Source organism: Macaca nemestrina, chromosome 6 (genome assembly GCF_043159975.1).
Source record: "Macaca nemestrina isolate mMacNem1 chromosome 6, mMacNem.hap1, whole genome shotgun sequence".
NCBI lineage: Eukaryota > Metazoa > Chordata > Mammalia > Primates > Cercopithecidae > Macaca > Macaca nemestrina.
In genome coordinates, this window is record NC_092130.1 from 112,165,016 (window position 1) to 112,237,104 (window position 72,089).

Below are 72,089 nucleotides of genomic sequence, written 5' to 3' on the forward strand. Positions count from 1 at the left end.
CCATTGCTAGGGGAAGTGGTGATAATAGATGGTTGAAGTAGCATTATAATGACTAACGCTCTAACCCATGGTGGACTGGGACAGGTTGTAGGTGAAAGAGAAGCATTGGTTTATGATGTAGGCATAGCTCTTGAAAGGTCTGTGGGTCAATGGTAATTATGAGCTCTGTAGAACTGGCTGCCTTAACTGCTTTGAGAGTCTTGAAAAAAAAAAAAAAAGACAGGCTCAAGCTACACAACTCAATTCGAAGCACACTAGGAAAGTCAGAAAGCCTTCATGGCTACATCTAAGGCCCTTTTAGGCTCAGGGTTCAACAGTACAGGTGGCACACTTACAAGGAGATGCAATATATTCAGCAGGACTCCTGCACCAAAACCAGGGCCCTAATAGAGAAAGTGATACCTTAAAAAGTACACTTGCTTGAAGGAACCTTAGACACATGAACCCCCAGGTTCATAGTAGCAAATACTCGCTTCCTGCTTAAAAGAAATCTCCCCTTGCCTGGGTATCCTGCAAAGACCTCACCTGAGACAGGTGCCTTATAAGATGATGTCTTTTTCATCTCCACCTGCAAAATACTAGCTTCAACTTGAGATATCTCTTTTGTAGGACATTTTTGAAAATTGCAAGAAACCACAAACACATCAACATTCTGAATTTGTATGAAGCTAAGAACATGTATCTTTCTTTGAAAAAGAGTTTTGTTTCATAAAGAGAAGAGTTCAGTGAGAAACAGAAAAGAAAAAAATATAAAAGATGTAGGTGCTAACGTCATTTAAAATCAATGTATAACCTACGATTGTTACGTCTATAAAGATTACTGTTTAGTTTTTGCAAGGATTTTTTAGACAGGAAATGCTATTTGATTTTTGTAAGCACTCTCAATGAACAACAATATTTAATGCAGGACTTAAGGCAAATAGGAAAAAAAAATACCAGGTAGTCAATTTTGGTTTGTTTATATTGCTAAATCAGGTAAGAGAAAGAAATCATTTGTTTTAAATGAGAGAAGATATTAGTTTCACAGATACTATAATCCAAATGTTTGTGGTTTCTCCGGGCTCTAGGCGCTTTAAATAAAAGGCCATTTTTCCAGAGATAAATATATTATTCACTACCAAATACAATGAAATTGTGGAGTACCGTCACAAAGTTAGTGCTTCCTATATAAATGAAGAGATTTGCCTCTGCTCAGACTTGGCCCCTAAGTCAATTGAACGAAGCTAACAAGTAAACCTTGGTAATTGTCTTGTCAACAACAATAACAAGCCAATGTTTATTAATGAAACATGGCAAGATATAAATAAATAATTAAGTGATATGCCCATCTGTGGGAAATGTGGTAGAATGAAATTAACACTGACTATGGGTCCAGAAACAATTGGGCTCAAATCCTATTCTTCATTTACAAATTACAAGGACTTGGTGTCAGATTCTCTAAATTCAACCCATCTATTCCAACACACTGATACAAAAACTATCCAGCAAATATAAATAGAGCAAACATATGTTAAAGAAATATAATTAAAAATAAAATTGGCCAGGCACGGTGGCTCACGCCCGTAATCACAGCACTTTGGGAGGCCGAGGCAGGTGGATCACCGGAGGTGAGGAGTTCAAGACCAGCCTGGCCAACATGGTGAAACCCCATCTCTACTAAAAATAAAAAAAATAGCCAGGCTCAGTGGCACACGCCTGTAGTACCAGCTACTTGGGAGGCTGAGGCAGGAGAATCTCTTGAACCCGGGAGACAGAGTTTGCAGTGAGCCGAGATCGCACCACTGCACTCCCGCATGGGTAACAGAACAAGATTTCAATTCAAAAAATAAAAATAAAAAAGAAAAGAAAATCTTCTGCCCACCCAGATAATCTTTTCACTAAGGTAAAACAGAAACAAAAATTTTATTATTGAATAAACATTAAGCCAGAATGTGATGTACATCACAGGCAATCACTAAGAGACAGAAAAGGAAAAAAATAAAATAAAATAAAATAAAATAAAATAAAATAAAATAAAATAAACTCACACTTTTATCTAGTCAGGCAGATAGAGCCCACACGTTCTCAAGGTAAACAGTATCTAGTCTCCACCTGAGAGAATTTCACACCACCATTTGTCACACATAATTCATCCTAAATTCACCTGGTAATTGGGGTGGCTAATTAGCTTTATCCAAAGGAAAAATGATCTTCTCATATCTTTGTGACAGGAGGTAGTTTTGCAACTTGGAGCAATGGGCCACCAAAGCTAGGCTCCTACTCTCCAATAGAAATGGAGATAGGGATGTTATGTGCTTTGATTATTACTTTCCAAAGAGATGGGTCCTAGGTCCTTGAAAAAGATATTCTGGGGTGTTAGAGCTGTCAAGAGGCTTATTTAGCTTCTAAAAAGAGTTACATACACTTCAAAGAGACAGAGAAAGGACTTATAATTACAAATATTCTAAAGTAAGTTCTCCAAGGAGATTCTCTTCCCTTATTTTCAACAGGGAAAATTAAGCCTCTAACATTTGTTTATTCTTCCTTATATTTAGCACAATGTCTACTACATAGTAGATACTCAAAAACTGGTAAATTTTATTATCTCTTTATGCAGAATCTTAACTATATTTACATACAAAGTAAGCATGTTTTTCATTTCCTGCCAAATTTAAATTGGTACATAAAATCTCCTAAAATGTCTTCTGTTGTACTAAGTAGCAGTAAAACAAACAAAAATCAAGAAATGTATAGGCCCCAAATAGTATGATTCATACATGCGTAAAAATTACTCCAGATTAATATCCAGATGAATTACTCCAGAAACACTGCAGCAGGAATTTAACTACAGGTAACTACAATCTTAAAAACCAAAACATTGGTCTACAGATGTTGAAGAATGTGAGGGAGGTAACCCCACTTCAGGAATGAAAGAATATTTCTCTCTTTTTTTAAATACTTTATGTTCCAGGGTACATGTGTACAATGTGCAGATTTGTTACATATATATACATGTGCCATGTTGGTGTGCTGCACCCATTAACTCCTCATTTACATTAGGTATATCTCCTAATGCTATCCCTCCCCCATTCCCCCACCCCACGACAGGCCCCGGGTGTGTGATGTTCCCCTTCCTGTGTCCAAGTGTTCTCATTGTTCAATTCCCACCTATGAGTGAGAACATGCGGTGTTTGATTTTCTGTTCTTGTGATAGTTTGCTGAGAATAATGGTTTCTAGCTGCATCCATGTCCCTACAAAGGACATGAACTCATCCTTTTTTATGGCTGCATAGTATTCCATGGTGCGTATGTGGCACATTTTCTTAATCCAGTCTGTCATTGAGAGTATTTCTCTTTGCAATTTGCAGTGCTCATGAAGCTTATTAGGTAGACCATGTCAATATTAGATAGCACCGGAAGTGAAGCCCCTGCAGGTTCTAGGATTGTTCTTTGGAAGGACAGGCCTCACAGTGGACTTTAATCAGGACATGGCACAGGACAGGGATCTCACATACCACAGTCTCATAATCTTATGTTTTAGTGACCAACCTACTTTTGTCCAGCCTCAAAGTTCCTGGAGAAGAGAGAGGAAAAACAACAACAACTACTGAGGTAAAAGTAAATTCCAGGTTTTAGTAGGGCTATAGACAGTATAAGGTTATATTTTAATATAGCTCCTCATTAATATCTAGAGAGAGAGAACACAGCATTCTGAGTTGTCATTAGCATTTGGAAGACAATTGCTGGGCACAATGGGGAGCTCAGCAAGTGCATCCTCTCAGTCTGACAATTTGCTGGAGGCATGAAAAATGTCAATTCAAATGAGGTTGCAGTCTACAAATTCCTTAGAATGACAGGTAAAGTCAGGCACATTGTGGAAAATAGTATTTTTTACCATCTATTGTTCACAAATATCTTAATAAATTATAGTAGCAAAGAGAAAAACCATAACCTTGAAATATAGGAAAAAGATATTAACAGAATTACAGGGAGTAGTTGATAAATTGACAATCATAGCAAAAGTGATTGATACACTTCAAGTAATATTAGATTTTTTTACAAAAAAAATAGAGATCTAAAAGATTGAACCATCACAGTTACAAAGCATAATCTAATGCTCATACAAAATCCTTCATCTATGGACAGGATGGAAAAAAAGAATAACAATTAGAGAATACACATTCTCCCTAAACATATGTGAAACACGTATAAAATCTACCCACTACAAGCGCTCAAAGCAGGACTCAAAAAAAAAAATCATGGGACAATATTCTAAGACCATGTTTTTTTACCACAATGCAACAAAATATGAAATAAATAACATAAAAACAACAGAAATCCCCCAAATATTTGATTTAAAAAAAATTATACTTCTGTACAATTCATACATCAAAGAAGAACTCAAGATGGAAACAAAATGGACCTCTGCCATGATTGGCTAAGGACAGAAAGAGACAAGATGCAAATAAGCAAAATACAAAATGAACAAAGGGAACCTGGCTAGAGATAACAGATTCAAACAGAGTAAAGGTTTTACAGTCTACTATACTCTAATCAACATGATGGCCAAGATTAAATGGATAAATTATTTAAAAATTATAAAAAGCCAATGCAAGTACAAAAAGCAATAGAGAACTTAAATAACTAATAAAAATTCAAAAGATAATGAAATAATAATTGCAACCCTTCCTCTCCCAGAAGGGTCTGTAGTTGACTGTTCTCAAATATTCAATATCAATATTAGGTTTTCCAATTAAAGCTAAACAACTATTGCTTTTCCTGTGAGCCTCAAAAGAAAAGTCAATTTTGGAGGCAGGGAGTAGGCTCCAAACAGATTTTGTTGCAAATCTGTTTCAATGGTAATTGCTTCTAACTTAACACTTAAATGAGAATTTTCTACTTGGAGTTGGGTTTTATCCACAACCCGAAATATCTCCATAAGGAGCTGTGGGCAGACCAGAGTAAGTCTCCTTAGGCTCAGAGAGTTCATTGCTTCAGGTGAATCCCAAGAGTCTTGAAAAATTAAATTTCACACTGCAATGATAAAGAACCAACTATAATAAAACTGAGTTACAATGAGCTGACACACATAATTTAAGAACCAGCACAACACCAGTTCTATTGATTGAACAGGTTTTGCAGATTGGCTGAGCATCTCAGCCCCTACTCAAGACAATGCTCCCCTGGGGAAAAAGAAAATATCTCATGCCCTGAACAGCTGACTTACAAATGGACTTTGGAATAAAGGATCATCCTATTCCTTTTGATCACTGAAGCCTCATATGTCCTCAGTCCCCAATTCCTTATGTTTTTGTAACTATGTTATTTTAATAATCTGTAACTATTAAGAAGGAACTTAAATTATCTTACTAGTTGTGGATATGACTAAACCAATTGATGACAAAATATTATTTAAAAGTATGCCTCTTCTAAGTGATTCATTAAAGAAGTATTCTCAAAGTATAGTTCCAGGCCTGTAGCATCAGTATCACCTGGGAATTTATAAGAACTACAAATTCCAGGCTATACTGAAGACCTAGGCCTGTAGCATCAGTATCACCTGGGAATTTATAAGAAATACAAATTCCAGGCTATACTGAAGACCTACCCAATCCGGAACTCTGGGGTTAGGGTCCAGCAATCTGGTTTTAGGAAGCCTTTCAGGTGATTCTGATACACACTTAACATTTGAGAACCACTGGCCTAAATAAGGTCTACAATGCAAAGCAGCTACTACAATTTATTAAGGTATTTGTGAACTATAGATGGTAAAACAATATTATTTTCTACAATGTGCCTGACTTTACCAATCATCCTAAGGAATTTGCAGACTGCAACCTCATTTGAGTTGACATTTTTCATGCCTCCAGCAAATTGTCAGGCTGAGAGGACGTGGTTGTCTAGCTCCCCATCGTGCTCAACAATTGTCCTCCAATGACTTGACAACTCAGGATGTCCTGCTTTCCTTCTCCAGATATTAAAACACCAATGCCCAGGCCCCACTGCCAGCAATTCTGATTTAATATAAGTGGTATAAGTTCTTGATATTAACACACACATGTGCATGCACCCACACACATACACACGTCTTCCTAGTATATAGGCAGGGTTGAATACCATCGTTCTTTAAAACTTTTGCTATCTAAAGGTTAAATATGCAAATTCATTTTCCATAGTTGGTCTGTGAGAGGAAAATTTCTGGTGCTGAGTGCCCATGCTGGTCTTCCTGACCCTGCCCCACCTCCTCTTCACTTTCCAAGACTTATGACATAGAGACTAAAATGGAGGAGTAAACATAATTAGGAACATAATGCTCCACACCCCCATGTCTCACTTTTTAAACTTTCACAAATGAGTCTACACTCTAGGGAAAGCATTCAAACTGAATCACTACTGATAGCGAGAAAGGTGACCCACTTTTTCTCGCATCGCAGAGCCACATTCGCTTTCCTGAGCACTCATTTCTTTCTCACAATGATGCTCTGATTTTGTTGGCATAAGGGCTGCTATAGACTGGGAATCATTTAAAGAACAATGTCTCACCAGAAGAGTTTAAATTGATAATTGTGCTCGCTGTTCCATGCATGACAAGCTTTCCTGCCATTAAGAGAAGCCCACACTTAGGATAACTTCGTAGAATGCTTCTGCACTTGAAAGGAGAGTGCCCCATGTTGCCAAATGACACCTCCATCTTCACTTCCAAGTGCTCTGAAATCTCCATAGGAAAGGACCTTCCCAACATAGAAATCTGTCTTTTGCCACTGCCCCTCTCTCCAACATATGTATTTGCCAACCGAGGTGGCAATATCTGTACTGTGGAATTATACAGTGCCAAGTCAATGTTCACAGTCATAGGCCTGTTCAGAAATCATCTGGAAAGCATTTCATTAATACTTTTGTTCTGCTTAATCATAGACTCTGGATCCAATTCTATTTCCCAGAGAAGGAACCAAATCCATGCCCCACTTCCCAACACTGCTGGTTCCTCATCACTCTCTTTCTACCCATCGCCACCACATGTGTGTATTAGCTTTTGAAAACTCATTGCTTTGAGGAAGTGATATTAAAGCTTAATGTAAAATACATGTGGCTTCATACACATGCTTCAGGGGAACAATGACTAAAGCACTTTACATACTAGAAAACAAATTTATTTTTGGTATATCTTGCTGAATTGTGCCCCCAACAACAACAAAAAAATACTTTTTGAAGTTCTAACCCTAAATGACGTAAAATGTCTTTGGAAATAGTGCTTAAAGAGGTAATTGAGGTTAAAGAAGGCCATTGGAGTGGGCTCTAGTCCAATCTGAGCAGTGCCTTATAAGAAGAAGAGAATAAGACACAGATACACATAGAGGGAGATTATGTGAAAACATAGGAAAGAGAGGGTGGTCATCTGCATGCCAAGGAGAAAGCTCTCCGAAGAACCAATATCTTGATTTTTGGCTTCTAGCTTCCAGAGCAGAAACTAAATTGTGTTGCTTAAGCTGCCCAATCTGTGGTACTTTGTTCAGCAGGCCTAGCAAACTAATGCATTTGCCTTTTCATGACCCACCTTTTCCCACATCCCTGAGGCACCTTGCTTTCCTGAGCATCCATTTCTTTCTCACAATGAGGCTCTGATTTGGTGAGCAGGCAAAATGGAATTTTTAAATGTAATTTTTTCTCCCATCTAGAAGAGAAATGTTTCTCTCTCTTCTCACAGATTTTGTTCTCGCTAGGATGAGCAAGAATAAGAGAAAGAGGGAAACTAAATAAACTTGAATTAAGAAAAAGGAGAAAGATGGATTTAAAAAGATACAGAATGAAGTAAGAAGGAAGGAGGCAGAGTCACAAGAGAAAAAGAAATACAAAAGTACAACAGATGGTTTAATAGTAAGAAGCACAAGGATCAAATGATTCAAGATTACATAAAGGATCCCAGCATGGGTGTAAGATAAATATTAATTTAAATCAAATTAATTTAAACCAGGTCAAAACCAACAAAAATTAAATTATCAATTTTTAAAGCATCCACAATGGTGAAGGCACGTTCAGTGTTAGAGAGAAATTTTTTCATAAAGAAAGAAGACATTCTGAAAGAAGATACAGTGGAATACTATTCAGCCATGAAAATAAATAATGTAATCCTGTCATTCACAGCAACATGGATAAGCCTAGAGGATATTATGTCAAGTGAAATAAGTCGGGCACAAAAAGATAAATGTCACAGGTTCTCACTCACATGAGGGAGCTAAAAAAAATTTAACCTTACAGAAGTAAAGAGGAAAATTATGGTATTAGATGCTGGGAAGTGTTGGGGGGGAGGGAAAGATAAGAGAGGTTGATTAATAGATACAGAATTACAGCTGGGTAGGAAGAATAATTTCTAGTGTTCTATAGCACTGTATAGTAACTATAACAACAATTCCTTGTATATTTTCAAACAGCTAGAAGAGAAGGCTTTCAATGTTCCCAAAACAAAGAGGATAAATGTTTAAGGTGATATCTTAATTACCCTAATTTGATCATTATACATTGCATACATATATCAGCATATCACCTTGTATCCCATAAATATGTGCAATTATTACACGTCAACTAAAAATAAAGGGGAAAAGTCCTGGAGAAACATTATAGTAATCCAAATTGAGAAGCATTCTATAAACAACTGGCTGATTTTATCGGTTTCAAATGGTAAAGATACATTTTGATATAGGACAAAGTCAACAACAACAATTTTTTTTAAAGTAGAGTGAAAGAAGGCTCTGAGGGTACTTCTCCCTCCACAACCACTCTTGACAGGCATAAGTCACTTCCATCTGCTCCCATTATAGCTCTAGAATTTTCTCACTGTCAAACCTTCGGAAGAAAGACAGGGCCAGATAGTGGCAAATAGGGGAAGCAGAGAGGTTAGGTGGCCCAATCTGAATGAAGAATTATCAAATTGAAATTTCTAGCTCTTCCTCATTTTCAGATGAAACATTTCCCAATAATTTGAGTTCCAAACATACAGCAAAATATCATTCATATTTCTTGTACCTAGATGTTTTGACTTTTAAATTGATGGAAAGTAAAATTTTTTTTAACCAAGAAGCTGCCTGTTGTACACATTAGCACATTTTCTAACAGGATATTACTAGCAGTATCTCTAGACAGTAGTGCTGTCATGATCAGATCTTAATTTGCTGAGAACACTATCTCCACAGGAATGACTTTTAGCCATTCAGACATGATCTCTTTCTGAATATTCAATATCCAGAAAGAATTACATGTCATTGTTCTTTTCCCCAGCTTTGACAAAAAGAAAACTTGATAAATTACAATGGAAATAAGCAAGGTTTTTTCTTCCCCTCCTTTTTTCCCTGAATTTATTCTTATTTTTTTTCCAATTTAATCTGTTGCCTATTAAGCAGAGATTGACTTCAGATCTTTCATTAATATGGTTCAGAGACTCTCATTCCAATGGTTTAGCTTGACCAGTGGCCTGGCACCAATCATTGACCTCTTTCTGTTTTAATTATTTGAATCTCATGAAGATAGTGTCCACAGGGCTCAAGTCATTGGGCAAGCTAGTAGGCATTGGAGGAGCTGTTATGAGATCAATAGTGTGAATACTTCCAGGAAATATAGGAATGCCTACATTTCACTCCACAGAAGCATAAAGTCACACAGAAAGCTTAAATTGTTTTGATTTTTCTTTTGTGTTTTCAAGAGGCAAAGGGACAGGACTAAGCCGTATATTGCAATTTGACTTTGCCATGGAACTGAAAGAAAAATAAAAAATATGGGTTGAACCACTAGTATTGAAGAGATAATGCCAATAGAGTAAAATATTTCCCCTGGCCAGAGGCCTCTTTATACTATATAAAATTTAGGTAGTATCAAAGCAAGCTGAACTTTATATAATCATCAGTATAAGTGTCATCAATATAAGTTATCAATATAAATGTCTAAAAGCTCAGTTGTACAGCAACTCTACCAACTGAGGTTAAGAAACCAACTTATGAGAGGGCGGAGCAAGATGGCGGAATAGGAACAGCTCCAGTCTCCAACTCCCAGCGCGAGCGACACAGAAGACCAGTGATTTCTGCATTTTCAACTGAGGTACTGGGTTCATCTCACTAGGGAGTGCTGGACAATCAGTGCTGGTCAGCTGCTGCAGCCCGACCAGCGAGAGCTGAAGCAGGGCAAGGCATCGCCTCACCTGGGAAGCGCAAGGGGGAAGGGAATCCCTTTTCCTAGCCAGGGGAACTGAGACACACAACACCTGGAAAATCAGGTAACTCCCACCCCAATACTGCGCTTTAAGGAAACGGGCACACCAGGAGATTATATCCCACACCTGGCCGGGAGGGTCCCACGCCCACGGAGCCTCCCTCATTGCTAGCACAGCAGTCTGTGATCTACCTACAGCAGCGAGGCTGGGGGAGGGGCGCCCACCATTGCTGAGGCTTAAGTAGGTAAACAAAGCCGCAGGGAAGCTCGAACAGGGTGGAGCTCACAGCAGCTCAAGGAAACCTGCCTGTCTCTGTAGACTCCACCTCTGGGGACAGGGCACAGTAAACAATAAAAAACGCAGCAGACACCTCTGCAGACGCAAACGACTCTGTCTGACAGCTTTGAAGAGAGCAGTGGATCTCCCAACACGGAGGTTGAGATCTGAGAAGGGACAGACTGCCTGCTCAAGTGGGTCCCTGACCCCTGAGTAGCCTAACTGGGAGACATCTCCCACTAGGGGCAGTCTGACACCCCACACCTCACAGGGTGGAGTACCCCCCTGAGAGGAAGCTTCCAAAGCAAGAATCAGACAGGTACACTCGCTGTTCAGCAATATTCTATCTTCTGCAGCCTCTGCTACTGACACCCAGGCAAACAGGGTCTGGAGTGGACCTCAAGCAATCTCCAACAGACCTACAGCTGAGGGTCCTGACTGTTAGAAGGAAAACTATCAAACAGGAAGGACACCTACACCAAAACCCCATCAGTATGTCACCATCATCAAAGACCAGAGGCAGATAAACCAGAAAGATGGGGAAAAAGCAGGGCAGAAAAGCTGGAAATTCAAAAAATAAGAGCACATCTCCCCCAGCAAAAGAGCGCAGCACATCGCCAGCAACGGATCAAAGCTGGACAGAGAATGACTTTGACGAGATGAGAGAAGAAGGCTTCAGTCCATCAAACTTCTCAGAGCTAAAGGAGGAATTACGTACCCAGCGCAAAGAAACTAAAAATCTTGAAAAAAAGGGGAAGAATTGATGGCTAGAGTAATTAATGCAGAGAAAGTCATAAACGAAATGAAAGAGATGAAAAGCATGACACGAGAAATAAGTGACAAATGCACAAGCTTCAGTAACTGACTCGATCAACTGAAGAAAGAGTATCAGCGATTGAGGATCAAATGAATGAAATGAAGCGAGAAGAGAAACCAAAAGAACAAAGAAGAAAAAGAAATGAACGAAGCCTGCAAGAAATATGGGATTATGTAAAAAGACCAAATCTACGTCTGATTGGGGTGCCTGAAAGTGAGGGGGAAAATGGAACCAAGTTGGAAAACACTCTTCAGGATATCATCCAGGAGAACTTCCCCAACCTAGTAGGGCAGGCCAACATTCAAATCCAGGAAATACAGAGAACGCCACAAAGATACTCCTCGAGAAGAGCAACTCCAAGACACATAATTGCCAGATTCACCAAAGTTGAAATGAAGGAAAAAATCTTAAGGGCAGCCAGAGAGAAAGGTCGGGTTACCCACAAAGGGAAGCCCATCAGACTAACAGCAGATCTCTCGGCAGAAACTCTACAAGCCAGAAGAGAGTGAGGGGCCAATATTCAACATTCTTAAAGAAAAGAATTTTCAACCCAGAATTTCATATCCAGCCAAACTAAGTTTCATAAGTGAAGGAGAAATAAAATCCTTTACAGATAAGCAAATGCTTAGAGATTTTGTCACCACTAGGCCTGCCTTACAAGAGATCCTGAAGGAAGCACTAAACATGGAAAGGAACAACCGGTACCAGCCATTGCAAAAACATGCCAAAACATAAAGACCATCTAGGCTAGGAAGAAACTGCATCAACTAATGAGCAAAATAACCAGGTAATATCATAATGGCAGGATCAAGTTCACACATAAGAATATTAACCTTAAATGCAAATGGACTACATGCTCCAATTAAAAGACACAGACTGGCAAACTGGATAAAGAGTCAAGACCCATCAGTCTGCTGTATTCAGGAGACCCATCTCACATGCAGAGACATACATAGGCTCAAAATAAAGGGATGGAGGAAGATTTACCAAGCAAATGGAGAACAAAAAAAAAAAAAAGCAGGGGTTGCAATACTAGTCTCTGATAAAACAGACTTTAAACCATCAAAGATCAAAAGAGACCAAGAAGGCCATTACATAATGGTAAAGGGATCAATTCAACAGGAAGAGCTAACTATCCTAAATATATATGCACCCAATACAGGAGCACCTAGATTCATAAAGCAAGTCCTTAGAGACTTACAAAGAGACTTAGACTCCCATACAATAATAATGGGAGACATCAACACTCCACTGTCAACATTAGACAGATCAACGAGACAGAAAGTTAACAAGGATATCCAGGAATTGAACTCATCTCTGCAGCAAGCAGACCTGATAGACATCTATAGAACTCTCCACCCCAAATCAACAGAATATACATTCTTCTCAGCACCACATCGCACTTACTCCAAAATTGACCACATAATTGGAAGTAAAGCACTCCTCAGCAAATGTACAAGAACAGAAATTATAACAAACTGTCTCTCAGACCACAGTGCAATCAAACTAGAACTCAGGACTAAGAAACTCAATCAAAACTGCTCAACTACATGGAAACTGAACAACCTGCTCCTGAATGACTACTGGGTACATAACGAAATGAAGGCAGAAATAAAGATGTTCTTTGAAACCAATGAGAACAAAGATACAACATACCAGAATCTCTGCGACACATTTAAAGCAGTGTGCAGAGGGAAATTTATAGCACTAAATGCCCACAAGAGAAAGCAGGAAAGATCTAAAATTGACACTCTAACATCACAATTAAAAGAACTAGAGAAGCAAGAGCAAACACATCCAAAAGCTAGCAGAAGGCAAGAAATGACTAAGATCAGAGCAGAACTGAAGGACATAGAGACACAAAAAACCCTCCAAAAAATCAATGAATCCAGGAGTTGGTTTTTTGAAAAGATCAACAAAATTGACAGACCGCTAGCAAGACTAATAAAGAAGAAAAGAGAGAAGAATCAAATCGACGCAATTAAAAATGATAAAGGGGATATCACCACTGACCCCACAGAAATACAAACTACCATCAGAGAATACTATAAACACCTCTACACAAATAAACTGGAAAATCTAGAAGAAATGGATAATTTCCTGGACACTTACACTCTTCCAAGACTAAACCAGGAAGAAGTTGAATCCCTGAATAGACCAATAGCAGGCTCTGAAATTGAGGCAATAATTAATAGCCTACCAACCAAAAAAAGTCCAGGACCAGATGGATTCACAGCTGAATTCTACCAGAGGTACAAGGAGGAGTTGGTACCATTCCTTCTGAAACTATTCCAATCAATAGAAAAAGAGGGAATCCTCCCTAACTCATTTTATGAGGCCAACATCATCCTGATACCAAAGCCTGGCAGAGACACAACAAAAAAAGAGAATTTTAGACCAATATCCCTGATGAACATCGATGCAAAAATCCTCAATAAAATACTGGCAAACCGGATTCAGCAGCACATCAAAAAGCTTATCCACCATGATCAAGTGGGCTTCATCCCTGGGATGCAAGGCTGGTCAACATTCGCAAATCAATAAACATAATCCAGCATATAAACAGAACCAAAGACAAGAACCACATGATTATCTCAATTGATGCAGAAAAGGCTTTTGACAAAATTCAACAGCCCTTCATGCTAAAAACGCTCAATAAATTCGGTATTGACGGAACGTACCTCAAAATCATAAGAGCTACTTATGACAAACCCACAGCCAATATCATACTGAATGGGCAAAAACTGGAAAAATTCCCTTTGAAAACTGGCACAAGACAGGGATGCCCTCTCTCACCACTCCTATTCAACATAGTGTTGGAAGTTCTGGCTAGGGCAATCAGGCAAGAGAAAGAAATCAAGGGTATTCAGTTAGGAAAAGAAGAAGTCAAATTGTCCCTGTTTGCAGATGACATGATTGTATATTTAGAAAACCCCATTGTCTCAGCCCAAAATCTCCTTAAGCTGATAAGCAACTTCAGCAAAGTCTCACGATACAATATTAATGTGCAAAAATCACAAGCATTCTTATACACCAGTAACAGACAAACAGAGAGCCAAATCAGGAATGAACTTCCATTCACAATTGCTTCAAAGAGAATAAAATACCTAGGAATCCAACTTACAAGGGATGTAAAGGACCTCTTCAAGGAGAACTACAAACCACTGCTCAGTGAAATAAAAGAGACACAAACAAATGGAAGAACATACCATGCTCATGGATAGGAAGAATCAATATCGTGAAAATGGCCATACTGCCCAAGGTAATTTATAGATTCAATGCCATCCCCATCAAGCTACCAATGAGTTTCTTCACGGAATTGGAAAAAACTGCTTTAAGGTTCATATGGAACCAAAAAAGAGCCCGCATCTCCAAGACAATCCTAAGTCAAAAGAACAAAGCTGGAGGCATCACGCTACCTGACTTCAAACTATACTACAAGGCGACAGTAACCAAAACAGCATGGTACTGGTACCAAAACAGAGATATAGACCAATGGAACAGAACAGAGTCCTCAGAAATAATACCACACATCTACAGCCATCTGATCTTTGACAAACCTGAGAGAAACAAGAAATGGGGAAAGGATTCCCTATTTAATATATGGTGCGGGGAAAATTGGCTAGCCATAAGTAGAAAACTGAAACTGGATCCTTTCCTTACTCCTTATATGAAAATTAATTCAAGATGGAATAGAGACCTAAATATTAGACCTAATACCAAAAAATCCTAGAGGAAAACCTAGGTAGTACCATTCAGGACATAGGCATGGGCAAAGACTTCATGTCTAAAACACCAAAAGCAACGGCAGCAAAAGCCAAAATTGACAAATGGGATCTCATTAAACTAAAGAGCTTCTGCACAGCAAAAGAAACTACCATCAGAGTGAACAGGCAACCTACACAATGGGAGAACATTTTTGCAATCTACTCATCTGACAAAGGGCTAATATCCAGAACCTACAAAGAACTCAAACACATTTACAAGAAAAAAACAAACAACCCCATCAAAAAGTGGGCAAAGGATATGAACAGACATTTCTCAAAAGAAGACATTCATACAGCCAACAGACACATGAAAAAATGCTCATCATCACTGGCCATCAGAGAAATGCAAATCAAAACCACAGTGAGATACCATCTCACACCAGTTAGAATGGCAATCATTAAAAAGTCAGGAGACAACAGGTGCTGGAGAGGATGTGGAGAAATAGGAACACTTTTACACTGTTGGTGGGATTGTAAACTAGTTCAACCATTATGGAAAACAGTATGGCAATTCCTCAAGGATCTAGAACTAGATGTACCATAAGACCCAGCCATCCCATTACTGGGTATATACCCAAAGGATTATAAACCATGCTGCTATAAAGACACATGCACATGTATGTTTATTGCGGCACTATTCACAATAGCAAAGACTTGGAATCAACCCAAATGTCCATCAGTGACAGATTGGATTAAGAAAATGTGGCACATATACACCATGGAATACTATGCCGCCATAAAAAAGGATGAGTTTGTGTCCTTTGTAGGGACATGGATGCAGCTGGAAACCATCATTCTTAGCAAACTATCACAAGAACAGAAAACCAAACACCGCATGTCCTCACTCATAGGTGGGAACTGAACAATGAGAGCACTTGGACTCGGGAAGGGGAACATCACACACTGGGGCCTATTGTGGGGAGGGGGGAGGGGGGAGGGATTGCACTGAGAGTTATACCTGATGTAAATGATGAGTTGATGGGTGCTGACGAGTTGATGACTGCAGCACACCAACATGGCACAAGTATACATATGTAACAAACCTGCACGTTATGCACATGTACTCTAGAACTCAAAGTATAATTAAAAAAAAAAATTAAAAAAAAAACAAGAAAGAAACCAACTTATGCAACTATTCAAGCAGAACAGGCTATCAGCACTAATGAAGAAAGCTAATCATGGAAGGTAATATCTACATAAGACTCAATGAGGTCTTAAATCAGGTTAGCTGACTCTCTTAGACAATGTAATTTGTGACTCATCTCTGGAAAGCTTCCTAGATGCAAAAAGGTTCTGAGAGGACACTTGGAAGGGCCAAGGCAAGGTAGCCTAATAGATAATATCAGAAAGATGGGAAACAATGGGGACAGAGGTCATATATATTTAAATTGAGTAAAAATTATCCATTTTTTTCTGATTATCTATAAAATGACATAAACCCTCAAAGACTGTGTGTACTCAGCTATAAAAGGAATAAATAAGACTGAAAACCAGAATTACTCTCATTCTCTGAGATTCAATCTAATAATGATAAAAGTAACAAGAATAATATATTTATCTATAAATAACTTTCCTTTCCTTACTATTATGACTTTATTTATGACTAATAGCCCTATGAGATGGGTAAAGAAAGGTAAAATTGTCCCCCTCTCTATACAAGGCCAAACCAAGGTCTCAATATCTTAATTGATTTACTTATATTAGCAATAAAAATAGGTTGAAAACTCAAGAAAACAGATTCTTTATTTCACAGGAGACACGAGAAAAGTTAATGTGATTCTCATAAAATGAATCTGATTACAGCCACAAGACACCAATGTGGGATTTCCTTGACAGATTTGGAAACAAAGTCGCATTTGCCTATTCATTAGTCTGAACCTACCCTTCTGTGTGCTTTTGCCTTTAGAAAATATAAAAAATAATACTAATGGGCAAATATATCTAATCTACTATCATTAGAAACTTATTTAGGAAGTTTAGGACTTAAAAGTCATAGTACATATAATGGACCACATAAAACATCGACATATAAAATTTTAAAAGATAGGATATATAAGGTGTAAACTCAAATATAATCAAGAATAGAAATAAATTTCTTTAACAAAATAAAGAGAATCTAGAAGATCCCTATAGCAAGCATCATACTTAGTGATAAGTATGAAAATGAAAAGAAATTCTTTTTAAAACCAGGGGTAAAAAACCCAAGAATGCCTGCTACTACTTTTATTTTTCATTATCACGCTTAATGTCAAAACAATTCATCAATAAAATAAAAGAGAAATTAACTAGGGATTAATATCAGAAAGGAAAAGTTAAAAACTATCTTTTTTTGAAGTAATGGGTTATACAATGAAAAAGAAAAAAAAAGATTCAGTGATAGTTAAAATTTCTTTAAAAGGCTGGATATAGATGTTAATCCCAAAATCAATAGATTTCCATTAAAATCTAATTATAAAATATGTTTTAATTTTCCATTTCTAAAAAGCCATTTATTTTTATTTTGAACTAATTACAGATTCATAGGAAGTTGCAAAGATAGCACAGACAGTTCCCATATACTCTTCACCTGTCGTGTCCCAATGATTACTTCTTATAGAATGATAGTACAATATTAAAGCAAGAAATCTGATACTGGTCTAATGTGTGTGTATATTTTCACATCACATTATATATATGTAGATTCATATAACCACACAGAGCTGAAAGTTCTTCCACATGCTTCCCTGAGGAGATGTAGCACATGCCTATTCCCTTCCTCCCCACCATCCCTAACACCTACCAACAATTAATTTGTTCTCCATCTCTATAATTTTGTTACGAAGATTAACAAATTGAGTTATACAGCATGTGACCATTTAAGAATGGCTTTTTCTTTTGCTCAGCCTAATGTCCTTGGGGAAAAAAAAATGGACATTTGAATATTATAATGTGGCAATTCTAGAAATCTCATTTATCCCCTTCCTCAGAGGCTGTTTTTGTAGTTTATTGTAGGCACTAGCAATTTGTTTAATGACTTTTCCAAACTATTTTTTTGTGAAGTCTGTATTCTTTGTAATATGTGTTCTCTGAAGTCTCTGCTCCTTTAGTTTGGATTCAGCTATTGTTTTGACAGATTTTCTTGAATGCCAGAATGCCAGAAGACAGCTGAGAGGAGACAGAAGAAAATTAGAAGGTGGAGGGAAGGTGGGGCAGAAGGAAAAGAAGAAAAGAAGGAAGAAAAAAAGAAAAAATGCTCTCTCAGTTTTTGCAGATTTGCTCTACACTGGTTCCCTCCTTTAATATTTAGGTAGGCTATTTACAGCCCTGCCTTAGCCTTTGATTGCTGCTTGCACTGAACCTAGGGATGAGTCAGAGGTGAAATATTTGGGTCTTCTCAAGTCCTTTCTAACCATACCTTCTGCCCCAGACATGCATGTGGCATTTCTCAGCCTTTCACTTTGGTTTTGTCATGTGATTTGCTTTGGCCAACTGGTTAATAGACCCAAGCCAAGCAAGAACATGAAATGTGCTTGAGCAGTTAAGAAGTGTTCCCTCTTGTGCTTCTGTCATTGTCATGGGAAGAACATGCCTCCTCCCCACTGGTCCAAAGAGGATGAAAGACACAGATTTACTTCTACTATGAGCCAACAAGATCCATCCATTTATGTATATTTTGCTTTTAAGAACCCAGCTATTAATGAATAATAGTAAGGAAGGAAATAGGCAGGAAAGGATAATCCTGCCTAAGAATGGATAGAGAGCTTTAAAACATAAGTACTTTAACACACACACACACACACACACACACACACACACACACACACACACAATGGAAGTGTTGGTTTACTGTGATAAGTACAAACTATTTATTCTCAAATATTTATACTAGGAAATAGCAGATAGGGGAATTTGGTGAGCACAGTTTTTCAAGTCTACTTAATTCCTCATGGATGATCCCTCAGGTTTTACCTGTCTATGCCGAGTTTCTTATGTGGCCAACCACATGACTCTGAATATCCTACATAACTACCTTGTATAGTTGGAAAGACTGACATTAGCAAGTCGCATACAAGAATGTAACATTTAGTTTTCCAATATGTTTTCTATCAATCCCATCAATGCCATCTTGTAAAACTTCCATAAGTTTGTAACAACTGGGCTTTGCACCTGTATAATCACAGTGTAACTTTATAAGACATTTCTGGTCTGTAAGGATAGAATACAGCAGATCTTACTTGGACCTACCACAGGAGATTTACCTTGTGTTTACAGCCAAACAGCAAACAATCTCCCAAATGAATAAATGAACATATTTACCCATTCTTCATATTTACATACTTTTTCCCTAGTAATGAATAGTAGCCCTTGTGTGGGTTTATTTTTTTTAATTTTTTATGTCAATAGCTTTTAGGATACAAGTGTTTTTTGTTACATGGATGAATTAGTGGTGAATTCTGAGATTTTAGTGTTCTCAATCCCCAAGTAGTGTACATTGTACCTAATTTATTTTTTTTTTTTATCCTATCCTTCTCTCACTCTCCCCCTTCTGAGTCTCTAAAATCTATTATATCCATCTGTATGCCTTTGTGTACTCATAGCTTAGCTCCTACTTGTAAGTGAGAACATATTGGCTTTAGTTTTCCACTCCTGTGTTACTTCACATGGAATAATTAGATTAGAGATTATTCTATGTGAAAAATTACTTCACACAGAATAATTAGATTAGAGATTATTCCATGTGAAGAGATTATTCTATGTGCACTTAGGTTGGTTCCACATCTTTACAATTGTGAATTGTCCTGCTATAAACATATGTGTGCAAGTATCTTTTTCATATAATGACTTTTTTTCCTTTGGGTGGATACCCATTAGTGGGATTGCTGGATCTAATTGTAGATCTACTTTTAGCTCTTTAAGGAATCTCTATACTCTTTTATATAGAGGGTGTATTCATTTATGTTTCCACCAGCAATATATAAGTGCCCTTTTCCCAACATCCATGCCAACATCTACTATTTTTTGACTTTTTAATAATGGCCATTCCTGAAGGAGTAAAATGATATCTCATTGTGGTTTTAAATTGCATTTCCCTGCCAGGTGCAGTGGCTCACGCCCATAATCCCAACACTTCAGGAAGCCAAGGCGGGTGGATCACTTGAGGTCAGGAGTTCGAGACCAGTCAGGCCAACATCGTGAAACCCCATCTCAACTAAAAATACAAAAACTAGTCAGGTATGGTAGTGCATGCCTGTAACTCCAGCTACTCGAGAGGCTGAGGCAGGAGAATCACTTGAACCCAGGATGTGGAGGTTGCAGTGAGCCAAGATCATGTCACTACACTCCAGCCTGGGTGACAAAGAGAGACTCTGTCTCAAAAACAAAAACAAAAATGCGTTTCCCTGATGATTAGTGATGTTGAGCATATTTTTATATGTTTCTTGGCCATTTGTATATCTTCTTTCAAGAAATGTCATTCATGTCCTTTGCCCACTTTTTAATGGGATTAGTTGCTTTCCCCCCCCCCCCCTTGGTGATTTGAGTTCCCTGTAGATTCTGGATACTAGTCCTTTGTTGGATGTGTAGTTTGCAAATACTTTCACCCATTCTGTGGGTTGTCTGTTATTTATTTTGCTGTGCAGAAGCTTTTTCATTTAATTAGGTCCCATTTATTTATTTGTGGGTTTTTTGCATTTGCTTTTGGGGCCTTAGTCATGAATTCTTTGCCTAGGCTGATGTCTAGAACAAGTTTTCCAATGTTGTCTACTAGAATTTTTATGGTTTCAGGTCTTAAAGTCTTTGATCCATCTTGAGTTGATTTTTGTATATAGTAAGAGATTGTGATACAGTTTCATTCTTCCACATGTGGCTTACTAGTTTTCCTGGCACCATTCATTAAATAGGGTGCCCATTCCCCAATTTACATTTTTGTATGTTTTGTTGAAGATCAGTTGGCTGTACATATTTGACTTTTTTTCTGGATTCTCTATTATGTTCCATTGGCCTATGTGCCTACTTTTATACCAGAATGATGCTATTTTGGTAACTATAGCCTTACAGTATAATTTGAATTCTGGTAATGTGATGCCTCCTGATTTGTTCTTTTAGCTTAGGTTTGTATTGATTATTTGGGCTCTTTTTTGATTCCATATGGATTTAGGATTGTTTTTTCTAATTCTGTGGAAAATGATGTTGGTATTTTGATGGGAATTGAATTAAATCTCTAGATTGCTTTGGGTAGTATGTTCCTTTTCTCAATATTGATTCTTCCAGTGCATGAGCATGATATATGTTTTCATTTGTTTGTGTTATCTCTGATTTCTTTCAGCAATGTTGTGTAGTTCTCATAGAGATCTTTTCCCTCCCCTTGGTTAAGTATATTCCTAGGTATTTTATTAATATTTTTTGCAGCTGTTGTAAAAGAGATTGAATTCTTTGATTCTCAGCTTGGTCATTGTTGGTGTATAGCAGTGCTACTGATTTGTGTATATTCATTTTGTAACTTGAGACTTAACTGAATTAATTTATCAAATCTAAGAGTCTTTTGGAGGAGTCTTTAGGATTTTCTAGGTATACAATCAAATCATTTGCAAACAGCAAGGGTCTGACCTCCACTTTTCCATTTTGGACTCCCTTTATTCTTCATGCCTAATTCCTGTGGCTAGTACTTCCAGAACTGTGTTGAATAGGAGTGGTGAAAGTGGGCATCCTTGTCATGTTCTTGGGAGATATGCTTTCAACTTTTCCCAATTCAGTATGATATTGGCTGTCGTTTGTCATATGTGGCTTTTAATATTTTGAGGTAGGTCCCTTCTATGCCTAGCTTTTTCAGAGTTTTTATCACAAAGCAGTGCTGGGTTTTGTCAAATGCTTTTTCTGCATATGTTGAGATGATCATATGGTTTTTGTTTACAATTCTGTTTATGTGGTTTATCACATTTATTGACTTGCATATGTTAAACCATCCTTGCATCCCTGGGATAAAACCCACTTGATTATGATGAATTATCTTTTTGATGTGCTTTTGGATTCAGTTAGCTAATATTTTATTAGGGAGTTTCGCTTCTATGTTCATCAGAGAAATTGGTGTGTAGTTTTTTGTGGGTTTTTTTTGTGGCTGTTGTTTTCTTGTGTCCCTTCCTGGTTTTGCAATGAGGGTGATACTGGCTTCATAGAATGATTTAGGGAGCACTCCTTTCTTAATCTTTTCGAATAGTTTCAGTAGGATTGACACCAGTTCTTCTTTGAGTATCTGGTAGAATTCAGCTGTGAATCCATCTGGTCCTGGGCTTCTCTTTTTTTTTTTTTTTTTTTTTTTTTCAGATGGAGTCGCATTTTGTTGCCCAGACTGGAGTGCAGTGGTGTGATCTCACTGCAAGCTCTGCCTCCCGGGTTCATGGCATTCTCCTGCCTCAGCCTCCCGAGTAGCTGGGACTACAGGTGCCCGCCACCAAGCGTGGCTAATTTTTTGTATTTTTAGTAGAGACGGTGTTTCACTGTGTTAGCCAGGATGGTCTAGATCTTCTGACCTCGTGATCCGCCCACCTTGGCCTCCCAAAGTAGTGGGATTACAGGCGTGAGCCACCGTGCCCGGCCTGGTTCTGGGCTTTTTTTGTGTGTTGGCAATGTTTGAATTACTGATTCATTCTTGCTGCTTGTTATTGGTCTGTTCAAGGTTTCTATTTCTTCCTTATTTAATCTAGGAGGTTTGTATGTTTCCAGGAAAGTGTCAGTTTCCCCTAGGTTTTTCTAGTGCACATAAATGTGTTCATAGTGGTCTCAAATGATCTTTTGTATTTCTGTGCTGTCAGTTGTAATGTCTCCAGTTTCATTTCTAATTAAGTTTATTTGGACCTTCTCTCTTTCCTGGGTTAATCCAGCTAATGGTCTATCAATTTTGTTTCTTTTTCAAACAACCAGCTTTTTGTTTCATTGATCTTTTGTAATTTTTTGTTTGAATTTTATGTAGTTCTGCTCTGATCTTTGTCATTTCTTTTATTCTTATAGGTTTAGGTTTAGTTTGTTTTTGTTTCTCCAATTTCTTGAGGAACGACATTAGGTTGTCAATTTCTGCCCTTTCAGACTTTTTGATGTAGGCATTTAGTACTATAAACTTTCCTCTTAGCACTGCTTTTTACAGTACCCCAGACAGATTATGACTTGTCTCATTATTGTCATTCAATTCAAAGAGTTTTTTCATTTCCTTTTTTATTTTATTGTTAACTGAGATATGATTCAGGAGCAGATTATTTAATTTTCATGTATTTGTAGAATTTTCAGGATTTGTTCTGGAGTTGATTTCTAGTTTTATTTCACTGTGGTATGAGAAGACACTTGATATGATTTCAATTTTTTAACCTATTGAGACTGGTTTTGTGACCTATTATATAGTCTATCTTGGAGAATGTTCCATCTGCTGATGAGAAGAATGTATATTCTGTAGATCTTGAATAGAGTTTTCTGTAAATATCTATTAAGCCCATTTATTCTATTGTGTCATTTAAATCCATTGTTTCTCTGTTTACTTTAAGTCTTGAAGATCTGTCTAGTCCTGCCTATGGTGTAGTGAAGTCTCCCACTATTATTGTTTTGCTATTTATCTCATTTATTAGGTCTAGTAGTAATTATTTTATGCATCTAGGAGCTTCAGTGTTTTGTGAATATAAATTTTGATTGTAATATCTTCTTGCTGAATTAATCGTTTTACCATTATATATTGACTGCCTTTGTCTTTTTTTTTTTTTTTTACTGTTGTTGCTTTGAAGTCTGTTTTGTCTAAGAATAGCTATTCCTGCTCACTTTTGGCTTCCATCTGCATGGAATACCTTTTTCCACTCTTTTACCTTGTGTTTATGTGAATCCTTCTGTGTTAGTGGAGTCTCTTGAAGACAGCAGATAATTTCTATTGTGATTTTTTAATTCATAATTCATTCTGCCATTCTGTATCTTTTAAGTAATGAATCTGGGGCATTTACATTCAATGTTAATATTTAGACGTGAGGTACTACTGTTCTCTTCATCATATTAATTGTCACATAGATAGGGTTTTTTCCCCATTGTGTTATTGTTTTATAGGACCTGGGAGTTTTAAATTTTCAAGAGGTTCTATTTTGGTGCATACTGAACTTTTGTCTCAAGGTTTAGAACTCCTTTTAGTATTTCTTGTAGTGCTGGTTTGGTAGTAACAAATTCCCTCAGCATTTGTCTGAAAATGATTTATTTATCTTTCATTTATGAAACTTAGCTTTACAGGATACAAAATTCTTGGCCAACAGTTGTTCTGTTTAAGGGGTTGAAGATAGGACCCCAGTCTGTTCTGCCTTGTAAGGTTTCTGTCAAGAAGTCTGTTGCTATTCTGATAGGTTTCCTTTGTAAGTTACTTGATTCTTTTGTCTTACTTCTCCTAGAATTATTTCCTCCATGTTGACTTTACTCAGCCTGATGACTATATGTCTTAGTGAAGATTATTTGCAAAATTTTCTCGGGAGTTCTTTGAGCTTCTTTGATTTGGATATCTAGAGCTCTAAGAAAGCCAGAGAAGTTTTCTGCAAGTACTTCCTCAGATAAGTTTTCCAGACTTATTTTCTCTTCTCCCTCAGGAGCACCAATTATTCTTAGGTTTGACCATTTTACATAATCCCATATTTCTTGGAGTCTTTGTTCATTTCTTTTTATTCTTATTTATTTTTGTCTGTTTTGGTTAATTCAAAAGCCTTGTCTTCGAGCTCTGAAATTCTTTCTTCTACTTGTTCTAGTCTATCGTTAAAACTTTCCACTGCATTTTATAATTCCGTCAGTGTGTCTTATTTCCAGAAGTTCTGATTGGTTTTTCTTGATATCTCTAGAAAATTTTTCATTCATATCCTGAACTGCCTTTTAAACTTCTTTATGATGGTTTTCACCTTTGTCTGCTATCTTCTTGAGCAGCTTAATAATTGACCTTCTGAATTCTTTATCTGGTATTTTAAAGATTTCATCTTAGTTTGCATTCATGGCTGGAGAGCTAGTGTGATCTTATGGGAGTGTTATAGCACCCTGTTTTGTCATATTACCAGAGTTATTTTTCTGGTTCCTTTTCATTTGGGTAGACTATTTCTTCTAATTATTCTTAAATTTATGTTAGATTTGACTCTGTTTCTTTTGTTTGTTTTTACATTTCTTTTTTCCCCCTAAGGATGAGAATTTAATGCTTACAATTAATTATAGCCTAATTTGGTTCTTGGTGCTTTCGAAGGAGAAGGCTCTGTAAGAGTTCTTTGGTTATAGAGAGTCTTTGTATGATGGCTTTCTCATATGCTGGTTACAGTAGCAATGCGCTCAGTGTGTGAGCAAGTTCACTATCTCCAGTGGTGTTGGAATGGTAGAAGTCTCTTAAAACAACTCATTCTCCCATGGCATGCACTTTTTTATTTCTTTCTTTTCCCAAGTATTTTATGTACTGGTTTGATTGTTCAGGCTTCAGGCCAGTGGGAGAGGTATCCCATAATAGGAACCTGTTGTGGCTAAAGCAGGTGAATAAATGAAGGCCTAGCCTTGATAGAGGTGGTTAGAGGAGCTTTCAATGAGTTTTAAGAGGTCTTATCTGGGGGAAAGTTCAGAGCCACCTCAGCTCTCCTGCCAAGTCAGCAGGAAAGTCATCCACCTCTCAGACACACTTCTGACCCAGCACTCCAGCTATTTAGATCAGACAAACACCTCTTTTCATCTGCAGGAATGGTGATGTTCCAAACAGAGAGGAATTGTGACTCTGTCTCTCATGCAAACCTAAATCTGGAGGGTGCGCCTACTGCGGGGATGCAGTCACCCTGACATGTTCCAGAAAGGCTGTCTATAGTTGCACCCATGCCAAACTCCTATTGGAAGAAGCCCCAACTGTGTGTATGGTAGTGGGCAAGAGGAGAAAGACTTCCTCTTTTCCAAGGCCCTCCTCATACACCAGGACTATCTGACTGTTGGGATAGGGCTGAAGATTTTCCGTTCTGAACCCAGCACTTGTGCTGTGCCTCTGCTGAAAGAAGCTTTCCACAATGGAAGGATCTGGTGCTCAAGGCCTGTTGTTCAGATTCTTTTATTCCACAAGGTGTTCCCTTGATATGGTACACTCACCCTTCCCCTAGGAGTGAGGATCCCTGGAAGCCAGACTGCTATGAATGTTGTTGCTCCTCTGGGTCTAGCCATCCACTCCAGGCTGGTGTTGGGGAATGTCTGTAAGGGATCCAGTGATACGACCTGTCCTCAAGTTTCCTAGCAGTGGGTGCCAGCACCAGCTCTAATGGTGGAGGCAGGGGAGTGACACGGACTCTGTGAAATTCCCTGGTTATTGATAGCCTTGGTGTGTTGGCTTTCTTGAATACCAGTTATAAAAGTAATGAACTAGTCACCTGCACAGACTCAGGATCTCCTGGTTAGCCAGACTGGTACAGGCAGTAATGATATCTGAGATCACACAGCCATTTTCTCCTTCCTGGGCATAGTGTTATTCTCCAGGATACACTGTAATGAACTATGTTGGCTGGCCTCCAGTCAGGATGTGGTGCTTGCAAAAGAGCACCAGCTATGGTAGTAGCAGTGAGATTTTTGCTTACCTTATGTTGCCCAGGGTGGGTACATACTTTCTCAGGCAATGGTCAGGGCCATGTCACTCCCAAGAGATACTGTCTTTTGTGTTAAGCTACCAGAGCCAGAGCAGGTAGCAAAGCCATGAGGGGACTGGGTCCAGCAGGTTTGTACTCTGAGTCTCCATGTGCAGGGCAAGCAGCAGCCCAATAGGGTGCAGCCTCCTGCTTTCTTCAGGGTCCATAGATTTCTTTGGTTTTCCTGTTCAGTTCTGTGTCACTTCTTGAAAAACAGTTTACTATGTGAATCTGTTCACCCTATTTTGTCCTTCCAAGTCGGGGAGGTATGTTATCAATGCCTTTAACCTGCCATCTTCCCTCCTGCATGTCTCACACAATTATTGTATCAAAAATAAGTATTTTTGTGTACTAAATCACATATACATACAAAGACATGGTCTATAATTTATTTCTATACCCAGTAGGTATGAACACCAATGGTACTATTCCAGTGACCTATTTGTGATGTTTATCTTTTTTCCTGACACATTCATTGATTGTATGTGCACATTCTTCAAATGTAATCTGGTTTCTGTACTTGAGGATAATGTGAAAGCAATTGAAGAATGACTCAAAAACTCTCCATTCTTCGACTCCTTGGAGTATGATATAGTTTGGATGTTTACACCCTCCAAATCTCATGTTGAAATGTGATCCCCCATATTTGGAGCTGGGAGGTATTTTGGTCATGGGGATGGATCCCTCATGAATGGCTTGGTGCCCTCCCCATGGTAATAAGTTCTTGCTCTGTTAGTTCACCCAAGAATTGGTTGTTTAAAAGAACCTGGCATCTCTCTTGCTCCCTCTCTCACCATGTGATATGCCTGCTCCTCCTTCACTTTCCACCATGAGTAAAATTTTCCCAACGCCTCACCAGAAGCCAAGCAGATGCTGTTGCAATGCCTGTATAGTCTGCAGAAATGTGAGCCAAATAAACCCCTTTTCTTTATATACCCGGTCTTTGATATTTCTTTATAGTAATGCAAAACAAACTAATACTGTCTATGTGTGTGTATATATATGCGTGTGTGTGTGTTTAATGAAATTAAAGAAATAATCCACCAAGGGAAGTAAAAGATAATGTCTTATCATGAGTTCAGCAAGTTTCACACATTGTATTTGGCAATCATATCGGTTAAGGTAACTGTGTGTGTCAAGATAGTGACTTCAACAGCTGCAACAGTCAAACCTTGAAATCTCAGTGGCTTAACCCAACAAACATTTATTTTTTCCTCACATTATGGTCTAATAAATCTCATGTAGCTCTCCTTGGTGAATTTTCTCTCAGATGTTACTTAGCAGCCTAGGCTGCTTCCATTTTGCAACTCCATCATTGAGGATTCTTCTCTTCCAACTACATGTGTGAAAGGACAGCACAGACAGCACTGGCTTACTCTTAACTGTCCTGACCTTATGCAACACATCACTCTTGCTCATACAAATTCCCTTTATTGCTTAGTCACTTGGTCCCAATCTAATTACATAGCAGGCTTGGAAATTCACTCTTCTTATATATCCAGGAAAAGAAAACTATGCCACGAACATCCTTAACATTACAAATTTCTATTATTTCTTATTTACATAAAGCCCACACAACAGAGGACAGACTTGAGGGAGGGCAAGCTCTGTTCCCCACAATTATTGAGGGACCCAGTCTTACAGAGGTTTCACTTTGCTTACATGTAGCCTTGAAAGTTGTTTTGCAAGTAGAAACCCATCCGAGAGAGGAGAGAAGAGACAAAGAATGGAAAGCTTCCCTCACTTCTTAAGCACACAGTCTTAAGTAACACACAATAGTTCTACTCATATAAGAGTTCCATGAAGTAGTCTCATTTTATCACCTAGATACAAGGAGGAGGAGGGAGTGTTGAGAAATGGAATTCCTAGCCAGACAGCAACTTTCCAGCAGCGACTCCACATTACAAAATGGAAGCATCAATGTTTGATGGACAACCAGTCATTGCTAATTTGGTTCATTGGCCAGTTATCTCTCCCAACCCAAGCCAGACCTCAGAAAAGCCAGTGTTAAAGCTTTGCAGTGATAAGACAAAAGTTTTCTATTGTAAGTTTTTTGTAGTGCAAAAGTTTTAAAGAATCAAAATTTTTAAGAAAAAAAGAAACCAAGAATTTAATATTATATCTATTAGATATAAGTTACTCCGGCCATTAAAAATACAAGTTTTTTAAAAAGAATACAAAACCATATGCTAAAAATGATTGAGAAAACAGTGGAAGACTACTTAAAAAGTTAGGTATTATCTACAGAAAAGTAGCCAACATGGTGAAACCCCGTCTCTACTAAAAATACAAAAATTAGCCAGGTGTGGTGGCAGGCCTCTGTAATCCCAGCTACTCAGGAGGCTGAGGCAGAAGAACCGCTTGAATCTGGGGGGCCAAGGTTACAGTGAGCCAAGATCATGCCACTTCACTCCAGCCTGGGGCAAAGAGCAAAACTCTGTCTCAAAAAATAATTAATTAATTAATTAAAAATTTAAAAATATATTAATAAAAGAAAAGGAAGGGTTAAACTTGCTAGCAGCATTCACACCACAGAGGAAAAGTCTAGTAAGACGCTTCCCTATACGCCAGGCAGATTTCTATCTACCCCTGAGTTTACCCTTTTCTCCTTTCCTTCACTATCAGCTAGCTCATCTCAGGAAGAACTTGCCTCATTCAAAGATGATTGGTAAGTCAAAAGAATAAGTACAAGATTTATAAGACTACTAAAGGAAAAGGAAAGAAAAAGATTTGGCAAATATTAGTCATGGGCTGGGGGAACATTTCTCCTTCACTCCTGATGCTTCTGCCTTTGTGGTGGAAGTTCCTGACCCTCTCCACACCCTCACATGTTACTCCCTAGAGGAAGAGGAGTGACTTAGTCAGATTGAGAGGTTTAAAAATGAAGATGGGCAACTGAGAAGTGAGTTATGTAAGGAGGACATTTCTCATCCCTTCCCCATGCTGTAGGTCTGTTCTAAGGTCTGCTGCAGAGTAACAGTACTAGGTGGTTTTATATTAAAAGTGTTCTTGCCAATAGACATGTCTCATTTTCCTCTCACTTTTATCAATAAAAAGTGGTATTTTAACTTCTTAATGCCTCACTCTTCGTTTTATTATTGAATTATTTCTGAACTAGGTAAGAAAGAAGGATGTTGTCTATTGAATGCCTTGGAGAAAGGGAAAGGGAAAGGGAAAGGGAAAGGAGAAAAGAAAAGAAGGAAAGGAAGGAAAGAAAAAGACCCAATAAAAGATTATTGTGTTCCACAATGGTTGAACAAGTTTACAATCCCACCAACAGTGTAAAAGTGCTCCTATTTCTCCACATCCTCTCCAGCACCTGTTGTTTCCTGACTTTTTAATGATCGCCATTCTAACTGGTGTGAGTTGGTATCTCGTTGTGGTTTTGATTTGTATTTCTCTGATGGCCAGTGATGATGAGCATTTTTTCATGTGTCTGTTGGCTGCATAAATGTCTTCTTTTGAGAAGTGTCTGTAGGGACATGGATGTAGCCAGAAACCATTATTCTCAGCAAACTATCACAAGAACTGAAAACCAAACACCGCATGTTCTCACTCATAGGTGGGAATTGAACAATGAGATCACTTGGACATAGGAAGGGGAACATCACACACCGGGGCCTGTTGTGGGGTGGGGGTAGGGGAGAGGGATAACATTAGGAGATAGACCTAATGTAAATGACAATTTAATGGGTGCAGCAAACCAACAGGGCACATGTATACGTATGTAACAAACCTGCACGTTGTGCGCATGTACCCTAGAACATAAAGTATAATAATAAAAAAGACCACTGTGATGAAGTTCTTTCTTCAGAACATAAGTCTGCAAATTTTTAAGCAGTGAGTTCAAGTATTCAGTGAAAAAATAGCAACACACAGGAAAGACAAAATATTACTTTGATGAAGAGGTCAGGAAAGAAGTAAAAACGTGTGAATCCAACAAAAAAGTAAAGATTTCCTGGAATCAACAATAAGTGTCATAGACAATACTGTAGTTAGGGGATAGAGTAAGGGCTAAAATAATTGGGTAAATTATAGATGAAGAACACAACCAAAACATGTTAAAAACTATTCCAAATATTCATATAATTATTGACAAAGATGGAGTGGAGTTAGGAGGTTAAGTCTTCCTACTTTCTCATCCTGGGGACAAAAATCATTATTTAAATCAAGTGATTGAGGCATAAGTAAATCCTCAGATGTTGCATTCAAAATGAAAATAATCAAGATGATACGGCTTAAAGTGCAGAGGGAAGGCAGGTGAGGTGAGAGGAAATATAGTAATTTTGTAATTATGCTTAGTGGAAAAACAGTAGATATATTCTAAATAAATGGAGAATTAAGTATACAATATAATTATATATGTGTATACTTTATCATTAGGAAAATTAAAAATAGATGTAACAACTACAAAGTTATCAAAAGAAACATATGCAAACAATACATTATATATACAGTTGTATATATATGTGTGTGTGTTATATAGTAAAAGACAAAATTACAAAAGGAACATTACAAACAGAAAGCAAAAGTGAAATAATGTAATAAGCTGAGACCAGAAACATCTGTCATATCAATAAGTATAATGCATAAGCAAATAAATAAAAATCCAGATTGGATTGAAAACCATAACTCCAAATAATGTTGTTTTAATAGAATCTTCTTGAGTAAAGTGACTCTGAAAATGTTAAAAGTCAAATTATTGGAAAGTGACTTATTTTGAAAGTAATTAACCTAAATCACTATATTTCCTGTATACAAATAGCAATCATTTGGAAGCATTACTAAAAGGAGAAAATATCTAAATTAAAGTTAATGCAATACAACAAAGATACATCCAAAGGGCAATTGTAAATGGAGCAAAGTTATTTCAACACACATGACAGATGAAGGGTAGAATTCCTTAAAATTATTAAAAGAAGACTAAAATACAATAGGAAATAAAAGTTTTCAATTAGATCATAGAAATGAAAACATAAGTGGATCTGAATACTTTTAAAAAGATGCTTAATCTTACTTATAATTTAGAAAGTATGAATTCACTTTGTAATGAGGTGCTATCTTTCACTCATCAGATTGAAAAAAACAAAAAAGTTCAGTCACACAGTGTGAGGAATTGTATGGGAGAACAAGCACTGCCATACCTCAATGAAAGGCAATTCTGCGATATCTGTAAAGTATCCATAAACATAAAATTGGTGTTTCGTTTACTCTGTGTGTGTGTGTGTGTGTGTGTGTGTGTGTGTGTGTGTGTGGTAACTGGAATATGTCTATTGCAGTCTCTGGAAACTGAAAATAAGAGTGATCTGTGAGACAGACAAGGATGAGAGAAAAAACACTTTCCATTTATGCCATTCCAAGCCTCAAGTCCTACGTGCACTTATTCCAAAAACAAAGGGCAAAGGGTGGGAGATAAAGAATAGTGATATAGTTTGAATGTTTGTCCCCTCCTAATCTTATGTTGAAATGTAATTCCCAGTGTTAGGGGTGGGGCCTGGTGAGAGGTATTTGGATCATGGGAGTGGATCTCTCATAAATGGCTTGGTGTCATCCCTTGGTGATCAGTGAGCTCTCACTTGAGTTCACCTGAGTTTGCTTGTTTAAAAGTGTGTGGCACTTCCCCACTCTCATCCCTTGCTCCTGCTTTCCCCATGTGACATGCTGGCTTCCCCTTCACCTTCTGCCATGATTGCAAGCTTCCTGAAGCCTCTCCAGAAGCAGATGCTGGCACCAAGATTCCTGTAAAGCCTGTAGAACCATGAGTCAATTAAACTTCCTTTCTTTATAAACTACCCAGGTTCAAGTATCTCTTTATAGTGTCACAAAAACTTACTAATACAAACAGGAAAAGAAGGGTGGAAAAAGAGAAACGAGGAAAGGAAGAAAGAGAAGGAGAAAGAAGAAAAGGAACGAGGACTCTGACAGTAAAATTCTGTGGGGCTATTAAAATTGTTAAAGTGTGACATAAAAAGATCCTCAATGTTATACTATTAAATAAAAATGAATATACACTATAGTTTGTATAATGCCCTTTTATACATGAAAAATAAATGGATAGGCATAAGTAACTTCACTGTGGTCACACTCACAAGAAAGATTGAAAATGAAAGATTAGGAACCCTTGACTTGACTTTACATTTGATAAACATCATATAAACATTAGCATTTAAGCCTTTTTTAAAAAAAAGTATCAGTAGGGTTTATCAGGAATTTTGGACAGTAGGTGATTTTTTTAATGCTTTTTTTTTAATTTCAAAAACTGCTAACAGCCTTTTAAACATTTTTTCAGTCTCAAAGGAAAAAAATGTTCCCACTTTCATATATTATCTAATATGTATACTATCAATGTATTAGTTTGTTTTCACACTGCTATAAAGAACTACTTGAGATTGAATAATTTACAAAGAAAAGAGGCTTCATTGACTCACAATTTTTCAGGCTTAATAGGAAGCATGGCTAGGAGGCATCAGGAAACTTACAGTCATGGCAGAAGGTGAAGGGGAAGCAAGCATGTGTTACCATGGTGGAGCAGGAGAGAGAGCACAAGGGGGAAAGCACCACAGTTTTAAATGATCAGATCTTGTGATAACTCACTCACTACCATGAGAAGAGCATGGAAGAAATCCACCCCCATGATCCAGTCACCTCTCACCAGGTCCCTGACATTTGGGGATTACAATTTGACACGACATTTGGGTGGGGACACAGAGCTAAACCATATCATTCTACCCATGGCCCTCCCAAATCTCGTGTCCTTCTCACATTTCAAAACCAATCATGCCTTCCCAACAGTCCCCCAAAGTCTTAACTCATTCCAGCATTAACTCAAAAGTCTAAGCCCAAAGTCTCATCTGAGACTAGGGGAATCCCTTCCACCTGTAAGCCTGTAAAATCAAAAACAAGTACAATGGAGGTATAGGTATTGGTTAAATGCTCCTGTTCCAAATGGGAGAAATTAGCTAAAACAACAGGGTTACAAGTGCCATGAAAGTTCAAAACCCAGCAGGGCAGTCATTAAATCTTAAAGCTCCAAAATAATCTCTTCTCACCCCATCTCTTACATCCAGGGCACACTGATGCAAGAGATGGGCTCCCAAGCCCTTGGGTAGCTCTGCCCCCATGGTTCTGCAGGGTACAACCCCACAGCTGCTTTCACAGGCTGACTTTGAGTGTCTGCCACTTTTCCTGGTGCATCATACAAGCTGTCAATAGATCTACCATTTTAGTGTCTGGTGGATGGTGATCCTCTTCTCATAGCTCCACTAGGCAGTGCCCCAGTGGGGACTCTCTGTGGGGGCTCCAATCCCACATTTCCCCTCTGCACTGCCCTAATCGAGGTTCCCCTTGAGGGCTCTACCCCTGCAGCAGACTTCTGCCTGGATATCCAGGTGTTTCCATACGTCCTCTGAAATCTAGGCAGAGGTTCCTAAACTCTTGCCTTCTGTACACCTGCAGGCCCAACACCACAAGGAAGTTGCCAAGGCTTGGTGCTTGCACCCTCTGAAGCAACAGCCATAGCTGAAGCTGGAGTGGCTGGGACTCAGGGTGCTATGTTCTGAGGCTGCATAGAGCAGTGGGACCCTGGGCCTGGCCCATGAAACCATTATTCCCCCCTAGGCTTCCAGGTCTGTGATGGGAGTGGCTATTGTGAAAATATCTGAAATGCCCCAGAGACATCTCCCCCACTGTCTTGGCAATTAACATTCACCTCCTCTTATGCAAATTTCAGCCAGAAGCTTGAATGGCTTCCCCCCAAAATGGGTTTTTCTTTTCTACCACATGTTTAGCCTACAAATTTTCCAAACTTTTAGGCTCTGCTTACTTTTCAAACATAAATTTCAATTTCAGACCATCTCTTTGTGAATTCATATGACTGTATGCTTCCAGAAACAGCCAGGTCAAATCTTGAATGCTTTGCTGCTTAGAAATTTCTTCTGCCAGATACCCTAAATCATCTTTCCCAAGGTCAAAGTTCCACAGATCCCTAGGGCAAGGTCAAAATGCCAACCATGTCTTTGCTAAAGCATAGAAAGAGTGACCTTTGCTCCAGTTACCAATAAGTTCCTCATCTCCATTTGAGATCACCTCAGCCTGGACTTCATTGTCCATATCACTATCAGCATTTTGGTTAAAACCATTCTCTAGGAAATTCTCTAGGTCAAAAACAAATATCTAGGAAATTCCAAACTTTCCCACACCTTCCTGTATTCTTCTGAGCCCTCCAAACTGTTTCATCCTCTGCCAGTTACCTAGTTCCGAAGTTTTTTCCACATTTTCAGGTATCTTTATATAGTATTCCACTCTCCTGGTACCAATTTTATGTCTTAATTTGTTTTCACACTGCTATGAAGAACTACCTGTTTGGGTGAGGGAGAAAGGACAAGATGGAGGAAGGTGAACAAGAAGGCACAATCCATGTTGCTTCCGGGTTCTTCCTCACCAACTTTCCCGCCCGCGGGAAAATGCAGCCTGTGCCCGGGAAAATGCAGATCAACTGAGCATGCGCCAGGTGACGTCAATCCGAAGAGATAGAATCCCAGCCACGCCTATGAAGACACCCCTATCACGCCCTTATCCCGCCCACTGCCCTCCCCCTTCCAGTACCAATGCATAAACGTCTGCTGCCGGCAGGAGCCAGTGTGACTTCTTCAGCCCCCTCCTACTTGTGGACCGGAGAACCTCACCCGAGAGCGCCAGCGCAACTTCCCTGGCCCCATACCTGAAGACCGGAGAACCTTGCCCGAGAGTGTGTGCATATTTGCAATAAAAGACTGCCGCTTTCTTATGTACTTTGGCCTCATGTTTAATTATTTAGCTCTCCTAAATTAAGTATTAAATTAAGACAATTATTAAATTAAATTAGACACTACCTGAGATTCAAAACTACCCAAGTCACTGAAAAAGTTTTCATTGACTCACAGTTTTGCAGGTTTAACAGGAATCACGGCTAGGAGACCTCAAGAATCTTACAATCATGGCAGAAGGCAAAGAGAAAGCAAGCACGTCTTACCTGGTGGCAAAAGAAAGAGAGCAATGGAGGTAATGCCACACTTTTAAACTCTCAGATCTCATGAGAGCTCACTCACTATCATGAGAAAAACAAAGAAGAAATCCACCCCCACAATCCAATTACCTCCTACTAGGTCCCTCTTCTGACACATGGGAATTGCAGTTTGACATGAGATTTTGGTGGGGACACAGAGCCAAATCATATCAATCAAGAATGCTATCAAGATACTGGCCCTGATTTGGCCTTGATCTCACTAAAGTTGGTGAAACTAAGAGCATGTAAAAGGCAGCAACCAATACTCAGTTTCCTAAAGTAGAATGTGGACAGGATCCCTGTTAGTTGGTCTTCTGTGTTTCTGGATTACACAGCAGCACCTCAGAAGTTTCCTCCAGTTGGGGTCCTATACCATGTGGTGACCTATCAAAGGATCAGCAGTCAAGTTGGCAGTTTTGGAGGAAAAAGCATAGCAAAGAATTGCTTTTTTTTTTTAATGTAAATGTAAAATTAAATTTTATTTTTTATAGAAATACCATGAAGTTATTTATAATATTTATATTTCTAAACAATTTTTAGATACTTCAAGATCTTTGGAGGTCTGGTTCATCTTGACCAAAGGCTTTTAACATGTCAGTTCTATATTAATTATTTTGTGTTTTAATTTGCATGCCTCATTGTCACCATGTTATATTATATTCCAAATTCACAGAACTGAGTCAATGTCTCAAAGGGATTCATTGAAATAGCAGCATTACTACTGCAGTTCAGAGTGGGGAAAAAAATGTAATTTTAAATATACTGAGATTAGTGATACTGTAGTTATAGTAATTCCCTACAGGTAGCCCTAAAAGCACAAAAGGAAAGTACAGCTAGAAAGTGAAATGATGAATATCAAAAAATCTGATTTTATTTGGTAGAGCAATCCATTTTGTCCTTTTTCAGTTTGGCACTGTCTGTATGAAACATTATCAAGCAGCATTATGAAGGCACAGAAGTTTACACATCATTTTAAGACAAAACACAGTGCCCTCGCTAGCAGGCAAATTGATCTTTTCCCGGAATGTTTTCCAGTATCAAATTCATTAATTTTGTGGCAAACATACACAGACTAATAAGCATCACTCAAAGTTGCACCCTTTCTAGAAAATGCAAATTTCAGTCACCTTATTGACAAGAAGATAGTAAAACAGTGTAAAATTAATGGATGTTGTGTGCAGTAAAAAAGTAGAAAGAGCCATAGGATTTTCAAAGGGTACTGCTAGACATAACACAATGTCACTGGCATTCAATGTGAGTGAGCAATGACTACTATTCTGTTTGTGGTGCCAGAGACTTAACTTCACACATACAAAGTGTATGAATCTGTTCTTGGTTTATATGCAGCATATATATATGAGAAACATTTTTCTGTTATCCTTTGAAAGCACTTACTCTAAAAAACACATATTATATAAAATATCTGATTTCAAAAAACCATTTTCTGAGCTGTGAAGGCTGGAAAAGCATCAGCACTGACTACCTGCATTGCAGGTGCAGTCTTCAGAGAAATCACTGTGATCAAAAGATTGTATGGGAACCTCAATTCAGATGGTGCTTCCTATGCAGGGAATGGTAGAGTTGCATGAAGAACATGATAAAAATTATGAATATGTCTAAGTGAAGATACTGTATCTTTTTTCCAATCTGATATTCCTAAGAAATATTCAGTAAGTTTAAGACATATTTCACACTGAAAAACATTCTCAGTTCAGATCAAAGATATAATTTACTAAGTGTTTTCTGGGTCCCAGGCATTCTACTTATATTGTATAGTATTTAATTCTCATCACAAACCCTATGTGGAAGGTGGTTTTGTTCCAATTTACAAGGCAATAAGGACTTTTACAAGTTAAATAACTGACATTTTACTTTTAAAAATCTAACTTGGGACTTACAAAGTCTTTTTTCCCACTATATTTAGTAAATTAACTATATCCAGTATGCACTTTATTTTAAAATGAATAGCTCACAAAGCTCTTTTGCAGTCAGCAGAATCTTTGTTAAGACTAGAGAATATATAGTATCTATTTCTCTACCTATCTACCTATGTCTCTATCTCTGTATCTCATATATGTAATAACATCTGACTGTAAATAAAAACCTTAATGTTTATAATTCATCTTAAATATCCACATATAGAACTCGGGGTAAAATTTTTAAAACAGATAGTATTATACAAATGAAACAGCATAGATTTACAGAATGGGGTCTAAAATACAGCTACACAATTACTTGAAGGCAGGAACAATGTCATTTCCTCCTTGTACTCTTGTATTCCACACTGCCCTAAGCAGAGTGCTGTTAAATACAGTTTTAAAATAATATCACACAATAATTTACTTCAATAATATTATGAAGGAAGATTTGGCAAACAGACTGCTTGATCCATATAGCCTGCCAAGTAGAGCAAAATATATTTTCCGAAGTCTATCTTCTGGACTAATTTTCTGATTTGATTGTCCTCATGTCCTTCCAGATCAAATTAAAAATTTTTGTCAAATTCTGCTTTTGGTTGACTGGACATATTTACTCAACTTATTACTGTATTTAGGGAAAAATGCTTACTTCCCACACATGTTGTCACCTTTGCATTTGTGAATTAGGTCAATCTAAACAAATAGGATTTAAAGACATTATCTAAGAAGCAGAAATTAAAATTGGGTGTGGTTGTTGATCAGACTAAGGCCACTCTTTGGTCAACTCAAGCAATGGTTACAGCACAGATGGCAGGTCTTCCAGATAAGAGAATCTATTCTAATCAACAGAATCCAAAAGTGCAGCTCTCTTGGCTGCCTGGGCACACTGGTAACAAGGCCCAAGGCTAACACTGCTGGTGCTTCCTCCACACTTAGTGTGTGCCTCCATCATAGTGTTCATTTCTAAGTACTTTACAGAATATATGTCTTGGAGTTTACTCAGAGCATTTTTTTTTTTACCGTAATGATGAGGTATATTTGATTTATTGAACCCAAGGAAGGTTTTCCTTGATTGAAAAGACCATAGGCAAATTAAAATAGCTAGAATTCTTCACTATTAGATCTTATATCTTTGTTAACTTAAGCCTCCTTAGCATTTATATCCATAGATAATTCTTTGTCTTCTGGAAATTTCCTCCCAGAGTGAATAAAATTCTCAGTTGTCTGTGGGATCATCTAGTCCTCTTCAGCTTGCCCCCAATGGAAATATCATCAAGACTTGTAAGGCCTTTTCTTTTCCACTCTCTGTTGATAAGCTCTGTCCTGTTTGTTCCTCCAAGGGATGTTTGTGATAACTATGGGCTGCTTGAATATCTCTTTCAGGTTACATGTACACATGGCTAGCTTGGGTTTTCTCACAGCATGGCAGACTTCTTGCATGATAACTGACCTTCCCCCAAAAGGTGTATTTCAAGGACAGGAAGTGGACACTGCTAGTAATTTACTGACTGATCAAGAAACTGACACAACCTCACTTTCACTGATGTTTAGTGGTGAAACCACATATAGAATGTACCCAGATTTGAAGGAAGGAGCAATAGTCACCTTATCTAGATGGGGGTGCATACCAAAGAATTTGCTGCAAATCTTAATCTGCTATAATCATACAGTTGTAACTCAACTCAAGATGAGTTAGACTGCCTACTCCAATTCCATCCCTGGCTGCTGAAAGTTCCCAGGGAAAATCACATCACTGTGAAGGCTCATGTTAGCAGAGAATCTTCATCTTCAATCTCATTTGCAACTCAATGCTGTTCATCTCTTTCTTCTCTTCAATAACCATTATTAACTGCTACCCTTCTCTAACTTCCTAACCCACCATCAGTCTGATGCGTCTCAGGACGCATCTTACCTTCTGCTTCACAGGAGAAAATAAGGCCATTAGATAGAACTCCCTCAACTCCTAGCCACTGCAGCTGAAGACTTACCTATATTCTTACCTACTCCCTCTATTAGTCAAAAGAGAACAAGTTCTTCTGTTTTCTGTGGCCAGTCTCTCTAGATCCTGCCCCTCCCTATCTCCTCAGTTATTTGTCATAATAAATTTCCCCTCTCATCCACCTTTACAACCTATCCCTCTATTTAATTAATTAATTTATTTATTTAATTTTGAGAAGGAGTCTCACTCTGTTACCCAGGCTGGGGTGCAGTAGAGCAATCTCAGCTCACTGTAACTAACGCCTCCTGGGCTCAAGCGATTTTCCCACCTCAGTCTCCTGAGTGGCTGGGACTACAGGTGTGCAACACCATGCCTGGCTAATTTTTGTATTTTTAGTAGAGATGGGGTTTTTCCATGTTGGCCAGGCTGGTCTCCAACTCCTGACCTCAAGTAATCCACCCACCTCCAACTCCCAAAGTGCTGGAGTTACAGGGGTGAGTCACCACACCTGGCCCTAGCAATTCTGCCTCAGCCTTCCGAGTAGCTGGGACCACAGGTGCCCGTCACCAAGCCCAGCTAATTTTTTGTATTTTAGTAGAGATGAGGTTTCACCGTGTTGCCCAGGCTAGTCTCGAACTCCTGAATTCAGGCAATCCACTCGCCTCAGCCTCCCAAAGTTCTAGGACTACAGGCGTGAGCCACCGTGCCCAGCCTATCCCTCTATTCTTGACCTATAATTAGCCCTTAACCAGTCTCAAGTTTATTTAAAAGGGTAAAATTCCCCATGATTCAATGACCCCTCCAGCTAGCAGTCTCTCACTTCTTATTATATGAGGAACTTTTTTGAATGAAGAAAATGGACTATATCTTTATGGTATGTAGACATATACACTTCTGTGTATGTCAAAATTTGTTTCCTTAATGTTTGTATTAATTACTATTTGTCATTAACATATACATATATCAATATGTGCATTTATAGCATACAAATATGTGCATTTATAGTATAATATATGCACACATCAATGTGCATTTATAGTAAACATATATATCAATATGTGTATTTATAGTATTAAAGTATATCTCAGTATGAAAAAGAAAACTAAACCGGGGTGAAATGCACCCAACTTCAACTTTCAACATAGCTTAGACTGTACTAATATTTTTGAAAGAATGTTTATAATTTAGCTCTCAAAGTGATTTAATTGTGATTAAAATCATCTAATTTATTAAGTATGATATTTCACTTGGGAAGTCCTGCTAATTAAGAAAAAATTAACCTATAAATCATTTTTAAATATAACAAAACATGGGAAAATATTAACAAAAATAGATATATCTCTCTTTTGAGGAAAGAGAGAGACTTTCCTTTTATTTATGATTTTATACTCAGTACCTGTTTTAAGAAAAAAACAAGGAAGTAAAACCAAAGACAGGCAGCCCGGTGCCAGGCCCAAAACCAGGCCTGGGCCTGCCTGGCCTAAACCCAGTAGTTAAAAACCAACTCATAACTTAGAAACCGATGTTATTCATAGATTCCAGACATTGTATAGAAGAACACTGTGAAACTCCCTGCCCTGTTCTGTTTCTCTCTGACCACCGGTGCATGCAGCCCCTGTCACATACCCCCTGCTTGCTCAAATCAATCACGACGCTTTCATGTGAAATCTTTAGCGTTGTGAGCCCTTAAAAGGGACAGAAATTGTGCACTCGGGGAGCTCAGATTTTAAGGCAGTAGCTTGCCGATGCTTCCAGCTGAATAAAGCCCTTCCTTCTACAACCCAATGTCTGAGAGGTTTTGTCTGCAGCTTATCCTGCTACACTTTGAACTTAGCAAGCCAACTTTTGTAAATCTATAGAAATGGAAATGCCAGTTTTTTAAGGAATGTAGACAGATAAAGAATAATTGTTTATAGAAGAAAATTACTGGAAACAAAGTGAATGCTCATCAATACAGCATTAAACAAATTGTAGTCACATTTCTACCATGGAATGTGGCAAAAGCCAAAAAAAGAATATTAGGTCTATACTAGGTTACTTAGTGGGGTTACTATATTTTTTAATGATATAAGCAAGATGCAAAGAAGTGTGTTACTGCAGTTTTTTAAAGCAATGGTACACAGTCCTTTTACTCAAGTTTATTAATGATTATATGAACAGGGAGAAATTTAAGAAAGAATACACCCCAAGCAGTTAAACTTAGTTATCTGTGTATGGTGGTGTAGGGAATAAGGTTAAAGAAGGAGAGGAATGTATTATTGTTTTAAAGGCAGTGCAAAAAAGCAATAACATCTAATTTGGTCGTAAGTTAAGATTAACAAGTGAGAGAACACTCCGTAGACCAGTGGAGTCTAAGTAAAAAGAGAGCAGTTATTTCGAGGGTGATGAAGAGTTCTTTATTCAGACATTTTGTGCAAAATGAAGCTCAGGAGGCCTTTCCTGAAATTCCTTCTAATGGTCCTGAAAGGGCCAATCCTCATGGGAAAGAGATACTAAGCTCTCGAGTATCTATCTCCCCAGCTTTTTATTCTAATATACCTTTTTCCCAATCACGCTTTCTGAATGACACTTTTTCTGTGTACTGTTCTCTTCTCCACCCTGCCTGAAAAATGTACAACCTAGATTTAGCATGCTTAGTGTGTAGACACTGTAGCCCATTCTGTCTTTCACAAAGGTTTGGCTTTTCTGCCTTTTGTTGGCTCATATTGGGTTGAAACTCAAAAATAGCCATGCATCTTGTTAGTGTCAACACTTAATCATTATTCCTCACCTTTCATAGGGACAGAACAATATGTACACTACTGACCAGGAGGGAACAATCTGACTCTCTCCTGTCCCACTTTATCTCTTCCATTGGAGGAGGATGTGACTTGGAGGAGGATGGGCTGGTAAGCTCAAGGAAGAAATTCAACTTAGCCCTTCTAAATTCTCTGCCTCATGTCTTTCTGCCTGGAAAGGCCACCATGTAATGAGTCTAGCAGGGAAAGTGGTGCTCTTCAAGGGGAGGCCTGCTGTTGTTGCTTTTTTCTCCTTTTGTTCTAAGCTATGTGAGGAAACAGGGGATGTTTATGTCAAGCGCGTCCCTGTGAAGAGACCACCAAACAGACTTTGTGTGAGCAATAAAGCTTTTTAATCACCTGGGTGTAGGCGGGATGAGTCCGAAAAGAGAATCAGCAAAGGGAGATAGGGGTGGGGCCGTTTTGTAGGATTTGGGTAGTTAAAGGAAAATTACAGTCAAAGGGGGTTGTTCTCTGGTGGGCACAAGGTGCTCAGTGGGGGAGTTTTTGAGCCAGGATGAGCCAAGAAAAGGAATTTCACAAGGTAATGTCATCAGTTAAGGCAGGAACTGGCCATCTGGATGTGTATGTGCAGGTCACAGGGGATATGATGGCTTAGCTTTGGCTCAGAGGCCTGGGAGTTGATATCCCATTTCTCCTAAAATCAAAACCTCAGAGATATTGACCTGCCTCTTACTATAGGAACCTATTCACTTGATTGACCTTATACCCATTCAATCAGTTTCCAGAGCAGAAATTATTAATCACATGAGTTTAAGGAATCTTTGAACACCATGAAAATACATGCATAATCTTGTATTCATTTGCAACTTTAATTTGCATCACATTTTGCAAAAGATTCATAACTCAACACTGGCTTAGAACTACTGCTCTTGAAATATCCTACTGAGCTTCTATTTCTTATACCCTGCCTGTTGAACCTAGTTCTTAATTTATTAGTAGAAGTAAATGGTCCTTTCTCCACCCAGGTAGTTATCTCTATTTCCAGAGGAATCTCTGACTGATATTTGCTTTTAAAAATTACCATTTTGCAATAGCAATGGATCTCAAACTTACAGAAATAGAAGGTACATTAGCAAAAGCCATTATCCTCACAAAAGCTCAACACAGAAATAATCAACTATAGTCTATAATCCTTGGGGACAAATGGGTTTCAAAATTCACACTTTATCAAACTCTCACACTCTGGAAAGGTAATATGGTTCATATATTCTATATTACTCAATGTCTCCAAAACAGTCTGGAGCAATGTTTTAGGATCAGATGCACTAGTTTTTCCATAAAACATAAATATTTACACTAGGTGGGATAGAGACTATAAATACTGCCAAGTTTAGGTCAGGTTTTTCCTACCAAATGAATTATAAAATATTTGTTTTTTAGTGTTTTGTGGGAGACGTGGCTAAGGGATTGTGAATGTCTAAAGACTGTCTTTGTCTCCCTTCAATCTTGCTTTGTCTGGAGCAAAATAACTCCAGTCTTTTCAATATTTTCTTCAAAGTCTATTTGTCAGTGGTGGCCAAGATGACCAACTAGAAGCAGCTACTGTATGTCGCTCTCACGGAGAGGAATGAAAGAGGTGAGTAAATACAGGACCTTCAGTTGAAGCATCCAGGTACACGCATTGGGACTAATCAATGAAACAACTCAACTCATGGAGAATGGAGAAAAGCAAGGCAAGGTGACTGTCCCAGGAGCTACACGGAGCCAGGGAAAGCTCCCTCACCCAGGGAAGCAGTGAGTAAATCCACACTTCTCTCACAGATCTTTGCAACCCTAGGATCAGGAGATCCACTTGGGAACCCACTCTACCAGGGCCTTCAGTCTGACATGCAGAGCTACATGGAGTCTCAGAAGAACAGCCACTCAGGCATACACACAGCCCTGGAAGCCTTAGATGACCAGGCTTCAGGCAAAAGCAGTTGCAACTCTGGAAAAGGGGGAAGTTAGACCCCTGTACATACCCCTGGGAAAGGGACTGAATTCAGGGGGCTGAGGAGCGACAGGCTGCAGGCCTCGCTTTCACAGCCCTGGCAGGGTAAGACTCACTGGCTTGGAACTCCCGCCAGCCATGGCTACTAGTAGCCTTACACCAATCTGAGATGGAACTCCCAGAGGGAGGGGTGGGCAGCCATCTCTGTTGTTTTCTGCCTTAGCTGTTCTTGCCTTTGGGCTTTGGGACTGACTCTGAGGCAACTGAGGGCTGGACTGGACCCACAGCACAGCTGTCCTACAAAACAGTGACCAGACTACTCTTTTAAGCAGGCCTTTGATCCCATTCCTCCTCACTAATTGGGACCTTCCAACTGGGATCTCTAGTCACCTTTTACAGGTGTGTTTGGGCTGATAACAAGTCAGTACCTTCCTGGGACGCAGCTCCCAGAGGGAGGGGCAGGCCACCATCTTTGCTGTTTCACAGCCTTGGAGGTGACTAGGGACTGAAGCAGAAGCAGACCCCCAGCATACCACAGGAGTCCTACAGAGAAGTAGCCAGACTGTAATATGGCGGCCCATTCCCGTATCTCCTCAGGCTGGGTCCTCCTGGCCTGGGCCTCCAGCCAACCACCACCTGGCTATAAAGCCAGCAGCAGCTCTGCAACTCCCTAGGACAGAGCCCCCAGTGAGGGGGGGCAGGTTGCCACCTTTGCTGTCTTGTAGCCCTTACCCTTGCTGTTTCCAGGCTTGAGAGAGTCTGTGAGGACCAGCTTAATAACCCCAGTAAGAGAGGCTCCATGTTTCTTGGAGGTGGAGCCCCGAGGAACAACCAAAGCCTCACTGCCCATTGCCTGTGCACTGGAAATACGCTTGCTACCCTTGGACTCATGAAGGTATTTAAGTGGAAGCTAAACAATATAGTGGGTGTGCTCATAATACTGAACAATAAAAACGTTCATTTAGTACTTGTATGATTGTACATTTCATCTTCAAAACGTATTAGGTTGGTGCAAAAGTAATTGCAGATTTTGCCATTTCATGCTTTTTGCCATTAAATGGCAAAATACTGATACTTAGTCCTAAGTATTAATACCTAATGCTTAGTTTCTACCTAAATACCTTTAATAAAAGGAAACTCATTACACCCTGTTACATTTTAGGACAGCTCATTTTGTTGTAGGATGAAAGGATTGTTAGGTCCATTTCCAAGGGCTGTAAAAGCAAGATGACTTTTACAAATGCTTGGAGACTGCAGTTTAATGATCAACCATTTGCCATTAAATGACATAAACAGCAATTACTTTTGCATCAACCTAATACCTGCACAGCATTTATAACTAAGCCTTATTCCACATGCTCAAAATTATTAACTAACATTTGGTCAACTGAAAATCTATGGTCTCAATTCTCTTATTGTCCGCAAGAGTAAGCACCCTATTTAGATTCATAGGGTTCTCATCTCACAGGACTGCCCTTCCCAGAAGGGGTAAACAACTAGAATTCATTTCAGTTAAAATAGTTAATAGTAGTTACTGCAAACTTGTATCTTTAATGAATTGCTTAGTCTATTGAGGAAAAAGCTTATGTGTGTATATGATCACTAGATAACAGCTCTAAGGACAACATAAGCATGCATAAAATAGCATGGTAAATTCCATAGCCAGGAATACAGAGAGAATTTAAATAAAGAAAGAAAATTAAGAAGCAAAGCATTCCAATTGAGGAGTCTAGACTCTTACTATCGCTTGAAACATCTCAGGGCAAAGCTAAGAATTAGAAGATATTTGTAATCAGGAGACAAACCTATTTTTTTTTCACCGTTTCCTCCGTTGAGTATTCTTGGTTCTTCAGTACAAAATTCTTATTGAATCTCGACTCTTCTTCAAACTTGGTATTAGAAAAAATACTGATGAGATTATTTTCTGATTCATTTTAGATTATATTGATGATTAAATAGCATTTATCACAGTGATAGACACATTAGTAATCCCTAAGCAAATGGTAGCAATTATCATCAATAAAGCATTGGAATTCTTTTCTTTTTTTTTTCTTTTTTGAGATGGAGTCACACTCTGTCACCAGGCTGTACTGCAATGGCCCAATCTTGGCTCACTGCAACCTCTGCCTCCTGTGTTCAAGTGATTCTCCTGCCTCAGCCTCCCAAGTGACTGGGTCTACAGGAACAGGCCACCACACCCAGCTAATTTTGGTATTTTTAGTAGAGATGGGGTTTCACCATATTGACCAGGATGGTCTCGATCTCTTGACCTTGTGATCCTCCCACCTCTGCCTCACAGGCATGAGCCACCGCACCCAGCCAAAGCATTGTAATTCTAAGAGTATTAACAGGAGATTAAAATGTGTAATAAAATAGAACACTATTTTAAAGAATTTAAAAACAAGTTACAGAAAGATGTATGTAAAATGATATCTTTGAAACACACACACAAGTTACTGTATGTTTAAACATACTGTTTTAAAATATATTAACGTACATGGGAAGAATATACTCCCACTTAACAATAAGTGGTTTTCTCAGGCAAAGGAGGAGGTAGAACTATGAATATAACAATTTTATTTAAAAATAAGACAGCAGAAAAATTTAAATATACAGAAAAGTATAATGAAATAAATAAAATCCGTAAGCACCCTCTTAGTAACCATTGCCAATATTTTAGTTATTTCTGTTTTAACCAGTTATATTTTACCTTATATAGTTGAAATCCTTCTACTAAGATTTTTATAATCTACCTTAAGCATTTTCTCCTCTCATTAATGTTTATTTGGAAACATTTTTAAAATTATTCCTCTATTATGTTTTTTGAATTACAAGGTTAAAATGCTCTCATAGGAAGATGTGGGGAGAATGTATGTATGAAGAAAAATTTAATAATCTTCCCTCCCCTTTACCCTCTTCAATACCACCGTCTTGATTTAATCAATGTTAACATGCTGATGGGTGTATATATAATGCATACACACAGACACACACACAAATTCATTCAAGCTTTATCCATGCTCATTGAATTTTTTTTAACAAAATTCATTTTAAGTTCATTCAGCAATTACTAATTAGGCATATTATGTATTCCAAGCAGTGAGGATCTAACTGTGTACAATACAGACAAGATCTCTGTATTCATGGAGCTCTCACTTCACATTATATCATGGTAATTCTTCAAGGTAAATGCAGAGATATGTTACTGCATATTAATAGCTGCCTAGTATTTATGTACTATTTACTTATAGTAGCTAAAGATAATAATGACAGAGAGATGGATAGATAGAAAAGCAGATAGAAAATGTGTGTATATATATACACACACACACACACATTAGACATCTATTGTATTACAGATAATCCTAAACCACATTGCAAAAGATTCATGTTTTTCCATGCAGTGTATAATTGAGACAATTTTCCTACACAGTCACCAGTTTGGGAAATTACAATATAGTTTTCTGTTTTTGCCACTGTTGTTGGTAAAAAGAAAGAAAAAAACCTTTTTTATCTAATTTGTTTTAATTTGTATTTGCTAATTTCTAATAAGTTTGGTCATCTTCTCAATGTCTATTTGATATTTGAAAGTTTCTGTAAAAAGTTTTGCCCATTTTAAAATTCTATTTGTTCTCTTTTTCTTATCAAATTGTAGAACCTCTGTATATTAGTGATAGTAACCCTGTTTCATCTAATTGCAAGTATTTTTCTTTATCCGTCATTGGCATTTTTATTTTCTTATGGTAGTTTCCACCCTACAATTTCTAAAAATATTTATATTGTAAAATGTTTTGTCTCTGATTGATGGCTTTTTTATCTTTCCTGCCACAAAGTTATAGAAAGATTCTGTTCTATTTTCAGATTTTTTTTTCACATTTAGTTATTTAACCTGTCAAAAATATGTATTTTGTAAATAATGTGCAACAGTCATTCACATTTCTTTTCTTATGGATGGAAAGTCAAATGTGTGAGTATCACCTATTAAATACTTGCATTATAATATATTGAAAGAATACTATTGTCTTATATTAAGTTCCCAACTATTCTTTATTTGTAAAGTCTGTTCTTCCCCAATAGTCTATGTGTCCAATCCAATACCAAAAGCATACTATTTTATTATAGTGACTTGACTATGTATTTTAACATCTGGTAGGACAAACCTACATTGGTCATTCTGTTTATAAAATATTCTTGGTTATTCTTAGGTATTTATTATTTAATTTAAAATTTTTAAACAGATTTACCCAGCTCCAAAATTAAACTCTTTTGAGTCTGACTGGAATTGTACTAAGATTGATGTAAATTTAGAAGCACTAACATTTTTATATTATGGCTTCCCCTTTAAATATATATTGTATTACTTAATTTGGTTTTATAATATTTTACCTTCTTGAATGATATTTTATTATGTATTTTAGATGGAAATTTTGCCTTAGTTTTCAATTTCTCTCTCATACGTTTTTCCTCCATGGCAAATATGAGTTTTTTGGTAAATTTAAAAGAAAGCAATAGATTATCTTGTATTTAGCCTATATTCAGCCACTTTCCTTGGCCTATCATTAATTACACTAATTTAGTAAAGTGTCAAATATTTCTAAGGTATTGTAAGTTTAATTTTTCAGTATTATAATGCAAGTTATTGTGGGGACTTATTGCATTTATTATGATTTCAAAACAAGGTTAGATAATGCTGCTGGTAGATGTCTAACTTTTTATTTTAATGAAAACTGCTTTAATATGTTGTATAATATTTATTCTTATGTGTCAAAAGCTTGTATTTTATTTATTTTCCCTTATTCTTGTTTCACTTAACTTTAGATCAAAAATCTTTTTGAAGTCTGTGAAATCTTTCTTCAAATATTTGTATAAACATAAATGTTTTCTTTTTAAAATTAACAATGGCCGGGCGCGGTGGCTCACGCCTGTAATCCCAACACTTTGGGAGGCCGAGGCAGGCGGATCACGAGGTCAGGAGATGGAGACCATCCTGGCTAACACAGTGAAACCCTGTCTCTACTAAAAATACAAAAAATTAGCCGGGTGCTGTGGCGGGTGCCTGTAGTCCCAGCTACTCGGGAGGCTGAGGCAGGAGAATGGCGTGAACCCGGGAGGCGGAGCTTGCAGTGAGCCGAGATCGCGCTACTGCACTCCAGCCTGGGCGACAGAGCGAGACTCCGTCTCAAAAAAATAAAATAAAATAAAATAAAATAAAATAAAATAAAATTAATAATGTAATTATGTTGATAGATTTCCTATTGTTAAAAAATGTATATATTTCTGTAGTAATTAATGCATTGCTCTTTTAACACTACTGGATGTGATTTACCATTCAGAATTTTTATCTCTATGTGTATGTTAAATTTGTTTATAGTTTTATTTTCTTATCTTTATTAAGACTTGGTACTGAAATTATATTTGTATTATAAAATTAAGTGATCAATTTACATCTTTTTTAATAATCTGAGTAATTTATTAGTTATTACAGGCTATAAATAATTTGGCTTTTTAAAACAGAAGTGTAATTCCTGTGTAATAGTAAAAATTTTTATTACCATTCCTATACTGATGAATCAAGACTTAAATACCTAAGGAAACAAAATAAGTTAATGAAAAGATAAATGTAATAAGTATCATATAAAGGAAGAGCATTCAAATGTCAATATTTTATTAAGACGGATGCGTGAAAGACAAGTTTTAGACAAATGCCCAGTAGCTGCTGAATTCCAATTTACAAATTATACAATTTGTAGTAACAAGCCTCGACAGAGGCCCCCTTATGAAATTTGCTCCTTTTGAGTGTGGGCTGGACCTAGTGACTCATTTTTAATGAATAGGCTACAAAAAGGTCATGAGATGTCCCTTCTCAAATCAGGTTACAAAGAATCCGACTAATATCTTGTGCTTGTTCTCTCATGCTCTCTCTCTCTCTCTCTCCCTCTTTTTTCTTTTTCCCTCAGTTTGGGAGAAGCAAGCTGCCATGTGAGCTTCCCTATGAAGAGAGTCATATGGTAGGGAACCTGAGTCTCTGGCCAGCAGCTAGTATGGACTTGAGGCCCTCTCATGTCCACAGGAGGACACAACAGACTTTTCAGTGGTCAATGAATAGATTTCTCTGGTAAACACAGAGTATTTTTGCTCTGATTTCCCCATCACAAGATTCTAAAATTTTACATTTTAAAGCTGGGGAATTTTTGTAAAATTCCAATATGTGGTTTGACTAATTACACTTTTTTATTATGACTACTTACACCTAACAGCTTTGTCACCATCTTTTTCTAAGTGTAATATTTTAGAATAACAATTCCTTTTCTCAACAGCTGAGAAGCTAAAGGTGAAACACAGTTTTAGGTAACCCTGTACAGGAGGATTACAGTGAATTACCAGCACCAGAGCTTCTGTCCACTTATCACCTTAGGAACACTGAATTTAAAAAAAAGAAAAGAAAAAAAAAGATTGCAGGAAGAGAAGTCTTTTTCTTCCCTTCCCTTGTTGACTTCTCAGCACCACACATTTGTACACAAGACATACACACAGACACACACGGAAGTACAGACTCATTCTTCTAGTCAACCAGGATGCTGCAGAATGTGATGTGACTCTAAAATATTAACTATGTTCCTGGTTCATTAGAATAGCACTTTTACATTTGCTTACCCAAAACAACGACAGTAGAACCACATTTGAACCACTTTCTTCTTTAATGAGAAGGAGCATTTTAATGAAGTTCAGTTTCACTTATTTATGTCAGCTAGTATGAGATCTCTAATCAAAGCCTTGGTGTGATTCCAGTTGGCAGGACAGCAATAAAGGCATGGAAATAGTTGGCCTATTTTAGTAAAGTAAACACATTGCTGCTAAGAAAGTGCAGTCTATAGTGAGTTCTAATAAAAGGAATTAGATTACCCATTCCCATCTTATTACTACAGTACTTTCTTCTAAGCTATTCTGAAATATTAACAATTTAAAATTTGGAGGTTTAACACTATCTCATTGTTTAAAAAACATTTTCCCATTTTCAGATTTTAAGGGTATTTTAAACTACTAAAATTTTCCTAAATACAAATAAGAAAACAAGATAAATTTTGCATTTCTTCGGCCTAAAATTAAACCAGACTCTGCTATCATCTTATCATCTGACTAGATTCCACTCTCTAATCTCTAAGACTTGGCCATTAAGTCATCCATATTATACAGTATAGCAGAAAATAGAAGCAGGTCAAAAGAAAGAAGTAAATGTGAAAAAAAAAAACAGGTTTGAGTTTTTTTCCCTAAGTACATTAAAAATATTTGGTTATACTGTAGAGTGACTAGGAGTGCTTTCTGTGAGATTTCATGGAGGATGTGTTGTATAATAGAAAGAAAAGCTCTAATCTGCTTTGCTTTGTTATTTTGTAAAGGATAAGGTGAAGAAAACGAAAAGAAATGCATATTTAAGCCTTGTTTCCCCAGAGTGTATCTCCTCTTGATATCTTCAGTTTAATTGATTCCATCACAAAGTTGAATTCCCTGGTTTGCAGCGAGTACAGACAAAAATAATCAAATTTTATGAATCCAGGTTGCATTTTATGCTACTTGTATTTACTCAAATCATTTTTTGCTTAAATCTGTTTCAGTGCTTGAAGGACTGTGAGAAAGCCAAGTCCCAAATGTAGGTCTATTCCTCATAGAAGGAAAAGTTCTATCCTCCCAAACCCAAATGTGGGGTTTTATTTTTCCTTCATCAAGTATACCAACAAAAACACCCCTGATAATTCAGTAAACAATAGATGTTGTGCCTTTTAGGAGAAAAATACAGCAATTCCAGAGAATGAGAATTTCCGTTTGGGTGTAGGCCTGAGCAGACAGTTCTCATAATGGCACTGAAGTCTGGCTGGTAACCTTACCCAGTGGTGGTATTACTGGCCATGTCCACTCTGCCTGATGCCCAAGTGACCATGACATCAGAAATAAACAGATTCAGCCAAGCAAACAGTCAATTAATAAATATGTTCTAAACCTTCTGAATATTCAGCACTGTGCTAGGCACCATGACAGACATAAAGTATTACACCTCAAGAAGCTTGCAGTCATCCAGCAGAAAAATGAATGCTGTTGACCAAGATAGGTAAGTCAATCAAGAGTATTAAGATGCAATCCAAAACCCCAGACTGTGGTTTAACTTTGTGACCTCGGGCCAAACAGAAAACTCTGGGTCTTCCTCTCCTCATGCAGAAATTAAGGGGAATGAGCTAATTTATTTCCCATAAAGATTCAATGATTGATCCTATGGATTAAGTTGTAAATTATATGCTCCTGAAGAGAAACTGGGTAACATAATATACAAACATGTAAACTCTGTAGTCTGTAGCTAAGACTATCTTGGCTCAAATCCTGCCCCTGTCACTTACTCACTGTGAGAATTTAAATGAGTAACCTAATCTTGCAACCCTAAATTTCCTCAGCCAGTAAGTAGGAATATTAATGGTATTTACATCATTGTATAAGGAAGCTTAAATTAAGTAATATTTAAGTAAGTAAAAATGTGTGAGTTTGAGTTAGCTCTGGCTTAGAAACACCCCACCCATAATACAGTGGCTTAAAACAACAAGCATCTTATTGTTTGAGTCTACGGGATATCTAGGTGTTTCCATTGGTCTTAGCTGGGCTCACTTTTGCATCTTCAATCAATTGTGGATCAGACAGGCAACTCTATTGCATGTTTGGGGTCAGCTGGTATAGACTAACCTGGGAAGATCTTAAGAGGGACAGCTGGACTCTCCTCCACATGGATATCATTCTTCAGCAGATAGTCAAAGCTTAATCCCATAATGTAAGGGTTTCAAGATAGAGAGTAAAGATACACAAGGCCTCTTGAGGCCTAGGCTTAGAACTGGCACATTATCAACTTTACCACATTCTATTGACCAAAGTAAAATACAAGTTCAGTCCAGATTCAAGAGACAGAGAAATACATTTCACCTCTTGGTGGATAAATAGGTATGGATACCCGGAGAGGGTAGGGGGGATTGAAGAATTGAAGCTGTTTTTGCAATTAATCTACTACATTCTTTAAAGAACTTTAACTGCCTGATGCTTAAGTATCAATTATTATTACTACAAGTTTCAATAAGAATTTAGAGAGTAGAATCATAGAATGCATCATATATATGGGATCGAAGCTGGACATTCTTAAATTAATAGAGAAAGAATTTCCATGTAGATGGCATGAGAAGTGAGTAACACGGAACATAAGAATTGAGTGAGGAATGGAGAATACTAGACAACGTAAGGGTCACTACTCAATGTTGGAGGTATGTCAGGAATAAACATAATGGAAAGGTACACCCTAATAGGATCCATTGGCTTGAGTGGACATTGAGCATCCCTACCAAAGTAGGGCTATAACTTGCCAACCTGTCCTCTGTCCTTCTAACTACCTTTATTCAGAAGGCAAAGCATTTGAAAACCAATAAGGCTGCAATCAATCTTTCACTAAGCAATATTGGCCAATCCAGTGCAAATAATTAAGGATAATAGCCTGGACTAGCTGTAGATAAAACAAGTGATACTGAGACTGGCAAGATGGCTAAGAAGCAAATGTGGAAAATGCAAATATGTCTGCTCCAGGACCTCCTGGGAGAGACGTCCATGTCTGTGGCTACAAACTAATGACTTTAACAGGAGAATTTTCAGCCAGAGGGGAAGAAAATCGGGGGGAAGGAAAAGCCTTTCCATGCTACTTATTCAGTCAGAGGATGGACTTATCTTAGAAACCAACCAAGCTGTATGCATTTTTTTTCTATAAAAACTTTGCAACATATTGTGAAGGTTGGGGCTTAGAAGAGAAAATGGCCAAAGATACGAAAATTCCTTTGACTAGATTCCATTATATTAGCAATCAATAATTCCTAAACATCATTTACATTCAAGGCCTTGTAGGTGCTACATTGGCTCCATATGTGAACACGACACAATCCTTGCTCCTGAAAGCTTTGTGTTCTTACTATCAGATGCAGGAAATAATCAGAATAGTGTCTTGTCCTTTGAACATTGATAATCCCTCAAGGGGAACAACATTTAGCAAGTTCTAGCAACCAGAAAAGCTGCTTTTATCAAAATCAGGCATTGTATGAGGTCAACTTTCCAAACTTACTTCTGTGTACACGCAGTTTAACACAGTGAACCAGAATCAAGGTTTACAATTAGAAAGCTCGCTAACTGGGTTTCTGGGTTTAAGTCCTGGCTCTCATGTTAGGTCATAGGGAAGTTTTTTAAATTCTTTAGGCTTCAATGTTGTTCACCTGTAAATTAGGGATAAGTAATAATAAGTTGCCTTACAGGGTTAGTGTGGGAATTAAATGTGATTTTAAAATTCCTTTAAAAAGTTCTTTATTATCTATAAATTGCTTAATGTCATTTATTTAGCACCTAAGAAGTACCCAGCACCATGCTAACAATTCACAGATAAATACAGGATTTTTCCTTAAGGAACTTGTAAGTTATTTGGGGAAATATTGATACCTAACTACAAAACAGGTTGTGATAATGATAACAAATTGTTATAAAGGCCAAAAAGGAAAGATTAATTAAGAGAATAGGCAGAGAAATGAGCCGAAAGACAACAAATAAGGTGTAGCATAAGAACTGGGTCTCAAAGAATGACTAGAAATTTGTGTAATAAGCTGTAATAAAGGCAAGCCCTGCATGAACACTGGACAAACACTTGGGAAATAACAAGTTGGCCCCTGTGGTTAGTCAGGAGAGAGTTCTTAGAGGGGCATTCTGCCTAGTTGTAAAAGATCTCATTGTTTTGAGAAGAATCAGGACTCTATTTTGTTGGCCTTGTGTGGACATCAATGCTTTTTGAGAAGGGAAGGAAATAATGCATCTCAATTTTAGGAAGATTAATTTGAAGACAATATACAGAACCAGAATTGGAGATATGAGTAAGAATCTTGTTCCACTAATCTGGATGAGAGCTGATGAGACAATGAACCAAGAGAGAGATAGTGCAGAGAGGTGGAGACAAAGGATGGATTTGAGTGCTGTTTCAGAGGAAAAGGAAACAAACTTCCTGACTGACTGAATATGGAGAGTGAGAGAGATCAAAGATGACTCAGAGGCTTCTACCAGGAGAGTTGTGTGGATGGCAGTGCCATTAACCAAGACACAATCCTCAGAAAGGAATATATTTTGTAAGAAGGAAGAGAATGCATTCAATTTGAAGTAAGTTAGGTTTGACAAGTCAGCAAGATATCCAGATGGAAATGTCCAGAAGGCTGGGGAACAGATGTGAAGTGAGCAATTTTATTTGCCTTTCTTTCTTCCACTGCAAAATGGATGGGATATTGCTTGCCACTTCTCTCCAAGGACCAGAGAGAGGATTAATGAGGCAGTATTCACATTTATTCCACACCAAGGATCAATGAGAGCTTGGCAAAGCATTAGGTTGGCGTTCCATTATGTTAAGTTTAAAACAAAGCAGCTTTGACAGGAAAGTCTTTGAGAGAAGAGAGTGCAAACCTGCAAGACCACAGGCGTGGACACTAACCTGTTTTCAGCTGAAAGCAAAGAAAGAAAAGCCGCCTTTCAATTGTCTGCCCTTTCTCTTTGTCTTTCTTCCCCAAGCCACAAGGACTCAGCCAAATGCGAGTTTAGGAGTTGGTCAAATAAAGTCCTTGCAACACTTTCCAGTAAAACTCATTTCCAATTTCTCAATCTGTCAATAACATTGATTTCTGGAACAGGCGGTTAGCTGCTTCTGTCCAAAGTAAGAGTACCTTTGCATTATCTCATATGCCCATGTTTGCAACACTGAGGTTTTTATGTGTACAGTTCTGCAAAGAAATCACCAGGCAACACATGCCTGAGACCACTGCCAAGCCAGCAACATATATCTGAGATGTCTCTTCTAAAAATGGGGACTTGGAGATAGAATTATGCCTATTCCTATAATGGGAATCTTCCATAATTCAAAACATTTTAATTCACAAATTTGATTTCCTTTTCCTAAATCTCAGAAGGTGTGAGGAAAAAAATTGTGTGAAAAATATATAATAGAAAGAACATGTTCTTTAACTAGATGGATAGACCCAATTTTAAATTTGTCAATTACTGTGTCCAGAACATTGAGTCTGGTCTCTCTGCGCCTCAGTGCCCTTATCTGCAAAGTGTAGGGTCATGAGGCTGCACTCTTGTCAGTTGTTATCTATGTGATCTGGTGCAAAATGCTGAGACTTTCAGCTTCAGTTTTCCCATCTGTGAAATGAGGATAATATTACCTATCACAGGACATGTCACTGTTAAATGACATAAAATGAAAGTCTTTAGCCTTCAGTCTGACACACGGTAATTACTAAATAAATGACAGTTGTTCTGCTGCTGGTGGTGCTGCTGCTGATGATGATAATGTGATAATTTGGAGATTAGTAATTGCAAAGCTCTAATAAAGGTAAATTTAAATATGGAGGGTGTAAGTAGGGATATCACTGTAAGTAGGTCTTGTGTAATATAGGTGGTTACAATAGACCTGAGAGGTGATTTTAAATAGGAAAATAATGAGCCAAAAACATCCTTGGGGAGATAAAAGGACAATTTTACCTGCTTTGCTCTGGTCTAGATAAGAAAGTCTAATAAATTGTTTAGACATAAAAAATACTAAAATACAATAAAAACATGAAATATTTTTAGTTTCCCTATGACAGAGCCAATTCCTTCAACCCCAGTGGTAGTTCTCCTGATGCTTATGGAAAGAATCTCAGAAGCAGGCCCAGGGACACTGGCTTCTCTTGGCCTTAGACTAGGAAAACCTCTGAATATGCAATGAGAAGAATGTCAGGGATATCTTCAGCCACTAGGATAATCAGCAAGAAGTTGAGACAAAAGTAGATGGCCCCTAGCTTCTAGTCCAGTGGTTTCAGGAACAGGTAGCACTTTCAGTGAAAGTCAGAATTACTTTGTCTTATAATTATTTTCCTCTCTTTCCTTACAAAATAGATGGCTTCTCCTCCAGTATGTTATGTGTAGCCATGTTGGCATTTTAAAGCAGCTTAACCATATATTCCTAAAAGACAAGGTGATTCAGGAATAGAATCATGAAGTAAGCAAAAAAGAAAAAAAAAAAAACAGGGACTCCCTTTCACCTCCCTTCCCGTGATTACAGGTTGTTGAAACTAGAAATAACCTAAAGCCACTACTAACCAGGAACGAAGTCAGAGATAGAATATGGTTTCAAGATTACAGCTTGGGTCAACCCAGAAATCCCATTACTGAGTATACCCAAGGGAATACACATCATTGTCTTATGAAGACACATTCATGCATATGTTCATTCCAGCACAATTCACAATAGCAAGGACATAGAATCAACCCAAATGCCCATGAAAGATAGACTGGATAAAGAAAATGTGGTACATATACACCATGGAATACCATGCATCCACAAAAAAGAATGAGATCATGTCCTTTTCAGGAACATGGATGAAGCTGGAGGCCATTATCCTTAGCAAACTAATGCAGAAACAGAAAACCAAATACTGCATGCCCTCACTTATAAGCGGGAGCTAAATGAAGAGAACACATGGGCACATAGAGGGGAACAAAACACACTGGGGCCCATTGGAGGGTAGAACGTGGTAGGAGGGAAAGGATCAGGAAAAATAACTAATGGGTACTAGGCTGATACCTGGGTGATGAAATAATCTGTACAACAATCCCTCATGATACACGTTTACCTATATAACAAACCTGCAAATGTACCCCAGAACTTAAAAGTTAAAAAAAAAAAAATGACAGGTGATCTGAAAAAAAGATTATAGCCTGTATTCTTTCAATTAGTTCCTGCTTCTTAACACTGCTGTTTCTGCATGCTGTCCCTGAATTCAGAGTTTCTCAATCCCCCGCCCAGCGTCCTCCCCACTCCCAAGCACCTAAGATTACTTATCCCATTCCTCAGAGAAGACCTATTAATTTAATCATCCTCAGGAAATAAGAATTTATTGTTATCTCTCCCAGGAGTATCTACTAATCTCCCTGGGTAAAAGAATAATTGATCTTAATAATGTAGGCTTTGTCCCATCTTCTATTTCACTTGATTCGAATTTGGAGGAATTTGTCCACATATCCCTTCTACTGTACCCCTCTCCACAACCACTGTAAGGATGGAATTTCAAGCAATTGCATCTAAGGAAGAAGGGGAGAAATATAAATTGGAATTTGCCCTTCTTATCACCTCCTTAAACCACACCATGGGTACCATGACTTATTTTATCTCTTAATAGGACCAGCACTGGTTATAGGAAAGCAAAAAATCATCCATAATAACAGTAACAAACAACTGTCCACATAAATTAGTTTCCACTTCCCTGATGCAAGTTACTGGATGTGTGAATAATGGGACAGCTTGCAATGGAAGGGAGGAAGGTTTATTTTATATCACACTCAAAATCTGTCTGATATTTATGATGTGTTCTTTGCTATGTACATTGTAAAAACTAATCTTCTGTATAGAATGCCAGTTGCTTTGACTAACATGTTACTTTGCTGAATAGAGAAGTGAAATATTTATAAATAATTTGATTCTCATTGTCAACAACAATATTAAGATGTTTCCTTTCATTGTAGCACAATATTGCTATTAAAGTTAAATTATTTCCAAAAATGATTGTGTAGTTGGCCAATTAACTATTGTGGTGACCTTGACCTTTCATTTATGCTGAAAAATAATACTTTTACACACTGTTTTGCCCCAAGGAATATCAATGTTTGAAATTATTTGTGAAAATATAACTTCAGCTGACTGACCTCATTACAATATAAACGCCAAAATATATAGCTGCCAAATTCTAGAGATTAGAGAAACAAAGTGAAGAAGTATAATTCTTAAAGGTGAAAGTTCTTACAGACAGTAATAAGTGTGCAAATATTACAGCATTTATTATGTTTCTCAGGAAAAGTGTATTACAATTTTTTTCCGTACTTAGTCCCCCAAAATGGATTTTTAAGGCAGGTTAAGCAAAAGTCATATGCAATAAAACTTTTATGACAAGGATTATAATGACAAAAAAACTGAAAAATAAATGATAGCCCTGAAGTATTTGTGGTTAAGAACATAACCTTAAAGTTAGAAATAAGTATTAAAACAGAATATAAAGCGTGGCACTCAGATTCATGACATCTATAGGAAAAATATATTTGCTCAGGAGGGACAATTTTACTTAGCACCAAACTCTAAGGGGAATTTATAAAAGTTTCATTAGATAAAGAACATTAACTAGTTATTGAACAATGAATAAAGTAGCTGTTTTACCATACAGAAACAAATTTATGTGATTAGGTTCTATACGTATCCATAAGAACAGTCACAAAAAATTCCAAGAGAATAATAAAATCATAGTTCTGTGGAGAGTTTCTTTTTTTTTAAGTTTTATTTTAGGTTCAGGGGTACATGTGCAGGTTTGTTATATAGTTCACTCATGTCACGGGGGTTTGTTGTGAAAATTATTTTGTCACCCAGTTACTAAGCCTAGTACTCCATAGTTATTTTTTCTGTTCCTCTCCTGCCTCCCACCCTCCACTTCAAGTAGAACCCAGTGTCTGCAGCTCCCTTTTTTGTGTTCGTGAGTTCTCATCTGTTGGAAGTTTCTACCTGGCTCTAAAATGTTGCATTTCACCAATGCTATATTTGGGGGCCTAGTTGATAACAGGAATAAAACCTCTCAAAGGAAAAGGCCACCTCTTGATGTTTGAAACAAATTGCTCTATGGACGCTCGGTAAGCAACAGAACTCTTTATGACTAGGCATGTGGTATAGGCTGAATGTTTATCCCCCCATTTCCACCAAATCCATTTACTGAAACACAATCTCCAATGTGATGCTAGTAAGTGGGACCTTTGGGGGTGACTAGGTCATGAGAGTGGAGTTCTCACAAATGAGATTAGTGCCCTCATAAATGAGGCCCACGGAGGCTTGTTTGCCCCTTTTACCATGTGAGGACATGGTGAGAAGGTGCCACCTATGAACCAGAGAGTAGCCCTCACCAGATACCACGACTGTAGGTACCTTGATCTTAGACTTGCAGCCAGTAGAACTATGAGAAATAAATATCTATTGTTTAAAAGCCACCCAGTTTACTGTCGTTTGTTATAGCAACCTGAGTGGGCGAAGACAACATGGCATCACCAATCAATACAAATTGCTGATTTTTTACAGGGTTTTGGGGAACCTGCGGTTCAGGAATTGACAGACTTTCAGAAGGGGGAGTGATATGGAGTTGGTTGATCTTTATCATGGAAGTGTTTGTAAAAGTAGAAGTATCTCTTTAGATGCATGAGTATCTCTAAAAGTCACTCACTATTGCTCATTGGCTGACCTTCAGAAATGTGGCTCTGTCACCAACTGGGTGGTTTTCAGAAGCATAGTTATAAAAGCAAGTTGTCAGGAATTCATTAGAATAGATTAAAGCCAGAAAAAACAAGCAAATCTTTTCCTTTTTTGAGTTTAGAATATAGAAAGTTTTCATTCTCAGAGCAGATAATCTAGAAATGATTTTACTCCTTCCCAAGTTACCTAAGCTAGAATTTTTAAGACGCTCATAAGTAGTCAAATTAAGGTTTAGTCCTCATTGAGTCCTTGAATAACAAATTTTCATGCTTTCATTATAGAAGAGCAACACTGCCTTGGAGATCAGATGTATAAGTAATAAAGCTAGCATATTGTTATAAAAAGTGAAGAATCTAAGTTAATTACTCTCCTATATACCATCAATGAATAATAGTAATTTGTCATTAAAAACATAATTTACATTAGCACCAAAAAATTGCTTAGGCATAAATATTTTTAAGAATTATGTACAATATGTACATGAGAAACTATATAAATTATAAAACTATAAAACTTTGATGAAGAAATAAAAAAGTCTATATAATTGTAGACACATTTTATATTCATGGATAAGAAGACTCAATATTGTTTAAGATGTCAGATTTTCTCAACTTGATCTATAGATTAAACACAATCCCAATAAAAATCCTTTAAAGACATTTTGTAGATATCAACAAACTGATTCTAATGCTTATGTGAAAGGCAAAAGACCCAGAGAGGCTAACACAATATTGAAAGAGAAGAACAAGGTCACAGGACTGGCTACAAGACTTACTGTAAAGCTACAGTAATCAAGACAGTGTGGTATGCTAAAATAATGGACAAATGGATCATGAACAAAATAGACAGTATAGGAATAGACCCAAATGAATATAGTCAACTGATCTTTGACAAAGTAGCAAAGACAATTCAATAGACTGTCTTTTCAACAGATGGTGCTAGAACAATTGAACATCCTATTGAAAAAAAAAAAATGAATCTAAACACAAAACTTACACCTTTCACAAAAAGTAACTCAAAATGGATCATAGACCTAAATGTAAAACACAAAACTATAAAACTTGTAGAAGATGAAATATGAGAAAATCTAGATGACCTGTGGTTTGACAATGAGTTTTTAAGATACAACACCAAAAATGTCATCTATGAAAAAAAATGACTAGTTGCACTTTATTTAAATTATTATTTTTTTTTACTCTGTGAAAGACAGTGTTAAAAGATTTAAAAGACAGGTAGCAGGCTAGGAAAAGATATTCACAAAACACATATCTAATAAAGGACTTAATTCGAAATATTAAAAAGAGCTATTAAAACTCTACAATAAGAAAAACAACCCAATTTTTAAAATGGACAAAAGATCTAAACAGACATCTCACCAAATAAGACATACAGATGGCAAATAAGAATGTGAAAAGATGCTCATCATATGTCATTAGAGAAGTGCAAATTAAAATCACAATGAGACATCACTACACACCTATCAGTATGGGCAAAATCTAGATCACAGATAACACTGAATGCTGATGAGGATGTGGAACAACAGTAACTCTCACTCATTGTTGAAGGGAATGCAAAATGGTATAGCCACTTTGGAAGAATGTCTGGCAGTTTCTACAAAGTTATATGTAGTTTCACCATACAGTCTAGCAATCATGCTCTCTGGTGTTTAGCCAGTTGAGTTAAAAATGTATGACCACACAAAAACTTGCACTAGATGTTTATAGCAGCTTTATTTGTAACTGCCAAAACTTGGAAGCAACTAAGATTTCCTTCAAAAGGTGAATGCATAAACAAATTGTGTTATAGCAATACAGTGGAATATTATTCAGAAATAAAAAGAAATGAATTATTACTCCATAAAAAGACATGGAGGAATCTTAAATGCATATTTCTAAGTGAAAGATGTCAATCTGAAAGGGCTAACACTGTATGAATCTAATTATATGATATGGAAAAGAAAAGATTATGGAGACAGTAAAAAGGTTAGTGGTTGCCAAGGGCTTGGCAGAAGAACTAGAAGGATGGATAAGTGAAGCACAGGGGATTTTTAGGGTAGTGAAACTATTCTGTATGACACTGTGATGGTGGATATGGAACATTATGCACTTAACAAAATCCATGGCACTGTACAACACAAACAGTGAACTCTAATGTAAACAATGGCCTTTGTTTAGAATAATGTATCAATAATGATTCATCAATTGTAACAAATATGCCACACTAATGCAAGATGTCAAACTGGGTGGGAGGGGTAGAGTGTGGGGACAATTTCTGTTCAATTTTTCTGTAAACCTAAAATTACTCTAAAAAAGAAAGCAAATTTATTTTATAAACAAATGAAGAATATGACTTGACTTCTTGTCCAAATGGAAGTCATCCTATGCCTACAAGGAAATAAGCTAAATGGTCAAATAATGAGGCATAAGTCAAGACAAAACTTGTCTCAGGAAGCAGATTTAGATTTGCTCATATGGTCAAAACTGAGTATATTTATATTTTAGGATATTTTAAAAATCCAGTAGGACTCTTGAGGATACATGGCTTATTCTTGGTTCTGCATTTTCAAGTGTCCTTCAGCACATCAACAAACCACTTCACCCTAAAGACCATTGACTTACTTTCCTAGATCCGGGTAGGAGTATGAGTTGAATGCAAGGCACCTTTTGTACAACAATCATGTATGAAGCAGCCTTGGGCACAAAGAGTGCTGTGATATCCTGTCAAAGAGATAGGAGGAAGCAGAAACAAGTGTAAGATTGAGGGTAAGATTGAAATAACTGGGGAGAGAAGACACTAGTCCAAGTTGTAAAGTCCCAGATAGTACAAGAAAACTGGGGCTGAGCTAAATTTTGATAAACAAGTGGTAGAATCACGTATCAAGCATTATATGGGGACATAGGCATCTTAATGACAGAGGTGGTCAAGTGAGGTGGAGACCAGAAATCAAGCTCCACTCTGAGAGAGCCCTACTTGGAAAGGCAAAGGAGTTGGGGGCTCTAATCCTACAGACTAGAGTTCTAAGGACATGATCAAGTCCCATTAGCTAAGACCTGGAGTAGAAACTAGTTTCTATGGCTCTGGCAGCACGTCCATCACATGCAAGGGGAATGGAGACTATAGATCCAGGCTCATCACCTGCTAGGGCTCTGCTCCTCTGCTGGAAGTTTTCTGGACATTTCAGACCACACTCTGGTGGGGGTAAAAATAAAGCCCATAATACCCTGCAATATTTTGTTCTCACTGGTTTCAAAGTTAAGTGGAGCCCAGTAACAGACCTCTAGTAGGTCTTGCTAGCCTGAGCAGAGGTAGTCATTTTCTGAAGGACTTGATAGAAAAAGTAAATTCTAAAGTGTTGAATTCCTTGCCAAAGAGGCTATGACTTTGTCGGACTTCCCTGTGGGCAGCAGTTAAGCCCAAGAGCACTGGGAGAGTTGGTGCTGCAAAGGCTAGAGGGCCAGAACAGAGGAGGGTAACAACTTTTTAATGTCATTCCTCCCAAAATACATTTGGAAGTGTTTGCAGACATCCCAACTCTTTTTCTCCTGGAACCTGGATCATTTCTCAGTGTCTTTGTTCTTCTGAAGCCTAATTATTCCAACCTCGTTTCCCAACTGTCAAACCCCATTTAGGGAAGGGAGCTCAAGGCATAAGGTAAACGGGAACTGAAAGGAGAGTAGGCATGCAGTTTCTCATAAAACATGCATCTTTAGCTGAATATGGTGACATCTTATTAGTACAATTCACACTTGATAACCTGAAGACATCTCCTCCTGACCCAGACTACATCCATGGCTTAAAGAAAGAAACAAAGCATAGTATATAGCTACACTGAAAGGTGGAAGGAAGAGAGGGAGGAAGAAATGGAAAGGGAATTCAAATTGTTTCCTAGGCATGACCAGTTATTAGCATCCTCTGGTTAGAACACTCCCACAGTACTGCTGCTCCCATGCATTCTTACAGAGGAGACGACAATTCAAGTGAGCTTCATCAAATAAAAATGTATGGAATACCTATTATATGCTGAAAACTGCTAATACATTAAGGGCCAGAGAGGATACCAAGAGGTAGAAGGGCCAGGCACGGTAACTCACGCCTGTAATCCCAGCACTTTGGGAGGCTGAGGCAGGCAGATTATGAGGTCAGGAAATCAAGACCATCCTGGCTAATATGGTGAAATCCCAACTCTACTAAACATACAAAAAAGTAGCCAGCACTAAACATACAAAAAAGTAGCTGGGCATGGTGGCATGCACCCATAGTCCCAGCTACTTGGGAGGCTGAGACACAGCTTGAACCCAGAAGGAGAAGATTGCAGTGAGCCGAGATGGCACCACTGCACTCCAGCCTGGGCGACACAGCAAGATTCCTTCTCAAAAAAAATAATAATAATAAGTAAAAAATTTAAAAAGAGGTAGAAGGCGGTGTCCTTTTCCTCATAAGGCTTATGACTTAATTATAGAGACAAGATACACAACCATAAAATATGTGTGAACTGTTACAGGACACTGCATGATTAAGTGTCAAAAGATGGGCCTTGATGACCGGTGTCAATCACATCTGTCAAGAGATATTTTAGGGAGCTGTAGCAAAGGAACAAAATTAAACAAGATCCGAATTATCTTTTCTTGTACCCTAAGTGGTGTATTTTTGCCTCTATCCTGTATGACAGTATGTATAATTTTGTCGGGTGGCAGGAGCTAGAAAATCTCCCCTCTGTTGACAGATACAGTTTACCTGGAAAAGAGAATGTCAGAGATTCAAAGGGCATGAGCTCTAGCTGGCTCTTTTCTTCATTATGAGTTTCCCCTTGGGCAAAGCATATAAAAGAGCACATCACTTACATATCTGAACCATAATGAAATTGCATGTTTTGAAAGTGTCAGAATGCCAGACTGTATGACTATATTAGTCAGAGTTCCCTAGAGGGACAAAACTAATAGGATATATAGTTCTATCACTCAAGGGAACCCTGACTAATATAGGGTTCTGAGATATATATATATATGCATTCTGACCTTTTTAAAACTTGCAGTTTCATTATGGTTCAGATATATAAGTGACATGCTCTTTTATACCTTTTGCCCAAGGGAGAACTCATAATGAAGACAAGAGCCAGCTAGAGCTCATGCCCTTTGAGTCTCTGACATTCTCTTTTCCAGGTAAACTATATCTGTCAACAGAGGGGAGATTTTCTAGTTCCTGGCATCCGACAAAATTATACATACTGTCATACAGGATAGAGGCAAAAATACACCACTTATGGTGCAAGAAATGATAATCCAGATCTTAATTTTGTTCCTTTGCTACAGCTCCCTAAAATGTCTCTTGACAGATGTAACATATATAGAGAGAGCAGTTTATTAAGTATTAAGTTACACGATCACAAGATCCCACCATAGGCTGTCTGCAAACTTGGAGCAAGAAGAGCCAGTCTGAATCTCAAAACTGAAGAACTTGGAGTCCGATGCTTGAGGGCAGGAAGCCTCTAGCACAGGAGAAAGATGTAGGCTGGGAGACTAGGCCAGTCTCACCTCTTCATGTTTTTCTGACTGCTTTATATTCGTTGGCAGCTGATTAGATTGTGCCCGTCAGATTAAGGGCGGGTCTGTCTTCCCCTGTCCACTGACTCAAATGTTAATCTCCTTTGGCAACATTCTCACGGACACACCCAGGATCAGTACTTTACCTCCTTCAATCCAATTGAGTTGACACTCAGTATTAGCCCTCACAGTGACTGTTATGTTAAACTCATGTTTAAAAAAAAAAAAAATCAGCAATCTTAAAGTATCTGCAGAATGATTGAGGTGGAATTATAGGGATTACAGTCTTTAGCTTACAGCTACTCATTCATTTTGGTTTTACCAAAGTGTCTGCCTTTGACCTAAAATCTATTTCTCTTGGTTGACTGCTTGTTAACTCTAAGTTCTTTCCAAAGAAGCCGGAATTCCCCTGCAGGAATTCTCAAGAGGCAAAAAGTAACCTTGGGAAAGCCATTAACACACCCAGTTTTTGAAATATGAGCTTTCAAACCCAAGTCTTGAAGGTTGATCTCTTCAATGGTTTATCAAAACTGAATTCTCAAAAAAATCAAGGACAATGATTATTTTGAAAGTTGCAGGTTTTAAGTCAATCCTTATCACATTGTTATTATTATTGCTGTAGTCATAACTATTTGTAATATACTGAAGATTATTTATTTATTTAAAAGTAAACTATACCAACCTAGGCCCTGTCTTTACTAATGTCCCCAAATGTCTCACTCCTTTGCTCCCTCTAACCAGCACAGACCCCCTAACAAACTTGTACCTATAATTCAAGAGTTAGCTGGAAACCTCACCTCCTTTGGAAAGTCTCCCTAGTCCCTCAGGAAAATTACGCATTATAACCTTTGGAGTCACCTGACATTTTGCATATGACTCCATTTTAACAATTATAATGTTGCGATATATTTGTGCATTTTCCCCTAGGCTTCCTTGATGGAAATAACTGTTTCTTATTCACTTTTGCTTTCCAGTACCTAGTAAATAATTAACACAGAGCAGGTATTCAAAAAACATTGTTAAAGGAATGAATGAATAAATAAATGAAATTTAATTCTTAAATATCCTCTTCTACTTAGATACAATTAAGATATTTAACATGTTATCCAGTCCATGGCATTTTGGAGGCAAAAATGAATCAGAAAATCCTATATCCACTAATTTAATCATTTATTCTTTTATTTATTGTTTTAACAAATATTTTAGTGCCCAATATCTGCCAGGCACAATTATAGGGGCTAAAGATATAGAAAACGGTCTTTATTTTGCATTTAAGTTCACATTTAAATTGTTTCATATGTTTAAATATTTAAGAAATGTGTCATTTACTGTCAAGCAGTACCTAAGCAGTAGTACCATGGTGGCAGCTGCAAAGTTGCCTTCCGCACTTCCACAGATTCAGTTGATAGAAAGCAATGAGTCCAGATGGATTTAGATAGTTATTACTTTCAGTAATAATAACATCTTGGCACCATTTTTCCCCAAGCTCCAGTTTCCACGGAGTGATATCATGAGGTCAGGTATTGCGTGCACACATGATGGGGATACATTATAGGAGAACCCGGAGACTGAGAGGCTGATCTTAGATAGGGGCTATTAGAAAACGTGCCTATCCTCTCCACTGGAGAGATGCATTATTCCTTTTTCCCTGAAACATAAGCAAATCTTTCTGTGAAAAGGAAGGAAGTATCTCTATCTTTAATGTTAGGAATATGTTAGGAATATAAGTAAATTTGCTCCAGAGGGAGTCACTCCTCTGTCTTTCCAAGGCCATCTATTTATACCAACCTTCCTAAAAAGATAGTCTTGGAACATTTGGCTAATAATGCCTAGACATGCAGAAATTTGAGAGATTTATAGAGAATGGTCTCTCAACAGTCCTTTATAGCATATTATATTTATATGTTAAAATAAAATTGTTATGTACCTCTTTTAACTGTACAAATAGAATCTAAATAGCATCATAATACTCACTGTTATTCATTTAACAATTATATAAACAAACTCTTAGAGATTTTAATTATTTTTTTCTACTTGAATTTATAGTTCCATTCCACTTTCAGCACATAATTTAATCCCTATAATTTTATATCTGAAAATATTTTTATTAATGATTCTATCATGTTTATTTATAATTAAAATTTGTTATGGTACCATAAAATTCTAAGGATTAAAATTTAATGCATTTAAAATTAAAATTATATTGGAAATGCATTTTTATGTGAAAAATAGCCTTTAAAATTTAGCTTATGTATTCTGTCCCTTGGTGAGTATCATCTACTACCAGGACAAAACAGTTTCAAGATCAGTTCTATTCTAATTTTTTTGATAGAAACATGCTAAAAATCTCTATGTACCTAAAAATTAAAGTAAGTCAGAGGAATTTTATACTGCCAATTACACACTAATCTGTCATACAAAATAGTTTCAATGATCTATCAGCTCACAATTATTCAAAAGAAAAGAATTGGAAACCAAATGACTTGCGAAAGGATTTGTTATAGCCATCATTTTTTAAACATTTATTAGAAGTGCATCTATATAACAAAGAAAGGTTTGTCCCTTGCCCATCTCCTGGAAGGTAACCCCTATGCTCTTGGAATATCTTGCCTGGTAAGGGTGTCTCTGTTTTCCTGGAGGCCTTGAGCCAACTCCAGATAATGTATACTAATGATGTGGCTTATGGTGAAGCCTTGGGCCATGCAACACCATCTTGACCTCTGAAGGGGCTAAAGACTAAGGTCAGCCATGCAGACATTCAACTTTGCCTATGTGGCTGAGCTCCAACAAAAACCCTGGACACCAAAGCTCAGGTGAGCCTCCTGGGTTGGTAATAGTCTGTGCATGTTGTCAGTCATCATTGCTGAAAAATTAAATTTGTCCACATGACTTCACTGAAAAAGTTCAACAGGCAGGTGGTATTTGGTGTCCCCTGTACTTTGCCTTATGTGCTTTTTTCTGTTGCTTATTTTAATCACTATCCTTTCACTCTAGTAAGTCATGACTTTAATAAATCATGAGCATAACAGCTTTTTTGAGTCTGTGAGTCCTTCTAGCAAATGACTGAATGGTCTTGGAGACCAGGTGAAGCTATTTACCCTATGAATTTAAACAGCTTCTCATGAAACTATTACACACTAACTGAACTGTGACATCTGTTCCCTTTTAGCACTGATCAGATGCAGGTAAAATCTCTCCCTTTCTGAATGCTACCTATTGCAGCTAAGGTAGAAACCAAGACCTGAGAGTATGAAAGTGCTCACCAAGCTCTTTCTCATTCATGAGAATGATGAAAGTGGCAAGGGCATCCTGCATTGCCAAATTGTTTCCGATAATTTTACAAATCTTATTTTCCTGTTTATGAGTTCGATAGGTACATAAGGTATATAGCCTTGCCATGAGTTGGTCATCTAGATGAAAGGAAATGCTGCTATCGCTATTATTTTTTTATGATGCTCTTCTTGTTCTGCTCTCATGATACACTTCCCCAGGTGCAACATGTCAACAGATCATGGAGTAAAAGTAACAAAGTTTTGAAAAAACAAATGTTTAACCATTTCATTGCCCATTAATACTACATACTATATCTGAATTCAGATTATCTCAATATAGGTCAAAATATCAATTTCTAATCCAACATTTTTCTTCAAATATGTAACACAAATCTAAAATAAGAAAAGACGTGAAACACTACCACAAGTCTACGATGATTTGATTATAAAGAGCATCACAGCACTCCCAGTTCTGCCAAGATGAAGTAGGTTCATTCCTCCCAGGTCTGTCCTCTTACAACAAAAAACCCTGGACATAGCAAAACAAATAAACATAGAAAGATGCTGAAAACAGAAAAGAAAAAAGTCAGATTGCCTAGAGACATCAGGATCCAAGGAACAATAGAGCAGTGAGCTCCCCAAGCCTTTTTACTGCCTCCTGTATATTTCAGATAGGGCACCGCAAGACCCTCCAACTCAGAACCACCAATAGGAACAGATTTTAAGAAAGCTCCAAAACCCTGTTTATACTACACTGTTTTCTACAAACTACTGTTTATTCCAAAGGCAACATATGTGTATATTTACATTTGAAGAATTACTGACAGTCAGAAGACAACAGCAAGAATACACTCTTCACCTCCCACTGGATAAATAATTATAAAGTATGTTTCTGTCTAGACTAGTGGTTCCCAAACTTTAGCTTTAATCACAATCACCCAGAGGGTTTGTTGAAATACGTTGCTGGAATATACACTCAAAATTTCTAATTCAGTAGATCTGGGATGGGACCTAAGAATTTATATTTCTAAAAAGTTAATACCAGCACAATCCAAAGATCAAGTATCTAAACCAAGCAATGCTCAATCTAACTGTAGTGTTGAGGCTCTCCCATAGATCATGTAATTTAAACCAAAAATTCCAAATAACAATGTACTGATAATAGAGAATTACATTCTACTTGTACCATTCAAAAAACAAAGACATTATCCTCTGGGTAGACAATATGGTTTAGCTGGAAGGAAGAGACTATCGCCAAGGTCTGTCATAGTGAGAAGAGATAGATTCAGAAGCAGAATATTAGCATGTGGAAGGCAAGCCTTAGAGTGTGAAGTCAGATGAGTCAGAGGAACATTTCTTCTTCTTGAGTTCCATAGCTATTGAAGGTCGAATACAAGAAGTATACAGATGAAACCCTGCCAAGACTAAAGTCATGGAAGTTAGTCTTTTTTAGAAGGCTAAACAAGTAGCACCATAGTCTGTGAAAAAGAGACATTAGGTGTTTTGGAGTTAGAGTTGATACTTATGTAGGAAAATAGAACAGTGGTTTGGGTTCTATACAGTGGCAGACATACCATAAGTGATTCTGTCTCAGAACTTCTGGAGCTAACTACCTGGAATGATGGTAAATAGCTTATAATGGGCTAAAATATATTGACACTAAAAATCAGAGTGTGACTGAGTGACTAAGAATTTGGGGTATTCTTAGTCAAGCTCAGCACTAAAGGACTGTCCAACCTCAAAGAACCACAGTAGCCTCTGCAGGAATCTGGGTCACATAGACCTCGTGATATCAGAGATTCCATACTAATTCTCTGACGGAACAGGACTAAACTCGAAAGTTTAGTGTAGCAATAGATGTCATGGCAGGGGACTGGTAAGGCCCCAGAATTCTCTCTTGCTGGAGCAAAAATATGAGCTGCTTTAGTGCTGTGTCAGATGCTGAAGTTCCGTACAAAATAAAGGCAAAGGGAAACCCCAAGAGGGAGATTCTAGGTTTCCTAATAAATAAGAAAGTTGGGTACTGAAGTGATTAATTGAAAAATTAAGGAGATGTGACCAAAACGGTCTTCTGAGTTAGTGGAGCATTTCATATCAATTACATGGTTGTTGTTAAATTCCCTGTGGCTGGTTGGCTCATTGGTTAAATCACGATGCTAAGAAAAAGTGGGAAGATTTAATTTTGCACTTGAAGAGGCTAGTTTGCTCATGGTCATGTGGATTCTGGATTCTCTCCTAACACTGGCCAGTAATTTTACAAAAGGATGAAGATAATTGAAATTAGGAGCTTGAAGAGATCATGGCTGATGAGTGCAAATTCATTACCAGAGCTGAAACAAACAGCTCTAAAATATGTCTAATGCCAGTGGGCAATTGTATCAACTTGGTATTTCAATTTAACTATTACGAAAGAGCAGAATTCCAAATTAACTAAGAAATGTCATTTTTACATTTATGGAGATCCTTAAAATTAATTCAAAAATTTCTTATATGCCAGACATGCTATGCTAAATGCTTTAATATCCATTTAATCTGTATAACAACTATATGAGATAGGTATTATCCTTCAATTACAGTTATAGAAACCATGATTTAGAGAAATTTAATTATACAATTTAATTTAATGATAATTTGAAATT